General features: G+C 44.5%; 1 protein-coding gene across 1 annotated transcript; it reads right to left on the bottom strand.

The window, feature by feature from the left end:
- Nucleotides 1-52,689: 52,689 nt before the first annotated feature.
- On the bottom strand, nt 52,690-53,852 carry LOC127293867 (uncharacterized). Its single transcript, XM_051323560.2, has one exon. The coding sequence runs from the start codon at nt 53,762-53,764 to the stop codon at nt 52,919-52,921; it is 846 nt and encodes a 281-aa protein (XP_051179520.1). The 5' UTR covers nt 53,765-53,852; the 3' UTR covers nt 52,690-52,918.
- Nucleotides 53,853-67,719: the final 13,867 nt, after the last annotated feature.

The raw sequence follows: 67,719 nt of genomic DNA, 5'->3' as shown, positions 1-67,719 counted from the left end.
TCCGCAACCCTGGGAGAGTCATGTTCTATTTCTATCAGGAGTACTGCCTCAGCTCCATGAACCAAGAAGAACGGAGTTTCTTGGGTTGCTGTATTGGCTGTTGTTCGTATGCTCCATAATACATTGGATAACTCCTCCACCCAATTGTGTCGTGCTTTGTCCAGTGCAGTTAGCAATCGCTTCATGATTCCATTGCAAATAATGATGTTTGCTTTTTCGACTTGACCGTTGGTTTGCGGGTGCGCCACCGATGCAAACTGTAGTTTTATGCCGACTTCCCTGTATTACTCTTTGAATTCTCGGGAGGTGAAATTGCTGCCATTGTTCGTAACTATACTGTTAGGGACGCCGAATCGAAAAACTATCCCCTTGACGAAGCTAACCGCCGATGCTGCATCTGCCGATGTTACTGGTACTGCTTCAATCCACTTTGTAAATGTGTCGACAGCCACCAATATACATACGTGCCCTCCAGGCCAAGACTTGTGTAATTTCCCAACCATGTCTAAACCCCATTGAGCGAAAGGCCACGCCAATGGTATCAGCATCAGTTCAGCTGCTGGTGAATGAGGTTTTGATGCAAACATCTGACTCGCCTCGCAGGTTCATACAATTTCCTTTGCATCCTCTATTGTTGAGAGCCAATAAATCCTGCTCGAAAAGCTTTGGCTGCTATAGCTCGGTTGCTCGCTTGGTGGTTGCATATTCCTCCATATATATCCTTCAATATGGTTCGCCCTTCCTCGGGTGTGACACACCTTTGCAATACTCCTGAGATGCTCCGTTTGTATAATTCTCCCATGACCACGGTGAAAGACTTGGATCGTCAGATAACTCGCCGTGCTTCTACCGGATCTTCGGGTATCTCTTTCCTTGTAATGTATGCTACGTAAACCTGCATCTATGGAACCTGTGAAAGAGCAAAGTCTAAAACCCATGTTTTGTGTGTTTGATGACAACACTTGAATAATCTCACCGTGTGCAAAGAGTGTCTTTGATAGATTTGCAAGTGCACGGTGACCTCGCTGGACACGTCAAGATCGGAGGACTGAAGCGTAGCTTATAGGTTTTCTGGTTTTGTGTGTGTATCGCGAGGTGATATGGTCGGAGAGGAAAATAGGAGAAAGCGGTTTTTGTCAGGCCGGTACTACCGGTACTAGTAGCGGTAGTACCGCTACCCCTACTGGTACCGCCCATCAGTACCGCTCTGGAGACTTGCCTGAGAAAAAGACCCACAGATCAAGGTTCAGTACCCTCGCGGTACCTTGAGAGGTAGTACCGCTTGAGAGCAGTAGTACCACCTCGGTACCGCTTGAGTACCGTAACTCAAGTTACGACAGTACCACTCCAGTACCACCTTGGTACCGCTTGGTATCCAGTAAGCTCTGGAGGCCATTGCGGTACCTCAAGCGGTATCGCGAGCGGTAGTACCGCTATGTGTCCACGTGGACAAGATCTGGGGGGATTTCGAATCCAGAGTGGTAGTACCGCTTACCAAAGCGGTAGTACCGCTTAGGCAAAAATCGCAGATAACGGTTGGATTTCGGGGAGCCTATTTAAAGGGCCCTTCTTCCCCAACACGATTTTATCTCTTCTCTCTCTCTCCCCTCCATTGTTGCTGAGCTTAAACCTTGAGGATCTCCCCAACCAAAAGCTAATCAATTTCCTTGCTCGGGCCTTACCGCCTAAGAAATGGACGAACAAGACAAGGTTGTGAATGGGTCTCCTTCCCTTGTGCCACCCGCTCCATCATCTACCATCGATAGCACAACGACTACGTTGGATGACCTCAAGAAATTGGAGTCATGCATCGTTAACCAAATGAAGGCAACGATGATGGAGTTGGTTGCACAAAAGCCAACCCCTATCGTAGATCCTAAGGCAAGTGTCGAGGATCCCCCACCAAAAGCTAATCAATTTCCTCTTGTTGATTTTGTCGCGCAATCGACAAAAGATCCACAAAAGGAAGGGCTTGGGGAGACCGGCACTTCAACAAAGGGGAAGGATGAGACACCGGTTGCGGAACGTCTAGGGGCTAACCATGCGGTGCCACCACCAAGTGATTACACCATAAACGTTCCAATACCTATGCCACATATCTTGTCGCATGGTTCACCACCATTACTTGAATCAAATAGCTTTGAGAATTGGCAATTCTTGATGAAATCTCATGTGCGCAGCGCGTCTACCGAGCTTTGGCGCATCATCGAGGAAGGCTATTCACCACGGGACCCAAAGATCTTGACTAGGAGAGAAGTGGTGGATGACCAACTCAACGCTACCGCCATCAACATGATCCACATGGCCGTCATGCCCAAGGACCGTGCTCATATCCGCTCGCTCAAGACCGCCAAAGAAGCATGGGATAAACTCGACAAGCTCTTCCTCGGAAATGAAAGCAACCAAAGCTCTCGTTTTGATGAAGTGAATAACATGGCCGACAACTTCGTCATGAATGAAGGAGAGACCCCCGAAGAAATGTATCGGCGCCTCATCGCTCTCAAGACCGCCAAAGAAGCATGGGATAAACTCGACAACTTCAAGATCTTGGAGCAACGTTTGCTGATGACCATTGGATCAAGCGCAAGTTCTACAACGCTCTCCTCCCTTATGAGGAAGTGAAGTTGACGGCCATCTGCCAAAACGCCTCCTTCCGTGCTATGACATCCGATGAAGTCCTTAGCGAGGTCATCGCTTTGGACATCTCCAAGAAGAATGCGGAAGATCTTGTTGCTCGCGCCCACAACACCCGCAAGCCCAACCTTGCATTGAAGATGAAGGTACATGAGGCTAGTGAAAGCGATGAGGATCCCATTGACTGGGGTCCGGATGATCTCAAGACCAACTATCATGAGCACATGGCTCTCTCCGCCAAGAAATTTTGGGAGGGAAACAAGTCCCGAAGCACAAGACCAAGAAGATCACGAGATTCCCCAAGAAGCTTCTCCAAGAGCCCAAGCGAGGGGCAAAGGAGGAGAACATGCTACAATTGCGGCGACAAGAGTCATTTTGTTGCGGATTGTATCTATGAGAAGAGAGAAGATAATGGTGGAAGGCTTGTCCGCAAGGAGAAGTTCAAGTCACTCTCCAAAGGATTCTCCAAGTTCTCCTCCAAGCCCAATGACGACAAGGTCTCCTCCACCAAGAAGCCAAGATCCTTTATCATTCGTGAAGAGTACTCCTCCGATGAAGATGGGGAGCATGAGGACAAGTGCTCCAACAAGGAAGGGGAGGGAGTGACCGCCATCGCCATTACCAGTCCCTCTATCTCCCTCTTCGACTCTCCTAATGAGAACCTTGACACCAACAACGCCCGTTGCCTCATGGCAAAGGTATCCTCGGAGGTAGAATCCCCTTCCAAACCCACACCCCTATCTAATGCTTTATCTATTGATGATGCCACTAGTCTCACCGTTAAGCGTGAGATTTGTGGGGTTGGATTCTTTTCTCACTAACATGCAAGGGGATACCAAGACTCATGTTGGGGCTCTCTTGGCCCAACTTGGTGCGGCTCAAGACCTTATAGAGGAGAAGGAGAGGCTTGAAAGGGAGGCGACAAATGAGATTGCCTCTCTCAATCAAGCTCTTGAGGAAGAACAAAACTTGCGCATGTCTCTTGAAGCGAGTGTGATCACCCTTGAAGACTCTAATGATGCCATCATCTCTCAACTCACCAAGGACCGAGATCATGCTCTTGGATTGGTGGGTGAGCTCAAGAAAGAGATGCTTTCTCTTGAGGAAGCCAATAAGAAGAAAGATTAGGAAGACCCCAACTCTTGTCATGACGAGCTTGTTGATCAAGTTGCTTCCTTGAAGAGGCACAACGCTCTACTCTTGGAAGTCAATGCTCTTCAATAAGAAGCCTTGGATGAGTATTACCGCTTGTGCAAGGAGAAGACATCATGTTGCAATCATGAAGAAGGAATCGCCACTCTTGAGAACGCCAAGGCCAAGCTTTTGAGTTTGAGTGGCATGCAAGAAGAGTCCTTAGTGGAATGCCTCCGTATGAGCAAAGAGAAAGTCACTTGTTGTGATCATGAGGAAGAAATAGCCTCTTTGAGGAGAAGTGAAGCTAAGCTCATGGAGGTCAATTCCATGCAAGAAGAAGCTTTGAAGGAGTACTTTCCATTGAGCAAGGACCATGCGTGTTGCAAGCATGAAGAAGACATGGCCAAGATAGAGAGTGACAAGCAACTACTTATGAAGATGAACTCTCTCCAAGAAGAAGCTTTGTTGGAACATTTCCGGGTGAACAAGGCAAAGGAAGTTCAAGTGTTTGATATCACTCATCCCCAACTGGAGCATGAAGATGAAGTAAACCGCTTGAAGGCCAAGATTGATAGACTCCAAATCCAAGCTAAATACTTGGAGGGAGTGATTGAGGCCAAAGGTGGAGTCAATGAGGGATATTGCAATGAGGAAGGAGCTGCTTACAAGCCGAAGAGAAAGAGAAGAAGGAGGACCAAGAAGAAGACCAACAAGGAGAACATGAGGATCAATCATGAGGAAGAACATCCTCGCTCAAGGAGGGGTGGAATTCCCGACGCCACCACACCGGGCTTCGCCGGCTCTAATAATCCTTCTCATGTTCTTTTCATTGATTACTATGGACATATTCGTGCTCGCTTTATTGGTCCTCTAGAGGACAATGTTGATTGGACCATTTGGGTTCCCAAACCCCTTGTTACTAACATGATAGGACCCATTGAAAATGGGTACCTAAATCCAAGACTTGATTCCTTGTAGGACTATGCTTCCGGTGGCGCTAAATGGGTGGTTGATAGTGGAGCCACAAGTCATATGACCGGAAGCAAGGATATTGTTGTCGACCTCGAGCCATCTCGCTCTACTGTTTCATATGGCGACAACACGTGCTCTAAGGTATTGGGTCTTGGCAAGGTGGTGGTAACACCCGACATTTCACTTGTGAATGTCCTCCTTGTCGAGACCCTTGGTTACAATTTACTCTCCGTTCATCAAATTGCTCGTATGGGTCTATGTACTTTTTTCGATGAACATATGGTGGTCCTCTTGTGGAGCAAGACACTACGTGTAGCCTTTGTTGGATATGTAGAGAACGGGTTGTATGTTGTTGATTTCTCCGGAAAACAACATCTTCCGCTCTTTGCCTATTCGCTAAAGGTGACAAGGGTTGGTTATGGCATCGCCGACTAGCCCATGTCAACATGAGAACTTTGCAAAGTCTCCACAAGGGTGGCCACATTCTCGGACTAAAAGAGGATGTTTCCTTTTGCAAAGATCGTGTTTGTAGGGCTTGCGTACAAGGAAAAATGCATGGAGCTCCTCACAAGGCCAAGACAATCATCTCTACCACAAGATGCTTGGAGCTCCTACATGTTGATCTCTTCGGTCCACCGTCTCATGAAAGTCTTGGAGAGAAGAAGTATTGCCTCGTCATTGTTGATGACTATTCACGCTATTGTTGGGTATTCTTCTTCAAGTACAAGAGTGAGACTCAACGGACCATGATGGAGTTTGCGAATCAAGTTCAACGCAAGTACGACGCCACGATTCTCGCAATAAGGAGCGACAATGGAACGGAGTTCAAGAACTACACCTTGGATGACTTCCTCGGCGAAGAAGGAATCCAACATCAATACTCCTCGCCATATACTCCCAAACAAAACGGGGTCGCTGAAAGGAAGAATCGAACCTTGATTGAAGCCGATCGAACAATGATGATGGAGTACAAGTCAAACTACAACTTTTGGGCGGAAGCTATTTCTACCGCGTGCCATGCTACTAATCGCCTATACTTTCGCAAGGTTCTAGAGAAGACACCATATGAGATTCTCACCGGAAACAAGCCTAATGTGTCATACTTCAAGGTTTTCGGATGCAAATGCTATGTGCTTGTCAAGGACACAAGACTCTCCAAGGTTGATTCAAGAGCTCAAGAAGGAATTTTCGTTGGTTATGCTACAGATTCTCACGCCTATAGAGTCTTCAACAAGTCAAATGGGCGAGTTGTAGAATCTTTTGATGTAACATTCGGTGAAGATGATAGATCTTTGGAGGAGCAAAGTTCTTCTTGTGAGAAAGGAGATGCAGTCCCCCCGGTTACCGTAGGAAGGATGGGTGTTGGCACTCGCCGAACTCAAATGCTACCTTCTATGAGTACCGGGGAAGGACCAAGTTCCACCCAAGTGGAGCCATCTACACCACAAGGCCAAGCTTCTTCCATTGATCATTCAAGTCTAAGCCAACCTCTACAACAACCTCATTATCAACTTCAACAACAACCTCAACAATCAAGTACAAGCCTACCTCAACCAACTCAAGAATAACATCAACAACTACCGCAAGCTCATCTACCACAACAACCAACGTCAAGTGACCCATGTCAAGCTTCAAGTTCTTCACCGAATGGCTCGGGGGAAATCTCCATGGATACTCCCATTCCAAATACCCCTGAGTCATCCGGCTCTCACGATGATGATGATGATGATGCCCCACACAACGACAATGAAGGTCAAGGCGAGGATCTAAGCCATGATGAAGGCCAAGAGGACTCTCAAGATTCTCAATATTCTACTCCTATAGCCAATACTCGCCGTGAAGATCCTACCTCAAGACATTTACGCCTCAAGTCTCATTCCTTGCGTAATTTCATTGGTGACTTAAAGAGCAAAGTGACCACCCGGAGGCAACTAGCAAACTTTTGTGAGCACCACACCTTTGTCTCTATGGTGGAACCACTCAAGGTCAATGATGCACTTGAAGATCCCGATTGGTTGATAGCAATGCAAGATGAACTCAACAACTTCAAGAGGAATGATGTGTGGACTCTCATGAAGCGACCCGATCATTGCCGCAATGTTATCGGCACCAAATGGGTCTTCAAGAACAAGCAAGATGAACACGGCATCGTCATCCGCAACAAAGCAAGATTGGTGGCACAAGGCTATTCTCAAGTTGAAGGAGTGGACTTTGGCGAAACTTTTGCACCCGTTGCAAGGCTTGAGTCCATCCGTATCCTTTTGGCCTTTGCCTCTCATCATGGTTTCAAACTACAACAAATGGATGTTAAGAGTGCTTTTCTTAATGGTCCTTTACATGAGGAGGTGTATGTGAAGCAACCCCCGGGATTCGAGGACCCCCATTTCCTGGACCATGTTTTCAAGCTCAAAAAGGCCCTATATGGTCTCAAACAAGCTCCTAGAGCTTGGTATGAGCATCTAAAGGAGTTGCTCGTAGACCGTGGTTTCGAAGTGGGGAAGATCGATCCCACTATTTTTACTAAGAAAGTCAATGGGGAGCTCTTCATATGCCAACTGACATCATATTTGGCTCAACTAACACAAAGTTTAATGATGAGTTTGCAAAGTTGATGACTAATAGGTTCGAGATGTCGATGATGGGGGAACTCAAGTACTTCCTCGGGTTTGAAATCAAGCAAATGCGAAGGCACCTTCATCAATCAAGCAAAATACCTTCAAGACATGCTCAAGCGCTTCGACATGAAAGACGCCAAGGGCATTGGAACCCCGATGCATCTAAAGGATCAACTCTCTCTTGACGAGACCGGCAAGGCGGTGGACCCCAAGCTCTACCGTTCAATGATAGGTTCGCTTCTTTACCTTTGTGCTTCTCGTCCGGACATAATGTTAAGCGTTGGAATGTGTGCATGGTTTCAAGCAAGTCCGAAGGAAATCCATGTCGTGGCGGTAAAGAGGATCTTTCGATATTTAGTTGATGCCCCACATTTCGGACTATGGTACCCAAGGGACATGGACTTCTCTTTGGTTGGATTCACCGACTCCGATTGGGCGGGTGTTATCACCAGATTTTGGCCAAATCAGGAGGTGGGCCGTAAGGGAGATGGGCTTGAAAGATTACACGTGGAGGATCTCTGAAGCGGCCTTGCACGAAGAATTTGGGCTAGATTGCCCGTGTATCTTTTATTATAGTAGATTGTATCGTAGATTAAAAGTTAGAGTTTGTTTCGTGCACGGTGGGATTATTCCCTCGTTAGAAAGTCCCTTGGACTATAAATATGTATCTAGGGTTTATGGAATAAACAACAACCAACGTTCAACCAAACAAATCAATCTCGGTGCATCGCCAACTCCTTCGTCTCGAGGGTTTCTACCGGTAAGCGACATGCTGCCTAGATCGCATCTTGCGATCTAGGCAGCACAAGCTCCACGTTGTTCATGCGTTGCTCGTACTGAAGCCTTGTTGATGGCGAGCAACGTAGTTATCATAGATGTGTTAGGGTTAGCATAGTTCTTCGCGTAACATGCTATCGTAGTGCAACCCTTGCATGTCTAGCCGCCCTCACGCCTATCTTAGGTGTGGGGGCGGCACCCCGCTTGATCATTATTTAGTAGATCTGATCCGTTACGATTGCTCCTTGTTCTACAAGGATTAGTTTAATATCTGCAATAGTTAGGCCTTACAAAGGGGGGGAGGATCCAGCGGCATGTAGGGTGTCGTTCGCTAGTCCTAAACAGGATGTTCCGGGGATCAACTTCGTGTTGGTTTTTAGGCCTTGTTTAGGATCGGCTTACGATCACCGTGCGTGGCCGCGAGGCCCAACCTGGAGTAGGATGATCCGATTATGCGGTGAAAACCCTAAATCGTCGTAGATCTCATTAGCTTTATCTTGATCAAGCAGGACCACCATATATTCGTGCACCCCGTACGAATCATGGGTGGATCGGCTCCTTGAGCCGATTCACAGGATAACCTGAGAGCCGATCGAGGCTCGTATTTAATGTTTACGTGTATGCCATGCAGGAAACTAAGCGAGGCATCTCCATCACCTTCCTGACCAGGTATAGGTCAGGTGGCACGCCCTTGCAATCAGCATTGGACGTGTGACCAGAAGGCTTTGCGGGCCGTCGCTCGGAGGGACCTCAGCCAGCCGCAGCTCTAGGTTGTTCCCGGCTCTACCGTGTTGACCGTCGCTGCCCGCCGGTGGGTTTTGACAGTCAACACATTCTGGCACGCCCGGTGGGACAAGCTTCTACATCAACCACATCGCCATCTACATCTGAGATGGCGGATGGCACGCCAGTCACCTACGAGGAGCTGCCCGACGAGCTCAAGAAGAGGTATGACGAGATCAAAGTCACCCTCGAAGCCGACCTCATCGGCTCTTTTCAGAGAACCCGTTCCCATGGCATCAGATGGAAGGGGTTCTCACCGCAAGGTGCACTCAATGGGATAGACCTCTCTGCCCCGTCGGAGGAACGCACCAGGTCCCTGCGGCAGGAGATCAACTACTTGGTGGCTCACTCGCTACACCGTCACTCTGAGAACCTGGTCAACACGTTGGAGCGTGTCGCTCTTCGCGTGATCCAGGAGATCATGAGGCACCAGTACTCGCCGTCAGGACCAGCTCTCGGGACGCATCAAGGAGAGTTGCCACTCCAGTCCCGTCCACCGCTGCCATATGCGTTGGCAGCACCAGAAGTGCCGGCTACACCGGCATTCGTCGTCTACAAGATTGGTGGTGACCCTAGTGACTACCAGTTCTTGCCTGAGGTGCCTAAGGAGATCCCTCACGGGTACACGTGCACGTATGTGCCAGATTGTGGCAACTGGGCACTCACAAACCTGGCCACAACATCAGGGACTTCTGGGAAAACAGGAGGAACGTCAGCGACAGAGCTTGAGAAGCAGACGTGGCTAACTAAGTACGCCACCCCGACGAACCTCCAGAGCTCAGCTCCTGCAGTTGGCTCAGAGCTGGAAAAGCAAACATGGCTGGCTAAGTACGCCACCCCGGCGAATCTTCAGAGTTCAACTCCTGCAGCCAGCACAGCGGATCAGATCAGTACCATACTGAGAGACCAGTTCGGCATGGTGCCGAAAAGGAGGGCAATCGGCTATTCCAAGCCGTACCCCGACGACTACGAGATGATCCCGCTGCCACCTAAATAGCGGCTCCCTGATTTCTCCAAATTCAGTGGATCAGATGGTTCCAGCTCCATCGAGCACGTCGGCCGATATTTGGCGCAACTAGGACCGGCTTCAGTGTCGGATCAACTACGCGTGAGGCTCTTCTCACAGTCCCTCACGGGATCGGCTTTCGGGTGGTACACCTCGTTGCCACCGAACTCCATCCGGACTTGGAAGCAGTTGGAAGAGCAGTTCCATATGCAGTACCATTCAGAGGCTTCCGAGTCTGGCATTGCCGATCTAGCACAATTACGTCAGAAGCGCGGAGAAACTGTGACAGAATACATCCAGCGCTTCAGGAATCTTAGGAACCGATGTTATTCGGTTCGTATAACTGAAAAAGAAGCAGTCGAGTTGGCAGTAGCAGGCCTTGCAACACAGCTCAAGGACATGGCCTCCCAAGCAGATTATCCCTCACTGGCGCACATGGTTCAGAAACTATCGGCATATGAACAGCGCCACCCGGACCTGTACCAAGACAAGTTCAAGCGTGCAGTAGTCCTGGTCGATGCAGAGGAAGACGAAGTTCCTGCGGGAGACCAAGAGGTAGCAGTGGCTGAATGGACTCGGGGAGGAACCCCCGTGTCCTGCAAATGGGTAAAGCCACCAGGCCCACCCAGGGGATTTGATTTTGACGTGACCAAGACTGAGCAAATCTTCGACCTCCTCCTCAAGGAGAAACAGTTGACGATTCCTGAAGGTCTCAAATTCCCCACGGTGCAAGAGCTGAACGGAAAGCCATACTGCAAATGGCACAACTCGCTCTCCCATGCCACCAACGACTGCAGGGTATGGCGTCAGCACATCCAAGCGGCGATAGAAAAAGGGCGTCTAATTTTCAACCAGTACGCCATGAAGGTCGACACCCAGCCCTTTCCCGCCGTTAACATGGTGGAGTGCACTTACCCTGAAGGTTGCCAGCCAGGATCCTCGTTCAGCATCAACATGGTAGGACCTGGGAACCACTCTGGCAAAGATGGAGACGAGGGCAGCTGCTCTCGTAGCAAGGACACAGAGGAGGCCGCTCCACGTGATCGGCTCCGTCATGATGGCAAGCGCTACGTCACAGAGGGGGAAGTGAAGAACATAAGATATCAGCGACCCCTCTCTGATCACCTCCTCAACAAGTATGTAAGTCAGAATGACCAACGCCGACGGTCCAGCTATGATGATGAAGGAGATCGTCTGGCTAGAGAAGCCAGAAGACATCGTCGGCATGATCGCGATGAGGAGGAGCACGAGCGCCGTGCCACGGAAAGATCAAGGGAGCAAGATGACAACGCCAGGCACTGGGACTGCCCCTTCTTCAGACACTGCTGGGATTCAGGAATGAGCCGATTGCCCACAATCGGCAATTGCCCAGAATGCAACCAGAAGAAGAAGGAGGCAGCCAACGTGTCTGTGTTCAGGCGCTTAGGGCCTCTCCCGCCACAAAGCAAACGTGCTGAGTCCCCTCGGTGGGCAGATCTCGAGGATTCCGAAGACGAGGGAGAAGAAGAAGAAGAGGACAGGTACCACCGTCCAAGGTGGTGCCCTGACGGACTCAGCCGTTCACAAAAGCGCAGGGTTCAGCGATTGCGCGGCCTGGAGGAAGCCGAAAGGTTATACCTGCATACGCTAAGGAAGGCACGGCCTGAGCTGGCTGCGAAAGTTCAGCGAACCCTGGATGAAGAGGGTCGTCCACGGAAAATGGAGTGGCGTCCCAAGCAAAAGAAAGCCGATGATGAAACATCGGCTGGCACGAACATGGTGCTCGTCCTTCCGACGGAGCTTAGTGCTCCACGATTCTACGATGCACTCAAGGTGGACGACAGCAGGCGCATCAAGTCAGAGGTTGGGCTGGTTTTATCCACCAGCCTGACCGAGTAGCAAGATTAAACCAATGAGCAAACAAGGCGAGGCTGATCCTTGTGATCGGCCCCATAAATTATGAAGGAGCATTACAGAACCTTCAGTCAGCGCTCCAATGGATATGGAGGCCGATTCCAGCAATCGGCCAAAATTATGTTCACCACATATTCAGCACATATTCTGCTTGTGTTCAGCATCGATCCACTGGGCAGCGGCCACGTCGGCGGATGAAAGTCAGCACGAATCCTCGCGGAGCCGACGTGCAAGTGCAGTACCCTGGCTAACCATAAAAGCCGATATCTGCAGTCATCTGGCAGATTCGGCTCGGGGGGCATACAGTCAGATGAACATGTGCAGATAAACGTGTGTAAACATGCATGCAGTGAAACATTGGGGGCCGATTAAGAAAAATCGGCCAAATAAAAAAAAATTGCGCGAGAATCGAAGCCGATGCGCAGCCATCGACTCTAGTACAGTTACACAAGATCAAGACCTACTGGCTATATGCTCAAAGTTCATGTCGACATCGACGTTTAGTGGAAGAAAGCTGATCAACGATCTGTGCATCCTCGCCGGTATCCTCGCCTTGATCAAGGCTCGGGGGGCAGCTCGCCCTAAAATATCTTTAGAGAGCCGATTTTGTTGGAATCGGCTGTTTCTGCATTACAACGTGGAAACCAATAGCGACACAGTTGGCTCGCTTTGGGTGGGGCTCGGAGAGCGACTCGCCCGAGAGGTTCTTGGCTTTGGGAGCCGATTTTGTTGGAGTCAGCTGGCTCTACATTGCAGCTGTTCTGAAGAATGGTGCTTGGTTACAGAGTCATCAGTTTCAGCATCCAAGCTGATTCAGCAATGGTTCTTGGACTCTCTTGGGAACGTCCGCTCAAAATCAAAGGAAGCCGGTCTGCTGCGATCGGCTGCACCCAGTGCTATCGTCATCGGCAGGGCTAGTTAACTGGGAAGTTAACTTGGAAGGATGACTGAATTAGCTTGTCTCGCTGGTCGTTAAGCATTGGTTAGCAACCGTCAAGGTCAGATGAGGAAAATCGGCTGAGTCGGCATAAAGAACATCGGCAAAATCAAAAGAAATTTTCATTGATAATAAGATTTCTTACAAAGAGAAGCCGATTGTTCGGCAAAAGGGACAGATTGCTACTGCTAATCCTATGCTAGTAGGTCCCTATTCTAAGGGCTGTTGCCGTCTTCACCGTCGTTGGGGTAGCTGCCCTCATTGCTGCTGTCGACGAATCCCTCGGTGCTGCTACTGTGACCTTCAGCGGAGGCTTCTTCCTCGTCATCATCATCGTCCTCGTCTGACCAAGCCCAGCCCCGGATGCGTTTCACCGGCGGTTCGTCGGAGGAGGTGTCGTCCTCCTGTTCCTTCTTCATGTCGGAGGAGATGTCTTCGTCTTCGATATCCTCTTCTTCTCTTTTGGTGACGGATGTGAATTTACCACGGAAGGGAGGGTCGTCGTCGCTGCTCTCTGCCCCCAGTGCTCCGTCAACCAGGTACCGGAGGTCATCTTCCCCATCGGTTAGGGGCATGTCCCCATCTGACCAGACGAGGTCCTCACCCTCTGGCACAAAGTCGAAATCCCACTCCTGCTTGTCCCAATGTTTGGGAGCCTGGCGGTTGTACGCCTCCATCTTGTCGTGCTCTGGGACCAACTCGTTTGAGGAAGAGGATTGGAGAGAGGCGGAAGACAAGGAAGAAGACGACATGGCTGAGGGAGAAGCGGTTTTTTTTTGGGTGCCGATGGCTGGAACAGAGGAAGGGGATAAAGAGAGCTAATCAATCGGCACAGTTAAATAATGAGAAGCCTGGTGGAAATTTAATGCCGTTGCAGTTTCCGAGGAAGTGATGCCAAAGTTATCGAATTTGGCAGAGAAGCTGAAAGACAGGTCATCATGATGAGGAATACTGCGCCAGCTCTGCTCTGCCACGACATGACCCTTCGAAGGAAAAACAGAGTGGTTTTGGAATTATCATTGCCGAAACCAGGGGGCATGTGTTATCACCAGATTTTGGCCAAATCAGGAGGTGGGCCGTAAGGGAGATGGGCTTGAAAGATTACACGTGGAGGATCTCTGAAGCGGCCTTGCACGAAGAATTTGGGCTAGATTGCCCGTGTATCTTTTATTATAGTAGATTGTATCGTAGATTAAAAGTTAGAATTTGTTTCGTGCACGGTGGGATTATTCCCTCGTTAGAAAGTCCCTTGGACTATAAATATGTATCTAGGGTTTATGGAATAAACAACAACCAACGTTCAACCAAACAAATCAATCTCGGCGCATCGCCAACTCCTTCGTCTCGAGGGTTTCTACCGGTAAGCGACATGCTGCCTAGATCGCATCTTGCGATCTAGGCAGCACAAGCTCCACGTTGTTCATGCGTTGCTCGTACTGAAGCCTTGTTGATGGCGAGCAACGTAGTTATCATAGATGTGTTAGGGTTAGCATAGTTCTTCGCGTAACATGCTATCGTAGTGCAACCCTTGCATGTCTAGCCGCCCTCACGCCTATCTTAGGTGTGGGGGCGGCACCCCGCTTGATCATTATTTAGTAGATCTGATCCGTTACGATTGCTCCTTGTTCTACAAGGATTAGTTTAATATCTGCAATAGTTAGGCCTTACAAAGGGGGGGAGGATCCAGCGGCATGTAGGGTGTCGTTCGCTAGTCCTAAACAGGATGTTCCGGGGATCAACTTCGTGTTGGTTTTTAGGCCTTGTTTAGGATCGGCTTACGATCACCGTGCGTGGCCGCGAGGCCCAACCTGGAGTAGGATGATCCGATTATGCGGTGAAAACCCTAAATCGTCGTAGATCTCATTAGCTTTATCTTGATCAAGCAGGACCACCATATATTCGTGCACCCCGTACGAATCATGGGTGGATCGGCTCCTTGAGCCGATTCACAGGATAACCTGAGAGCCGATCGAGGCTCGTATTTAATGTTTACGTGTATGCCATGCAGGAAACTAAGCGAGGCATCTCCATCACCTTCCTGACCAGGTATAGGTCAGGTGGCACGCCCTTGCAATCAGCATTGGACGTGTGACCAGAAGGCTTTGCGGGCCATCGCTCGGAGGGACCTCAGCCAGCCGCAGCTCTAGGTTGTTCCCGGCTCTACCGTGTTGACCGTCGCTGCCCGCCGGTGGGTTTTGACAGTCAACAGCGGGAGATAAGGTTGATAGGAAGTCTACCTCCGGAGCTTGTCACTTTCTTGGAAGATCTTTGGTGTGTTGGTCCTCGAAGAAGCAAAATTGTGTCTCCGTCTCTACCGCGGAAGTCGAGTATGTTGCGGCGGCAAGTAGTTGTGCGCAAATCTTATGGATGAGGCAAACCTTGCGGGATTATGGACTCGAGTATAGCAAGGTTCCTCTATTGTGTGACAATGAGAGCGCCATCAAGATCGCCTACAACCCGGTTCTTCATGGGAAGACGAAGCATATTGAGATAAGGAACCACTTCATTCGAGATCACATTGCTCGCGGAGATATTGTTTTATCCTTCATTGGCACCAAGGAGCAATTGGCGGACATCTTCACGAAGCCCTTGGATGAGAAGCGTTTCATTGAGTTGAGGCATGAGCTAAATATCAATTATCCGTCAAACTTTGCTTGACCGTCGTGCACACATACCACGCTTTAGCTATATGTCTAGATGAAAAGCGCGCATGAACATAGGGGGAGTGCGGTTTAAACTTGTTGAGCTATCCCTCCCCCCATAATGGACAAAGAAATCCAAAACATATGCTATTTGTCAAATAAGTGACTAATGAGCTTCAAGTTGAGTTGTAGCCATGAGTCCTAGTTACATCTACGCGACCTCACACTACTATACTCTTAAACGGTGGCTTCGGCCACCAGCCTCCTCTTTGAGGTTTTTTTCTTGTTTCTTTGTGACTTGTTTTTGTCCTTCTTCTTTTGTTGTCTTTTATTCTTCTCCATATCTTTGGGGAGACTCATCCAAGCTTTGTTTTCCTTGTTGGTTTTTGCAAGCTTGGTTGGGTATTTCCTTACCATCCTTTAGGTTGCTTACCCTCCTTTTTGGTGTTCCGATGCCAAAGGGGGAGAAGTTGCCTATTTGGATGGATTTTTGCATGGGGACTTTCGTTGTTGTAGCCTTTTTGGTCCTTGTTGTTTATCTCTCCTTGTGGCTACACCAACTCTATGGAGGCACCTTATTGAGAGTACGGGTATTCTTAAGGCAAAGGTATGATAACGTCACCCAAAACTCCTTGCATAATCATGTGTTGCCTCCATATTGTGCATATGCTATATGAACATGTCAAGTATCCTTGTTGCATATGTGCTTGGGTTTGTAAAATCTAGGGGGAGTCATGTCTCTAGGATGTGTGTATATGTATTCAAATGCATATTCAAGTTATGCACACGTCTAGGGGGAGTTCCGTCTAGCTTTTGCAAATCTAGAAATCTCATCATAATATCTTATGTTATTGCAATTTCTTGTGTTGTCATCAAACACAAAAAAGGGGGAGATTGAAAGAGCAAAGTCTAAAACCCATGTTTTGTGTGTTTGATGACAACACTTGAATAATCTCACCATGTGCAAAGAGTGTCTTTGATAGATTTGCAAGTGCACGGTGACCTCACTGGACACGTCAAGATCGGAGGACTAAAGCGTAGCTTATAGGTTTTCTGGTTTTGTGTGTGTATCGCGAGGTGACATGGTTGGAGAGGAAAAGAGGAGAAAGCGGTTTTTGTCAGGCCGGTACTACCGGTACCAGTAGCGGTAGTACCGCTACCCCTACTGGTACCGCCCATCAGTACCGCTCTGGAGACTTGCCTGAGAAAAAAGACCCACAGAACAAGGTTCAGTACCCTCGCGGTACCTTGAGCGGTAGTACCGCTTGAGAGCGGTAGTACCGCCTCAGTACCGCTTGAGTACCGTAACTCAAGTTACGGCAGTACCGCTCCAGTACCGCCTTGGTACCGCTTGGTATCCAGTAAGCTCTGGAGGCCATTGCGGTACCTCAAGCGGTACCGCGAGCGGTAGTACCGCTATGTGTCCACCTGGACAAGATCTGGGGGGATTTCGAATCCAGAGCGGTAGTACCGCTTACCAAAGCGGTAGTACCGCTTTCGTGGGGTCTATTTAAAGGGCCCTTCTTCCCCAACACGATTTTATCTCTTCTCTCTCTCTCTCCTCCATTGTTGCTGAGCTTAAACCTTGAGGATCTCCCCAACCATCCAACCAATCTTGCCCAAATGTTGAGGGGTGGTGGAGGAGGCCCCGATCTATAGTTCTACCAAGAGAGATTTCACCAATTCGTGCTAGTCCTTAGTGGATCTTGGAGTTAGGGTTCCTATGGTGGGATCTTGGATGAAGTGCACCTATGGAGGCTAGCTTGGAGTTGTGCTAGCCCCATAGGTTGTTGGGAGCCTCCTAGTATTGTGGAGCTCGCCCCAACCTTGTGAAGGAACCATCGCCTCGACCGGTGCCTTAGTGGAGAAAAGGGAGCCCCTTTGTGGAGCTCTGTTGAGGAAGAAGGTGAGGCCTTCCTTCGTGGTGTGGCTCTCTAGTCTCTTGTGTGAGACTAGCACCTTCTCAACGCAGACGTACTCCCTCTTGTGGGAGGAACTGCGGGAAACAAATCCTCGCCTCGACTCCGCGCCCTCCGGTTGTCCCGCTCCTTACTCTTACTATCATGCTTGTTCCTTTACTTGTTGCACTTGCCTAGGATCACACTAGGATCATCTCCATCACTAAAGCAATCACCTTTACCTTCCGCTTTGCTAAAAACTGAAAAAGACTTAAAAATTGTGTAGCGCCCATTCACCCCCCTCTTGTTCGCTACGATCCATTCAACCTGTATCATCATAACTTCCTCTGGTTCCTCCTAATCTTTCGATGTATTTGTTTCTGGGGCTGCTGGAGCCCCCGAGTCCTTCTTGGCCATCTCTTTTTTCTTCGGCTGCTTCGGTGCTTTCTTTTCCTTCGTTGATCTCTCGCTCATTTCTTCCCAAAAAACACCAGGTGGTATCGGCAGGCATTGTGAGACGATGTTTGCCAAAATGTCGGCTTCGTCATTACTGAGCCTGCTGATATGATTGACTTCACAGCCATCAAAGAGTTTTTCGAGTTCATTGTACACCTCCTTGTACGCTATCATGCTGTCGTTGACCGCATCGCAATTATTCATCACCTGTTGAGCCACCAACTGGGAGTCGCCGAAGATTTTTAACCAAGTAGCGCCACACGCCTTGCCATCTTCATCCCGTGTATGAGCGTTTCGTATTCTGCCTCATTATTGGATGCGTTGGGGAACGTCATCCGCAGTATGTATTTCATTTTGTCACCTTGGGGTGACACAAGTAACATGCCTGCCAGCTCCTTCCAATCTCTTGGACCCGTCAAAGTTCATATGCCAGGTACTCGACAAATCTGGGGGTCCCGTATTTTGTAATTCCATCCACTCTGCGACAAAGTCCGGCAGAATCTGCGACTTGATCGCCTTACTTTTTTTATATGTGATGTCCCGAGGGGAAAGCTCGATTGCCCAGAGGGAGACACGTCCCGTGGCTTCTGGATTGTTTAGGATGTTCGATAGAGGTGCCTCATTGACCACTATTATCGGGTGTGCCGAAAAATAGTACTGTAACTTTCATGCTGTTGTGAATACTCCATATGCGAGTTTCTGATAATGCGGGTAGCGCTGCTTGGATGGTGATAATACCTCGCTGATGAAGTATACTGTCCACTGAACTTGATGGATCTTCCCTTCTTTTTCTCGTTCCACCACGAGGACTGTGCTGACCACCTGAGGTGTGGCCATGATGTATAACAAGAGAGGTTCTTTTTTCCTTCGGAGCCACCAATACCAGAGGTGTCGAGATTGTGCGCTTGAGGTGCTCAAAAGCTTTGCCTGCTTCTTCGTTTCACTCGAACTTATCTCCTTGCTTGATGAGCGTGTAGAAAGGCAGCGCTTTTTCTCCTAACCTGGCGACAAACCTGCTCAAAGCTGCGACATGGCCCGTCAACTGTTGTATCTCCTTGAGCTTTGTTGGTTTCCTCATCGTCACGATAGCCTGTATTTTCTCAGGGTTTGCCTCGATTCCTCTGGCTAACACCAAGTATCCGAGGAGTTCTCCCGCAGGAACACCAAAGGAACATTTCGTTGGGTTCAGCTTGAGGTGAAACTTGTCGAGGTTGTCGAAGCTTTGTTGTTATGATGATGTCGTCAATATACACTTGGACGTTCTTGCCAATTTGCGTGGCCAGACACTTCTGCATCATCCTCTGATATGTAGCTCCCGCGTTTTTCAACCCGAAGGGCATTGTTCTGTAGCAAAACACGCCATAAGGAGTTATGAAAGTTGTTTTGACTTCATCTTCTTCTTTTAAGCGGATCTGGTTGTAACCAGAATACGCGTCCAGGAAGGAAAGACATTCGCATCCCGCTGTGGAGTCGATAATTTGATCGATCCTCTGGAGGGGAAAGTGATCCTTTGGACAATGTTTATTGAGACACGTGAAATCGACGCACATGCGAAGGACATCGGTGTTTTTCTTCGGGACCAACACTAGGTTAGCGACCCATGTGGCCTTGGTGTGTAGTTCTTTGATGAAATTCGCTTCTCTGAGTCTATGAATCTCTGATAGCATAGCTTTGCGGTTTGACTCGGAGAAATGCCGCAAAGGTTGTCGGATTGGTCTAGCTCTTGGATCTAGATTAAGGGGGTGCTCGGAAAGTTCCCTGGGTACTCCTGGCATGTTGGCTGGACACCATGCGAAGATTTCCCAGCGCTCACAGAGGAACTCGACGAGCACGCTTTCCTATGCGCTATCCATGTTTGTTGCGATAGTTGTTGGCTTCTTGGGATCTGTCGGGTGAATTTACACTTCCTTGGAATTCTTGGAGGTGTCGAAGGTTTGCTCCTTAAGTGGCCTTCCTCCATCGGGTAGCACGTCGTAATTGGTGGTGAGCTTAGATGCTTCGTACTCAGCCTACATCCCGAAAGTCTCGGAGAGCCTATGGAAATCCTTGTCACACTTATCTGCCATTGCAAAACTTCCTTCCACTGTGATTGGGCCATTAGGACCAGGAATCCTCCATAACATGTATGTATAGTGTGGCACAACCATGAATCAGGCATACGCGGGTCGTCCCAATATAGCATGATACTGTGATGGAAAGTCGACAACTTCAAACTCTAGCTTCTCCCTCCTGAAATTTTCTCGAGTATCAAATTGTACGTCGAGATTTATCTTTCCCAAAGGATAGTTCGGCTTCTCTGGTGTGATGCCGTGGAAACGCGTGTCCGTTGGTGTCAGGTTTGCCAAAGAAATATTCATCTTCCTCAATATATCTGCGTACATGAGGTTCAAACTGCTTCCTCCGTCGATGAATATGCGCGAGACCTCGAATCTTGCGATTACCGCTGGTAAAATCATAGATGATTGCCCTTGTCGTGCAACTTGAGGCGGGTGGTCCGCTTGAGTGAATCCTATGTCCTGATCTGACCAATTAAGGTACTCGATGGTTGGTGGATGCATCTTCTCTGCCATGTATACCTGTCGTGAAATTACCTTTTGCGTCCTATTCGAGGGTCTACCTTTCTGAATCATCGACAATGCTCCCGTTGTGTCAATATAAGGGCCGTTGTTGGTTGGAGCTGCCGCCAACTGCAACTGATGTTAATTTGAACTGGTAATTGCGGGTGGTGGTGGCAGATGGATATCGCTCCTTGGCCCCTGTACGTGCCCCCTATTCGCTGCTTGTGCATTTGTGTGTTCTGCATATCCACTACAAGAAAAGTTGCCATGGCCGACGAAGTTGAAGTCGCGCCGTGGTTGCTGGTGCACCATGGTCGACGATTTTTGGTCTCTCCGTGGTGCATGTCAAAAAAAAATTCTCGTTTTTGAGGCCACCTAGCCCGACGAAAACGGCCAAAACGTCGCGTATATATGGTGGCCTGGGACGTGGTGCATCACGAATTCTCGGGTTCGCCGGCCGAGTCAACGCAAATCCGCACCGCCCAGGGATGTAGGGCCCAGATGGCAGCCTCTCTAGCATTGTTTTTTTTCTCGATCGCGCCATCTCGTTCAACGCTCTCCGATCGAGCCGTTTACGATGCAGGATCATGGGTCCCACATGTCATCCTCTGTGAACCAAAATTCTTTCTTTTCTTGGATTTTTTTGACCCCCTGATTTCTGGCTACTTCCTTTTTCTTTTGATCCCGTGCCGCCTTGGAAACGTTGAGACCGCTGCTGCTAAATGGGACCCGCATGTTATCCTCTATGTACTATAAAACTTTCTTTTCTTGGATTTTTTTGGCACCTCATATTTGATCACTTGCCTTTTTCTTTCGATCCCTACCGCCTCTCAAATGGTGATACCGCTGCTGCTAAATGGGACCTGCATGTCATCCTCTATGTACTATAAAACTTTCTTTTCTTGGATTTTTTTGGCACCTCATATTTGGTCACTTGCCTTTTTCTTTCAATCCCATGCCGCCTCTCAAACGGTGATACAGCTGCTGCTAAATGGGACCCGCATGTCATCCTCTATGTACATTCAACTTTCTTTTCTTGGATTATTTTTGGCTCCTGATATTTGGTCACTTGCCTTTTTCTTTCGATCCCCTGCCGCCTCTCAAACGGTGATACAGCTGCTGCTAAATGGGACCCGCATGTCATCCTCTATGTACATTCAAGTTTCTTTTCTTGGATTATTTTTGGCTCCTGATATTTGGTAACTTGCCTTTTTCTTTCGATCTCATGCCACGTTTGAAACGTTGAGGAACCTGCTGGCTCATGGGACCCGCATGTCATCCTCTATGTGCTATAAAAGTTTATTTTCTTGGATGTTTTTTTTCACCCTCTGATTTTTGGCTATTTCCTTTTTATTTTGATCCCCTGCCACCTTGGAAACGTTGAGTAAGCTGCTGGCTCATGGGACCCGCATGTCATCCTCTATGTCCATCAACTTTCTTTTCTTGGATTTTTTTGACCCCCTAATTTCTGGCTACTTTCTTTTTCTTTTGATCTCAAGCCGCATTTAAAACGTTGGGACCGCTGCTGCAGATGGAACCCGCATGTCATCCTCTATGTACAATAAAAGTTTCTTTTCTTGGATTATTTTACACCCTCTGATTTTTGGTCACTTGCCTTTTTCTTTCGATCTCATGACGCCTTTGAAAACGTTGAGTAAGTTGCTGACTCATGGGACCCGCATGTCATCCTCTATGTACAATCAACTTTCTTTTTCTTTTGATCTCAAGCCGCATTTGAAACGTTGAGACCGCTGCTGCTAAATGGGGCCCGCATGTCATCCTCTATGTACAATAAAGTTTCTTTTCATGGATTATCTTTGGCTCCTGATATTTTGTCACTTGCCTTTTTCTTTCGATCTCATGCCGCCTTTGAAACATTGTGTAAGCTGCTGGCTCATGGGTCCCGCATGTCATCCTCTACGAACAATAAAAGTTTCCTTTCTTGGAGTTATTTTTGACCCCTAATTTCTGGCTATTTGCCTTTTTCTTTTGACCTCCTGCCCCCTTTGAAACGATGAGGACGTTGTTGGCAGGTCGGTCCCACATGTCATCCTCTATGAACAATAAAAGTTTCTTTTGATGGATTTATTTTTGAACCCCTAATTAATTTCTGGATATTTCCTTTTTTTTCTTTTGATCCCCTGCCGCCTTGGAATCGTTGAGGATGCTGCTGCCTCATGGGTCCCGCATGTCATCCTCTCAGAACGGTAAATGTTTATTTTCTTGGATTTTGTTTACCAAAAGATTTTTGGCTTATTTTTTCTTTCGATCTCCTACCGCCTTTAAAACGTTGACGACGCTGCTGGCTCACGGGTCCCACATGTCAGCCTCTATGAACAAAAAACGTTGAGGATGCTGCTGCCTCATGGGTCCCGCATGTCATCCTCTCAGAACGAAAATGTTTCTTTTCTTGGATTTTTTACCAACAGATTTTTGGTTTATTTTTTCTTTCCATCCCCTGCCGCCTTTAAAACGTTGACGACGCTGCTGGCTCATGGGTCCCCGATGTCAGCCTCCCCGTACAAGAAACATGTGATATCTTGATTATTTTGAAGACAATAAACAGTGTATTTCGTTCTGAGCTTTTGCAAAGGGATAAATTAAATCTTTGTTTTTACATAAACAAACTTATATGTTGAAATTCCTTGTTTTTTGTTTTTGCAAAACATATGACTTTCCTGTTTTGGAATGGGCTGAAATTGTACGAATCAAAAGGCGTCCAGCAGGATAGTTTGAAGGCCCAGATGGCCAGAAGTAGCCCAATTGAAATATTTATTTTCTTTGATTTTTTGACACCCTGATTTCTGGCTACTTCCTTTTTCTTTTGGTCTTGTGCCGCCTTAGAAACGTTGAGACCGCTGCTGCAAAATGGGCCCCGCATGTCATCCTCTATGTACAATAAAATTTCTTTTCTTGGATTATTTTCGGGTCCTGATATTTGGTCACTTGCCTTTTTCTTTCGATCTCATGCCGCCTTTTAAACGTTGGGGAAGCTGCTGGCGCATGGGTCCCGCATGTCATCCTCTATGAACAATAAAAGTTTCTTTTCTTGGAGTTATTTTTGACCCCTAATTTCTGGCTACTTTCTTTTTCTTTTGATCTCAAGCCGCATTTGAAACGTTTGGACCGCTGCTGCAAAATGGGACCCGCATGTCATCCTCTATGTACAATAAAATTTTCTTTTCTTGGATTATTTTTGGCTCTTGATATTTGGCACTTGTCTTTTTCTTTCGATCTCATGCCGACTTTGAAACGTTCAGACCGCTGCTGCAAAATGGGACCCGCATGTCATCCTCTATGCACAATAAAGTTTCTTTTCTTGGATTATTTTTGGCTCCTGATATTTGGTCACTTTCCTTTTCCTTTCGATCTCATGCCGCCTTTGAAACGTTGAGGAAGCTGCTGGCTCATGGGTCCCACATCTCAGCCTCTCTGAACGATAAACCTTTCCTTTCTTTTTTTTCGATCCCGTGCCGCCTTGGAAACGGTGAGACCGCTCCTCTATGAACAATAAAAGTGTCCTTCATTGGATTTATTTTTTACCCCTAATTTCTGGCTATTTGCCATTTTCTTTTGATCCTCTGCCCCCTTTGAAACGATGAGGACGTACTGGCAGGTCAGTCCCACATCCTCTATGAACAATAAAAGTTTCCTTTGATGGATTTATTTTTGACCCCTTTTGATCCCCTGCCGCCTTGGAATCGTTGAGGATGTTGCTGCCTCATGGGTCCCGCATGTCATCCTCTCAGAACGGTAAATGTTTCTTTTCTTGGATTTTTTTACCAACTGATTTTTGGCCTTTGTCTTTCGATCTCCTGCCACCTTTAACACATTGAGGACGCTGCTGGTTCAGGGGTCCCACATGTCAGCCTCTATGAACAATAAACCTTTACTTTGTTTGATTTATTATTGACCCATAATTTCTTGGTATTTTCCTTTTTCGTTCGATCTCATGCCGCCTCTGAAACGTTGAGACGCTGCTGGCTCATGGGTCCCACATGTCAGCCTCTATGAACAGTAAAAGTTTCCTTTGTTTGATTTATTTTTGACCCTAATTACTGGCTATTTGCCTTTTTTTATCCCCTGCCGCCTTTGAAACAAAGAGGACGCTGCTGGCCCATGGGTCCCACATCTCAGCCTCTCTGAACGATAAACCTTTCCTTTCTTTTTTTTCGATCCCATGCCGCTTTGGAAATGGTGAGACCGCTCCTGCAAAACGGGACCCATATGTCATCCGGATTGGCCTCGATCCCTCTTGCTGATACTAGGAACCCGAGAAGCTCTCCCGCAGGAACACCAAAGGAGCACTTTGTCGGGTTCAACTTAAGGCAGAACTTGTCAAGGTTGTCGAAAGTTTCCTTCAGATCCTCGATCAAAGTTGACCCCTTCTTTGTTGTTATGACGACATCGTCAATGTATACTTGTACGTTTTTACCAATCTGTGTTGCCAAACACTTTTGCATCATCCGCTGATATGTTGCTCCCGCGTTTTTCAGACCAAAAGGCATTGTTCTATGGCAGAACACACCATAAGGTGTTATAAAAGCTGTTTTGACCTCGTCGTCTTCTTTTAGTCTGATCTGGTTATAGCCAGAATATGCATCCAAGAAGGAAATACGTTCACATCCTGCCGTGGAGTCGATAATTTGATCGATCCTCGGGAGGGGAAAGTGATCCTTTGGACAATGTTTATTTAGACACGTGAAGTCGACGCACATGCGAAGGACTTTCGTGTTTTTCTTCGGGACCAGCACTGGGTTAGCTACCCATGTGGCCTCCGTGTGCAGTTCTTTGATAAAGCCAGCTTCTCTGAGTCGATTAATTTCTGACAGCATAGCCTTGCGGTTTGGTTCCGAAAAACGTCGCAAGGGTTGTTTGACTGGTTTCGCTACTGGATCCAAATTGAGGTGGTGCTCGACAAGTTCCCTGGGTACTCCTGGCATATCAGCTGGACACCATGCGAAGATTTACCAGCGCTCACGGAGGAACTCGACGAGCGCGCTTTCCTATGCGAGATCCATGTTTGTTGCGATGGATGTCGTTTTCTTGGGATCTGTCGGGTGAATCTGGACTTCCTTAGAATCCTTAGTAGTGTCGAAGGTTGGTTCCCTGAGTGGCCTCCCTGAATCCGGCAACACATCATAATCCGTTGTTAGCTTTGATGCCATGTATTCTGCCTGCATCCCGAAAGTTTCTGACAGTCGATGAAAGTCCTTGTCGCACTTATCAGCTAGCGCAAAACTGCCTTTTACTATAATTGGTCCCTTGGGTCCAGGGAGTCTCCATAGCAGGTACGTATAGTGTGGTACCGCCATAAACCTGGCGTACGCTGGTCTCCCCAATAAAGCGTGATACTATGAAGGGAAATCCACGACTTCGAACTCCAATCTCTCTATCCTGTAATTTTCTCGGGTTCCAAACTGAACATCGAGATTGATTTTTCCCAGCGGATAATTTGGCTTATCCGGTGTGATTCCATGGAAACGTGTATCACTTGGCTTTAAGTTCGCCAGGGATATGTTCATTTTTCTTAATGTATCTGCATACATAAGGTTTAAATTGCTGCCTCCATCTATGAACACTCGAGAAACGTCGAATCCTGCGATCACCGCTGGTAAAATGAGTGCTGACTGCCCTGGTCGAGGAACTTGCTGCGGATGGTCCGCTATGGTAAAACCAATGTCCTGTCCCAACCAATTTAGGTACTCTATTGTAGGTGGCGGCATCTTATCTGCCATAAAAACTTGTCGCGATATCACTTTCTGAGCTCTATTGGATGGCCTAGCTTTCTGAATCATCAAAACCGCGCCGTTGGCGTTGGGGTCGATATATGGAGGTGGGTGTGGTGTTGCCGCTATTCTGAGCTGGTGCCGATTTTCGTCCGTAATTGCGGGAGGAGGTGGAAGGTGGATCTCACTCCTTGGCCCCTGGGGGTTTCTATTCGCTGCTTGAGCATTAGCTTGCCCTGTGATGTCTACGGGTGCTTCTATTCTTGTAGACAGTGTTGGGCCTCCAAGAGCAGAGGTTTGTAGAACAGCAGCAAGTTTCCCTTAAGTGGATCACCCAAGGTTTATCGAACTCAGGGAGGAATAGGTCAAAGATATCCCTCTCAAGCAACCCTGCAATCACGATACAAGAAGTCTCTTGTGTCCCCAACACACCTAATACACTTGTCAGATGTATAGGTGCACTAGTTCGGCGAAGAGATAGTGAAATACAAGTTGTATGGATGTATATGAGTAGCAATAGTAATCTGAATAAAATATGGCAGCGAGTAAACATGCAACAGAACAGTAAGTAAACGGAGATTCGATGTTTGGAAACAAGGCCTAGGGATCATACTTTCACTAGTGGACACTCTCAACATTGATCACATAATTAAATAAGTTCTCTTCCTTTGTGCTACATATACTCTTGTTTGATAATGAACACCATTCGTTGTGTAGGGCTACAAGAGCACCTCAATGCCGGAGTTAACAAGATCCACAACATTCGGCATTCATATTTAAGTAACCTTTAGAGCATAATAGATCTTTGCAATTTAAACCGAGTACTAACATAGCATACACACTGTCACCTTTACACTATGAAGGGGGAATAGATCACATCAATACTATCATAGTAATAATTAACTCCATAACCTACAAGAGATTATGATCATAGCCTACGCCAAGAACTACACGATGCACACACTGTCACCATTACACCGTGAAGGAGGGATAGACTACTTTAATAACATCACAAGAGTAGCACATAGACTAATAGTGATACAAAGCTCATATGAATCTCAATCATGTAGGGCAGCTCATGAGATCATTGTATTGAAGTACATAGGAGAGAGATTAACCACATAGCTACCGGTACAGCCCTTAGCCTCGATGGAGAACTACTCCCTCCTCATGGGAGACAGCAGCGGTGATGAAGATGGCGGTGGTGTCCATGGAGAAGCCTTCCGGGGGCACTTCCCCGTCCCGGTGGCGTGCCGGAACAGAGACTCCTGTCCCCCAGATCTTGGCTTCGCGATGGCGGCGGCTCTGGAAGGTTTCTCGTACCGTGGCTTTTCCGTATCGAAGATTTAGGTCAGGGGGCTTCTTATAGGCGAAGAGGCGGAGTCGGAAGGGTTACGGGGGCGCCACACAATAGGGGGGCGCGCCTAGCTCCTTGGCCGCGCCGCCCTACTGTCTGGTGGCCCTGTGGCCCCCCCCCTCTGGTTCCTCTCGGGTGTTCTGGAAGCTTCGTGGAATTCTAAGATGCTGGGCGTTGATTTCGTCCAATTCCGAGAATATTTCCTTACTAGGATTTCTGAAACCAAAAACAGCAGAAAACAGGAACTGGCACTTCGGCACTTCGGCATCTCGTCAATAGGTTAGTTCCGGAAAACGCATCAAAACGATATAAAGTGTGAACAAAACATGTAGGTATTGTCATAAAACTAGCATGGAACATAAGAAATTATAGATACGTTTGAGACGTATCAAGCATCCCCAAGCTTAGTTCCTACTCGCCCTTGAGTAGGTAAACGATAACAAGAATAATTTCTTAAGTGACAAGCTACCAACATAATCTTGATCAACATTATTGTAAAGCATATAAGATGAATGCAGCGATTCAAAGCAATAGTAAAGACAATGATTAAACAACTGAATCATATAGCAAAGACTTTTCATGAATAGTACTTTCAAGACAAGCATCAATAAGTCTTGCATAAAAGTTAACTCAATAAGCAATAGATTCAAAGTAAAAGGCATTGAAGCAACACAAAGGATGATTAAGTTTCAGCAGTTGCTTTCAACTTCAACATATATATATCTCATGGATAGTTGTCAACATAAAGCAATATAACAAGTGCAATAGGTAAACATGTAAGAATCAATGCACACAGTTGACACAAGTGTTTGCTTCTAAGATAGAAAGAAGTAGGTAAACTGACTCAACATAAAGTAGAAGAATGGCCCTTCGCAGAGGGAAGCAGGGATTAAATCATGTGCTAGAGCTTTTTAAGTTTTGAAATCATATAGAGAGCATAAAAGTAAGGTTTTGAGAGGTGTTTGTTGTTGTCAACGAATGGTAATGGGTACTTTAACTACCTTATCAACCAGACTTTCAAGAGCGGCTCCCATGAAGGACGTTATCTCTACCAGCAAGGTAGATCATCCCTCTTCTCTTTTGTTTACACATGTACTTAAGTTTAGTTTTTTTTATTTTATTTATGGATGACACTCCTCCCAAACTTTTGCTTACACAAGCCATGGCTAACCGAATCCTCGGGTGCCTTCCAACAATCACATACCATGAAGGAGTGTCTATTTGCAAAATTAAGTTGCTTACTGATAGATCAGAGCAAAACATGTGAAGAGAATTATTAATGCAAGTTAATTAATCGGGGCTGGGAACCCCATTGCCAGCTCTTTTTGCAAAATTATTGGATAAGCGGATGAAGCCACTAGTCCATTGTGAAAGTCTGTCAGAAGTAAATGACAAGGTTGAAAGATAAACACCACATACTTCCTCATGAGCTATAAAACATTGACACAAATAAGAGATAATAGCTTTTGAATTGTTTAAAGGTAGCACATGAAGTATTTACTTGGAATGGCAGAGAAATACCATGTAGTAGGTAGGTATGGTGGACACAAATGGCATAGTTTTTGGCTCAAGGATTTGGATGCACGAGAAGGATTCCTCTCAATACAAGGCTAGGCTAGCAAGATTGTTTGAAGCAAACTCAAGTATAAAACGGTGCAGCAAGACTCACATATGAACATATTTTAAGCATTATAAGACTTTACATTGTCTCCTTGTTGTTCAAACACCTTAACCAGAAAATATCTAGACTCTAGAGAGACCAATCATGCAAACCAAATTTTAACAAGCTCTATGTAGTTCTTCATTAATAGGTGCAAAGTACATGATGCAAGAGCTTAAACATGATCTATATGAGCACAACAATTGCCAAGTATCAAATTATTCAAGACATTATACCAATTACCACATGCAGCATTTTCTGTTTCCAACCAAATAGCAATCAACGAAGCGGTTTTCAACTCCGCCATGAACATTAAAGATAGAACTAAGAACACCAGTGTTCATATGAAAAAGCGGAGCGTGTCTCTCTCCCACATAAGCATGAATTTATTCAGACATAAACAATAACAAACAGACGCTCCAAGTAAAGTACATAAGATGTGACCGAATAAAAATATAGTTTCACTAGAGGTGACCTGATAAGTTGTCGATGAAGAAGGGGATGCCTTGGGCATCCCCAAGCTTAGATGCTTGAGTCTTCTTGAAATATGAAGGGATGAACCATGGGGGCATCCCCAAGCTTAGACTTTTCACTCTTCTTGATCATAGTATATCATCCTCCTCTCTTGACCCTTGAAAACTTTCTCCACACCAAACTCGAAACAAACTCATTAGAGGGTTAGTGCATAATCAAAAATTAACATGTTCAGAGGTGACACAATCATTCTTAACACTTCTGGACATTGCCCAAAGCTACTGGAAGTCAATGGAACAAAGAAATCCATCCAACACAGCAAAAGAGGCAATGCGAAATAAAAGGCAGAATCTGTCAAAATAGAACAGTCTGTAAAGACGAATTTTTAAGAGGCACTGGACTTGCTCAGATGAAAATGCTCAAATTGAATGAAAGTTGCGTACATATCTGAGGATCACGCACGTAAATTGGAAGATTTTTCTGAGTTACCTATAGAGAACCCTGCCCAAATTCGTGACAGACAGAAATCTGTTTCTGCGCAATAATCCAAATCTAGTATGAACCTTGCTATCAAAGACTTTTCTTGGCACAACAATGCAATAAAATAAGATAAGGAGAGGTTTCTACAGTAGTAACAACTTCCAAGACACAATAAAACAGTATCAAAATAAACACATGGGTTATCTCCCAAGAAGTTCTTTCTTTATAGCCATTAAGATGGGCTCAGCAATTTTAATGATGCTCGCGCAAGAAATAAGAGTTGAAGCAAAAGAGAGCATCAAGAAGCAAATTAGAAACACTTTTAAGTCTAGACCACTTCCTATGAAAAGGAATCTTGTACACAAATAAATTCATGAAGCATAATGCAACAAGCATAGAAAGATAAAACAAGTGTAACTTCAAGATTTTCAGCAAAAAGAGAGGTGTTTTAGTAACATGAAAATTTCTACAACCATATTTTCCTCTCTCATAATAACTTTCAGTAGCATCATGAACAAATTCAACAATATAACTATCACATGAAACATTCTTATCATGAGCTATATGCATAAAATTATTACTCTCCACATAAGCATAATCGATTTTATTAGTTGTAGTGGGAGCAAATTCAACAAAGTAGCTATCATTATTATTCTCATCAAGTGTAGGAGGCATAGTATAATCATAATAAAAATTACTCTCCATAGTAGGCGGCACCAAAAGACTACTATCATTATAATCATCATATATGGGAGGCATATCATAATCAACATAAACTTTCTCCTCAATACCCGGAGGGCTAAAGAGATCATTTTCATCAAAACCGACCTCCCCAAGCTTAGAATTTTCTATATTATTAGCAACAATGGTGTTCAAAGCGTTCATACTAATATCATTGCTACTAGCATGCAAATAAGGTTCCATAGGTTTTTTAATTTTCGCATTAAACCATTCATGTCTTGACTCAGGAAATAGTTTAAAAAGCTCACAGATGTTTTCCATTATGCCTTACTAGTGTTTAACAAGAAACAAAAAGATGCAATTGCAGGATCTAAAGGAAATAGCTTCGAGCACACACACAACGGCAACAGAAAAGTACTTAGTTACCTGGGACCGGAGTATGAGTGCCTTTTACCTTTCCTCCCCGGCAACGGCGTCATAAAAGTGCTTGATGTCTACGGGTGCTTCTATTCTTGTAGACAGTGTTGGGCCTCCAAGAGCAGAGGTTTGTAGAACAGCAGCAAGTTTTCCTTAAGTGGATCACCCAAGGTTTATCGAACTCAGGGAGGAAGAGGTCAAAGATATCCCTCTCAAGCAACCCTGCAATCACGATACAAGAAGTCTCTTGTGTCCCCAACACACCTAATACACTTGTCAGATGTATAGGTGCACTAGTTCGGCGAAGAGATAGTAAAATACAAGTTGTATGGATGTATATGAGTAGCAATAGTAATCTGAATAAAATATGACAGCGAGTAAACATGCAACATAACAGTAAGTAAACGGAGATTCGATGTTTGGAAACAAGGCCTAGGGATCATACTTTCACTAGTGGACACTCTCAACATTGATCACATAATTAAATAAGTTATCTTCCTTTGTGTTACATATACTCTTGTTTGATAATGAACACCATTCGTTGTGTAGGGCTACAAGAGCACCTCAATGCCGGAGTTAACAAGCTCCACAACATTCGGCATTCATATTTAAGTAACCTTTAGAGCATAATAGATCTTTGCAATTTAAACCGGGTACTAACATAGCATACACACTGTCACCTTTACACTATGAAGGGGGAATAGATCACATCAATACTATCATAGTAATAATTAACTCCATAACCTACAAGAGATTATGATCATAGCCTACGCCAAGAACTACACGATGCACACACTGTCACCATTACACCGTGAAGGAGGAATAGACTACTTTAATAACATCACAAGAGTAGCACATAGACTAATAGTGATACAAAGCTCATATGAATCTCAATCATGTAGGGCAGCTCATGAGATCATTGTATTGAAGTACATAGGAGAGAGATTAACCACATAGCTACCGGTACAGCCCTTAGCCTCGATGGAGAACTACTCCCTCCTCATGGGAGACAGCAGCGGTGATGAAGATGGCGATGGTGTCGATGGAGAAGCCTTCCGGGGGCACTTCCCCGTCCCGGCGGCGTGCCAGAACAGAGACTCCTGTCCCCCAGATCTTGGCTTCGCGATGGCGGCGGCTCTGGAAGGTTTCTCGTACCGTGGCTTTTCCGTATCGAAGATTTAGGTCAGGGGGCTTCTTATAGGCGAAGAGGCGGAGTCGGAAGGGTTACGGGGGTGCCACACAATAGGGGGGCGCGCCTGGCTCCTTGGCCGCACCGCCCTACTGTCTGGTGGCCCTGTGGCCCCCCTCTGGTTCCTCTCGGGTGTTCTGGAAGCTTCGTGGAATTCTAAGATGCTGGGCGTTGATTTCGTCCAATTCCGAGAATATTTCCTTACTAGGATTTCTGAAACCAAAAACAGCAGAAAACAGGAACTGGCACTTCGGCATCTCGTCAATAGGTTAGTTCCGGAAAACGCATCAAAACGATATAAAGTGTGAACAAAACATGTAGGTATTGTCATAAAACTAGCATGGAACATAAGAAATTATAGATACGTTTGAGACGTATCACCCTGCAAATCTCAACATTGCTTGAAAATTTCGACAGTCCTTCTGCAGATGCCCTGACTGTCTCTTCCCGTTGTTATCAAGATAAAAATGCATCTGACACGGTCCATTCATCATATCCTCGGGAGACACATATGGTCTTTGGAACCTTGGTCCACTATTTTGTCTATTATTACGGGAATCACCTCTGTTGTCGTCTTGCTGCTCGCTACTTCTTTGATAATCATCTCGACTGTTTCCTCTAGTATTTCCTCGGAACCCAGCCGATATTTGGCCAGGAGCATCATAACTCGAGAATTGTCGAGAGAATCGTCGTCTATTTTGGAAATTTCGACTGTGGTCCTCCTCTGGCGACCTATGTCGCTTGTTGTGAACAGCATCTTCTCCATCTGCCCATATGTTCGCTATTTCCATTAATGCTGATATTGTTCTTGGATTGGTTCTCCCCAAGTCTTCGACAAAATCTCTCCGTCGAATTCCTGCCACAAATGCATCTATTGCCCTCTCGTCAGATATGTTTTCTGCCGAGTTTTTGATGATATTCCACCTCTGGATGTATTTTCTCATTGGTTCGTCATACTTCTGCATGCAAGCCCTCAACTCCTCTAGTGACGCGGGTTTTTTGCATGTGGATCGGAAATTCTTCACAAAAACGTTCTCGAAACTATCCCAGCTGTCGATGGACCCCGGAGGTAACTTCTTTATCCATGATCATGCTGCTCCACTCAAGTGCACTTGGATGCTCTGCATGGCTGTTGCCCTGGTTCCACCTATCAACTTCACCGTCTCGAGGTAATCAACGAGCCAATCCTCGGGATCCTGTAGACCATCAAATTTTTTGAAATTGTCGGGTAACATAAACCCTGACGGGACTCGAGTTTTTCGAACTCGTCTCGTGAAACACGGAAGTCCACACATATCTTCCTCATTGACTTCTGGTGAATGCCGATGTTCTCTTCTATCCTGTCGCGCTCTATCCACCCTTGCCTGAGTCGCTGAATCTCTTGCTCCACTTGCTCTCGGTGGATCCTGCACTACTGCGGTAGGTCGCGGACTATTTTGCCTTGCAGCTCCTTCGGGAGGTGTAGTTGTGAACGCTGTTCCCATGGCTCCAACTCCTGCCATTGCCATGTTATACAACGCTTCTCTCGGATCCCCAGGAGGTGGCCTGTACGCGAGGATGAAAGCTTGCGTTGCCATGTATCTTGCTTCCGGTGTTTTGGGAATAATGTTTCCTCTTGTGTCGATTGACATAAAAGACATGTCGAGGTTTTGAACTAAATTTTCTCTCTCTGCTTCAGGTATGTTTTGTAGCCGAGATCTTGCTCTCCTTCGAGCTTCTCTGTGACTATCTCCCGAATTTCCTGATTGTCGACTTAGATCTGCCCTTCGCCTGCTTGACGCGGAAGCTGCCTCCCTTCTTCTATTTAGTTCAGCTGTCTGTTTTTCTAACTCTCTGCCAACACGAGCGAGTCTATATTGGTAAGCCTGCAACTCTTCTGCTGTAGCAGTTCTGGTCATTGGTTCTGTACCATCCATGGCTCTTGCGGCTCTGTCCCATGCTTCTTGCGGGAGTTGAACCCTTAAACGCGGTGTAGGCCCGACATATTTGGTGCCTAAACCTCACCTGAGATCAGCGGGATCGACATATGGGTTTCCCGCATCGTCGAAAGCCTCTGACGTCTCCGGCTCTGCTCGGTTTGTTTCTCCAATTGCATAGATCTGATGATATTTTGAGTTTTGATTTTTGTCAGGATTGGTGACACCATCGTACAGATTGGTGAAGACCTTTCCAATAGCAATAGATATGTCGATGAAATTGAAGCTGTCGATGCTGTCTGAATCGCTGCTTATATCAGAGTCCGCAGACGACTCGAAGGACATGTCGCTGAAGATCTTGGCGAGCTTTTCGCTTGCCATAGTGTTGATGAAGCGTGGCGATGAAATCTCCTCTTCGCCTGACGAAAAGTCAGAATCGACCGCTGATAATCCCGACGAGATCGGAACTTCGAGACGATACGATCCTTCTTTCTAGACACAGAATCGGAAATTTCCGAACGTCATCTCCATGGCCTCCTCCAGATACGCATATGCATCCAAACGGGGGGGCGGGTGAGGAACAAAATCAACTAGATCAATTTCGATCTGGTTACCTCGATCCATCGTGTTGCTTGCTACTGACGAAGTCGACGATCTTGAACGTGTCATCGAGATCAGCTCCTTGTCTCCTCTAATCCCCACGGTCGGCGCCAAGTGACAAGGTATTAACTTGTCAATGCCTATGTATTGTAGACTATGTTTTAGTTGGAAGTAGAGGGCAAGTAGATCTCGAAGGTTTCAGCCGAAAAGTACTTGACGATTAAGAAACTAGGATTATATTGACAATGGATTCGATCCTCTCTTTGTCCCTCGACTCCCCCTTATATAGGAGGCGGAGCCGAGGGATTCGTAATACACAAGTTACAGAGTCCGGGAGGGTTTCTAAATTGTCCCGTAAAATTACAAGTCTCTATATTTCCTAATACAACTCTAACTTTCCTTAACATTAACTGGGCTTCCGAACTTCATATTCTTCGACTTGTGGGCCTTCAATAAACCCCGGGTACCATCTTCGGCAGGCCCATTGGGGATGCCTATGTCACCAGGAGCCTCGCCATCTTCTTCCACGTCGAACGCCGCCAACGCAGACCATCGCCGGCCACCGGTGAGCCCTCCGACCCCCTAGGCTCGCCGCGGCCAGGGTTGGATCTCGTCGGAGACGACGACGATCATCCGCCGTTCGTTTCCTTTCTAATCCTACGGCCCCCTTTCAAACTTACCGATTCGGTGTTGATGAGCCACTGACGGGCGCGACCCGCTGTCAGGCGGCCTGCTGCGTGCGAGATGCGTAGCTGGGCCGGCCTGCTTACCCCTCCCCCTCTCTGGCCCGTTTAGTTTCCCACCTGAGCCCACAAATTTGAATACGTTTATTTCGTTTAAATAGAAATTCAATACTGGTGCTTGATTCAAATTGCAATAAAACAAAATCTACTGAGCCAAAATTGATAAATTTTATATTTCTGGAAAGCTTATGAAATTCTCTATCTAACCCCGCTGGTCTCAACCCTTGATCCAGTGTAGAACACTTGCAAGAAAAATAACAAATCGGTACCTTTTCAAACTTCAAACAATTATTAAAAATCAACCATAGTGAATTTTGAGGTGATTCCAATTCTCATAATTCACATTTCAAAAAATCTAATTGTTTATGCAAAAGTATGGCATGGTTGTTTCATATGATCATGGGCTAGATTCAAATAATGGCTATGTGGCTATGTCTAGCTCACTTAAATTATTTCAAAAATAGTATTTAAAATTTATGAGATGTAGCATCTCATTTAAATCACTTTTCTAAGTAATTCAATGTGAGGTGATGACATTAGTCTTCATGACCCCATATGTTATTACTTAAGAAGATTAAATCATTTTCCAAGAGTAGTATTTAAATTGCATGAGATATAGTATCTCATTTAAAGCATTTTCCCAAACAGTAAATATGAAGTGTTGACCTTGGTCAACATGATCTCATACTTATTAATTGAGGATATTAAACCTTAGTAATATTCAATGAGAGGAAATTATTTCTCAAAGTAAATAAATAGAAACCCTAATAAATATTTCAATGAGAGGAAATTATTTTTCTTAAAAGAAACCAAAGCCAAGCACCATTTTAATAATGTTGTGATGCTAGATTAGCTTGTGTGATTCCTTTGAGTGTTATGTATAGTACTTAAGTATTGTTTGGTGATTGTTACCTCGTATCCGTTTATAGACGCTAGTACCAAAAGCTACGAGGAAGAGGAGGTCTTCTACGAAGAAGAAGAGGAACACTTTGATCACTACACCACTCAAGGCAAGCTATTATTAATGCAAGCTATTACCAATACAAGATCCCATGCTACAAGCTATACCTGTGCAAGATACTCTTGCAATATTCTTTTGTTTAAGAATTTTGTCCAATCCCAAGTTTTTATCTTGCAATCGTTTACTTTGTTTACCAAATATTTTTCTTATAATTGATATTGGTCTAGAGGTAGAATACTACAAGAGCTTCAAACTTATCCTAGAGAGCTAAAACTTAGTTGGCACCCCTCATGATTAGTTGCTAGTGCTAAACTAAAATTGACCACTCTAGATGGGAACTTGTGAAGCAAATGATTTTTGAAAACCTTGGAATGATGATTCATTCTATTGAAAGTTTTGAAGGTGAGTGTGATCTTTGAATGACAAGGTGACTCTTTGACAAAAACTGATGGTTGGGTTCGGATGCGATACCATTCCAATTTTTAAGTACCCCCACAATACCTGAATCTGGGTAGGGCTTAACTGGAAACTTATGTATGTTAGTACGGGTTCCCTCTGAACAAGCGTCATAGGAGTTATGCTGAGGCTGCCTCCATTGAAAGTGAAATGACGTGAAATGAGGTGAATGTCCGACCCAAGCCCTTTGCAGTTCCCAGGATGGCGGTTTGCCATGGCTAGGAGGCCAAACTCATAGGGATAGGTGCATGTACTAGGGTATGTAAATGAAAGGTTATGATTGGTAGTCCGCACACTGAGTGTGATAAATCAGGGCCAGTTACCCCTGACGGATTATTGCAATTATTGTGGCACAAGTGTACGACCTCTGCAGAGTGTAAAACTATTCGAATAGCCGCGTCAGCGGTCATGGACAGTTGGAAAGGCCATACTGTTCCGTCATCAGAACTTTTCAAAAAGGTGACATGTGACTGGTGACTTGTGATTTGAATGGTGACTTTGACTTGACTACCACCAAGTTGTGGGGATGACACTAATGTTCCCACTTGACTAGTTTTTGACACATAAAGAGTCTTTGACTAATAAAGGGTTTATGAAATAAAACTGGCTTTGTGCAAATAAACCTAGAAGCTTAGAAACCATGATTAGAGCTATTAGTACTTCTATTACTGGTAGTTAGCGAGTACTTTAAAAGTACTCACGGCTTTGTCCCTGGCTATTCAAATGGCCAGACTATGAAGAGGAGAACCAGTACCAGGAGGATGGACAGCAGGACGTCTATGATAACTAGGACTACTTCCTGACGTCAAGCGTTTCCTGTGGAACGGATGGACCGCTACTACGTTTCTTCCGCTATGTGCTATGTATAGTATTTGATCTTTAGATCAAATGTTGTATTAAGACTGGATCATGTGATCCTTTGATGTAAGACTATTATGGTTTGTAATGAATCATGTTCTGTGATATCAATCTATTATGTCTCGCAAAAACAATATTCCTGGGATTGCGATGTATGGCATACCAGACATCTGGACTTAAAAATTCGGGTGTTGACAAAGACTCATATGTTACTAGTGAATTCCTTTGCAACCTAGGTCTATTTCGGTGACACCGTACGAAATCAGCCAGATAATAGAGGCAACCACAACTTCATGCATAGTAGCTGAGGAGTCTGCATAGTCGAGTAGTTGCTAGCATCACAGTAAGTTCTCACGTTCAAATGATATGCTTATTGTATTTAGATGATACTCCAATAGTTTCACTTTTAGTTTATGACGTACTATTCTTTTTTTTAAATAAATTCAGTCTTGACTTTGTCTCAACTCTTCTGTTAATAGGTGATGATACTATCTGGTGAAGGATTCTGCTCTTTCTCAGCTTTGTTTGAACATTAATTTATAATTTGGTGACAGTGTAGTAGCTGAAGGGATCGTATGCAGGTACATTTTAGTTTCTTTCTGTATTACGTGTTGCTAGCTTTTTACACTTCACATCCTCTTGTTTAGAAATTTGTCCTTACATTTTGTCAACTCTTTTATTATGTCCAAGATGCTGATACTGAACAGAACTATTTCGGTGACACTGCACAAAATCTGGTTATGCTGGGCTAGCACTAGCATCTTAGCATGTGCGCTGACTGGCGACAAGAGGACTTGACTGGTGTTTGGGGAACATGATTCTAAATAACATTCTAGATCCATTCAAATCTTCCGTCTCGTTTAACATGTGCTCTGACTGGCGACGAGAGGAATTGACTGGTGCAGTTTATATTGTTTCTGTATTACGTGCTGCTAGCTTTACACTTCACGTCTTGTTGTTTTGAAATTTGGTCTTACCTTTTCCCAACTCTTTTGTTATCTCGATGCTGATAGTGTATAAATCTGTCTAGATCCGTACAAATCATCGGTCCTGTTCAGCCTTTTATCTTTGAACATTAATATATATTTTGGTTGACAGCGTAGTAGCTGAATGGGTTGTATAGCAGGTACAGTTTATATTGTTTTGGTATTACATGCTGCTATCTTTACACTTCACGTCCTGTTGTTTTGAAATTTGTTCTTACCTTTTCTCTACTCTTTTGTTATGTCCAAGCTGCTGATACTGATACTGAAACAGAACTATTTCGGTGACACTTCACAAAATCTGGCTATGTTGGTCATCCATGATGTATGTGCTATGCTAGCTCTAGCCGTGGTGATGTAATCTTCACAGGAACGGACGATGATGTATGACTTTTCTTCTATTAACTTTCACTTGACTTCTTTCATAGAGATTATGTTAATCTAGCTTCATTTTTTAATATTTTGTTTACTCATGTACGTTTTTTCTTCACATTGTTGTATCGTCCAAGCTGCTGATACTGAAACTATTTCGGTGACACTTCACAAAATCTGGTTATGCTGTGCTAGCCCTAGCAGCTTAGCATATGTGCCGACTGGCGATGAGAGGACTTGACTGGTGTTTGAGACGCATGATTCTGAATAAATCTGTCCAGAACCATTCGAATCTTTTTTCTCGGTTAGCTGAAGAGGTCGTATAGCAGGTACAGTTTATATTATTTATGTATTACGTGCTGCCAGCTTTACACTTCACGTCCTATTGTTTTGAAATTTGTTCTTACCTTTTCTCTACTCTTTTGTTATTTCTAAGCTGCTGATACTGGTACTGAAACAGAACTATTTCGGTGACAATGCACAAAATCTGGCTATGCTGGTCATCCATGATGTATGTGCTATGCTAGCTCTAGCCTGGTGATGTAATAATCTTCCCGGGAACGGACGATGATGTATGACTTTTCTTCTGTTAATTTTTACTTGACTTTTTTCATTGAGATTATGTTAATATAGCTTCCATTTTTTGTATTTTTTTAATCATTTAATTTTTTTCTTCAGATTGATATAACGTCCAAGATGCTGATACTGGAACTATTTCGGTGACACCGCACAAAAGGCTATGCTGGTCAGCCACCCCTTGGGCCCTATAGTAGCTCTAGCCGTGGTTATGTAATCTTAACTTGAAAGGACGATGATGTATGTCTTTCCTTCTGTTAACTTTCACTTTACTTCTTTCATTAAAAGTCTGCTAATCTAGCTTCCAATGTTTGATATTTGTTTATTAATGTACTTTTTTCTTCAGATTGTTGTAACGCCCAAACTGATTATACGTTGTGATAAAGATAGACATGGAATCGGTTGGTGTCATCTCTGAAAAGCTGTTGTGCCTGAGAAGGAAAGAATCCTTTAGCATCCGCTCTGGAAACCTATTGTCCGTGAGAAAGAATCTGTTGGTTCCATCTCTGAAAATCCGCTGTCCAAGTCTTATGTATAGTTATGTTCAGTTTTGTTGATTGTACCTAAGAACCATGTTGTTCCACTGAATTTTACTGCAATTATGTTGGTCGTCTCTTCTTTAAGTCTTGTTGCATTGGTCTAAATCCATTGTTATTCAGTTTGTGATTTGGAGAACCAATTTGTTTGTCATCATTTGGGGTTGGAATACAAGAATTCTTTTGTCATTCAGAGATTTATCAATTGCATTTCATTTTAAATGTAATGATCTATGCCAAACAATGACCTCTTTTAGGCGCATAAGAGGAGGAGAGAAAGGAAACTAATACGTCTTCAGGAAGAGTCTACAATTACAACGGAGCCTCCAATTCAAGCGCTTGTTTGGCTAGCAAACATGGTTTTTGATTCTCTGGCCGCAAGCCTGATTCTAGCGAAGCGTGCGCCATTGAAGATTTGTGCATTGATCCCTTTTATTATGTGAACGACTAATAAAAGCGTAGCTCCTGTATTTTAGAGACTACATTGTAGATGTTAAAACGGAAATTTCCAAAATACCACTACTGTGAGCCGAAGTTCCAAAATATACCACCTAGTTCCTGCTTTTCCATGCCTAAATAGCACCCGTGTGTTCTGCATTTTGCCCTCCATTTTGGATGTGGGACGGTAGAAACATGATTTACTGTCGAGTGTCCCTCGTTCGGGAAAGTAGATCTGACCATTATTATACCTATATCCGCCACACTCCACATTCTTCATCACTTTACTTCCGGTCTACTTCTACACACTTCCGCAGGGGAAGAACCTGTTCTCTTTCTCCACTCCTTCATTGCCCGTCGTGGCTCCTTGGGGTAGAGTTAGGAAGAGGCGTGGTGCTTCCACTTCGGAAGCTTCTCGTCATGTCCTCTTTGCCTGGCCGTCGTCTGATGACCCAGCGCTGGAGGCCAGGTCCGACCTATCTTTGAGGAAGAGGTTGCCCGACAGATCCTCTTCATCCGGTCGTCCGCGGAAACATGCCCGCGGAAATGCAATGTTAGTTTAATTGCTTGTTGCATTCTATTTCTTTCACCAATGTTGATCAGATTCAGATTCCGACGCCATGTTTTCTCAATATTCAGAGGACGGGTCGAGACCTGCGCCGCACCAAGACTTGACGAGGAGATGGAAGCGACGGATACACGGCATATAGAGGAGATCTACAAAAGCTCAAGGAGGATAGATGCCACTAACTTGGAATTGCCGCCCGAGATACTTAATTCTTTCTAAGAGCCTCTTTGATTTAAAGGAAAGCATGGTTGGTGCAATCCTTGCCTAGTTCCTTGTGCACAGTAGCAGCTCAGGAAAGTTTCCTATTCCCTTCTGTTTCCTTCATATTTCCTTCAAATCAAAGGAACCCTGAACATGGGCAATGGATTTCGGGGTGCCGTCCTGTTTTCAAATTGAGAGACAATTTGCTGCCGGTACTGAACGTCGTCTAATCCCCCTCATAAATGATTTACTTGTGTGGATCCAAGCACCTCCTCAATTTAGTTGACACAGCCATGTCAGATCTGAAAAAAAGCCACGTCTACAATTTTGGAACCTAGGGTACTTTTCGTGAAGAGAATATTACCCATATCAAGCTTATGGTGTTTCTCTGTTTTATTGCAGTCCATCGCCAACACTTGCCGGCTTCAAGAAAGTCTTACCCATCTCAGGCACGACCTGGATGAAATTGTTGGGTGCGCTAATTTGTATAAGCAAGAGGTGAATTATCTTCGCGTGGAACGCAACATGATGCGTTTGGAGATTAACAAGTTGTCCAAGCTTCAGGAGGAGAACATTGTGACGATGGAGAGAGATAAGACTTCCATCCAGGACCTCCGCGAACAGAACGCCGACGTTGTTGGAAAGTGGAATCATGATGCAATTGATCTCGTGTCGGCACGCAGGGACCTCAATGAGGCCCTTGAAACCTTGCATGAGTCTAACACAGAAGTAAGATCCGCCTTGCGTTATATCAATGTGCTGCTAATGAGGATCGAGGACCTGCGCGGACATCTACCCGTATAGGAAGATGTTGATGATACTGTCGAGTAGATGAATTGTTGTTTCTTATCAAGGCTTCGGTTAGCCACCCCTTTTCTGGCACCTAATGTTCCCTTCTTCGTACGTGATGGAAGGGCTCATTGTAGTTGCGATGTGTCTTTTCTCGATAGTTGTAGACGAATGTGTTGGCCAGTAGTTCCATAATTGAAACATTTATTTGTGGGAAATGTTTGTTATGTGCATTGTTGGAGTAAAGTTTGAAACACAGCATCTGCAGCATATATATATAAGGACACCCAGTTCATTCGGATACCAAGTAATAGGTGATAGGCTTTTGTCGGCCGTTGAACACAAAAGTACATTCACTTTCTTCGGACAACAATCCCAAACCGTCCCAAGCAAAAGGTGGCCCATATTTCACCATAGTTCATTTGGATCCAAGAATCAGGTGCCCGGAGGCTAGAGGGGCCAAAATTAGGCCATACTAATTTAGCAAAATATCTGACATGCGGGCCCACCAAAGCTCTGATATGCGGGGCCACGCCACATATTCATATGGGCCCGATGGGAATGGAACCTGGGACCCACGTAGGCCCGACGTATTATGTAGGCCCAGCAAGCTCTAACCTGCGGGGCCATGCATCCAGAATTGACAGCAGACAGACACTTGTGCTGGCACGTGCGCAATTTTTTTTGGCATGGCAACTGACATGTGGAACCCATTTTGGTGGTACTGGCAGTTCTGGTCCACTTCGCATGCCTGGAGGCTATCGGAACGGGCGGCCCCACGCAGGTGGGTCGTGTCGGTACCTGACATGCGGGCCCGAGTGGTGCAGGCCATGTACATGTGTGCAGACAGTGGTTGTCTCCCCTTACAAATATGGGTCCCGGTGCTGCAGACCTTGGACTATCGTGCGGGCAGACATAAAAGTATGTGAACAGGAGCGTGCAAAGTATGGGTCAGGTGTGTCCATCGGCCCGAAGCCTAATGATTGTGACACCCCCTCCTGACTCCGCGGTTCGGGCCGCCAACCACCCGCAACGCTCATTTATGCATAATCGTTGACGTTTAGACCTCGCCCGTCACTAATTTTTCGGGCCGAGCGGCCCAAATCGCCATTTGTGACACGAAAACGCCCTATCGTTGTAGAAAAAGACAATCGCTGTTTCTCAATCGTCAGTATCATACCGTTATTGAAGACCCATATGTTACTAGTGAGAGGCATTGAGTTGACGGTTGTAGAACTCGGTGGAGGTTAGCCTAATGGGATCTTGTGGCTTCCGGTAACCATCCACGATGATCTCCCACATCTCCACACTGCAGCTGCGAATATGAGACTCCATAGAGGATTTCCAAAAAGAAAAGTGAGTTCCATCAAAATGGGGAACATTCCCATTATGGTTTATATGGGGCATGGGTGAAGTGTTTTTTGGATAGTCATGGTTGACTTCATGGAAAGTTTTCGGAGGGATCGAAGTCCCACTAGAAGTCTCACTAGTCAGGTTTTTAAGCATGGCAGTCATTTGTGCCATTTGGCTTTGGACTTCATCCTCCTTCTTTTCCTCAGCCTCATATGCTAAGAATCTGGATTTCATCTCCTTAACCGAAAGGTTAGAATCTTCATCCAGACCCTCGAATAGTTTATCCATCTCACTCTTAAGGCTGTAAGGCCCTTAAAAAGATTTCAGACTCTGATACCAATTGAAAGTTCAGAGATGGTAAACCTAGAGGGGGTGAATAGGTTTCTACAAATTTTAATTCTTTCTTTGCAATGTTAGGCTTTGCGGAATATAAAGATGAGCCTAATGCAAACTAGGTGAAGCACCCTATATGATGATACAAGTAACTCAAGCATGAAGGCTCTCACAGGCAGTTAGATCACAAGTAAAGAGTTCGGTTAGGGGTAACCGATAGCACGCGGAGATGAAGGTTTATTCCCGTGTTCCCTTCCTTTGCAAGAAGGTACGTCACATTTGGAGAGGTGGGGTCCCACGAAGGATTCCCCAACACCACGAAGGCTCACCTTCTTCTCTGGAGCCTATCCCACGAAGGAATAGCTCACTCACTTGTGGTAGACTTTGAGGCAGCCTCCAAACCTTCACAATCTTGTCAGGAGCAAATCCACAGCCCGGATGCTTCCGGACCACTCTTGCCCACCTAGGGTTTCCAAGGAACCCTAGAGAGCAAGTATCTTGATGAATACAAGGGGGAACAATATTTGGCTTTGTGGAACTATAGATCAAGACCTCATCTAGCTTTTCTCCGGAGGGATTTGAGTTTGGGTGGAGGAGGAGGGAGATCTGAAGGATTTGGAGCTCAACAATGGAGTATGAGAGAGAGAAATGTCTTGAGCTTTTGCACTCATCTCCTTACCCCTTCAAGGAAGAAGAAGGGGCTTATATAGTTGTCTCCAGAAAATAGTTCAGATTTGAGTCACCCGGCAGCTGACCCGGTGGTACCGGGCCACATACCGGGCTGCTCGGCAGCAGCACTCGGTGAGCCGGGCTGACTGCCGAATTGCCCGGCAGCAGCACCCGGCCTGCCGGGCTGTGTGCCGACTTCTCTCGGGCTTCGGTTCATTTCGGCAGTCCGGCAGCAGCACCCGGTAGGCCGGGCTGCCTGCCGACTTTTCCGGCAGCAGCATCCGGTTGGCCAGGCTGACTGCCGAGCTGCCCGGCAGTAGCACTCCGCCTCCGAGCAGTGTGCCGATTTTCCTGGAGCTTCGGAACTTCTTCTTCTTTTCGGAAATTCTTCCTCTCAGCATTTTTGGTGTGAAGATTATGTGTATATGTGGCCTTGGGCAACCTCCTCTTTAGAGAAAAAGAGTCAACACACTGTCAATAGTTGAGAATAACAATTGGGGGGTCTCTCATCACCTCGCATCCTCGTATCCTGACTGAAAACCTTTCTCACCACCTTGCAATCTCATATGTGGACTAAAACTTGTGTATATACTCATAGAAACCATTAGTCCACACAATAGCACTGGTGTCATTGTTAACCAAAATAATGGTTAAGGGTAAAATACCCTTACACCCAGCTATAATTTGTTCACCCAGCATGTTATTTATCTTTATGGAGAGACACCACTAGTGAACTGTGGACCCCGGTCCTTTCCTTTACACTGATAAATTCAACCACTGCAATCCTGCTCGTTTTACTTACTGCAAGCTCTGTTCCCTTTAATTACTACAAACATTTCTTTCCACTCGATATCTTTTGTGTTCAGCAAACCGGTGAGATTGACAACCTCACTGTAAGTTGGGGAAAAGTATTTTGGTTGTGTTGTGTGCAGGTTCCACGTTGTTGCTGACGCTGATAGTGCGCCCTGTCAATAGTCAGCTAGCAACACCTTCAGAAGTCACGCCTTTCTCCTACTGGTCGATTAAACCTTGGTTTCTTACTGAGGGAAAACTTGCCGCTGTGCTCATCACACCTTCCTCTTGGGGTTCCCCAACCGCTTCCATCAAGCACCGTCAGACCTAACTGTAATTGTACCAAACCCTAATTGCCCTAAGTGTGCCTATATATACACATGAACCCCACGTCCTTTGATGTGCGAGGCTTCCCTCAAAACCCTCTCTCTCACGTTTCTATAATGACTGTCTGGTCATCGTCAATCATCTTCTTTTCTCTTGGGCTGATGCATAGAATGTTACTTTGAAAATGTTGTTCTGTTAGCTTTCCTGAAAATTGCCATTGTTCCTTCCAGACACACTTCTTTTTATTACAAATCCCACTTCTGCATCTCTTTATTCCCAATTTTCTTCAAAATTGTAGCAAGGTTCCATTTCATTTTCACATTACTTTGAAACTATATGATTAGAATTTAAATATTAATAACTATAAATAAATAAATTTTCTTGGAGCTAGACAATTGCCCTCACCTCGGGACTCCTTTGATTCATAGGAATTTAATAGGAATTGCGTAGAATTTGAATCGTATAGAGAAATTTCCTACACATGTTGTTTAATTCATAGGAACATATCATATAGGAACACATCCTATAGGAATCTTGTAGTGTGAATCCTATAGGAAAAAACATGAGGTCATACCTCATGGAAAATTTCCTTTGCCACAATCAAACACACTTCATCTTCCCATATGATTCAAGTAGCTATGATATTCCAATCCTATACGTTTCCTATTCCTATGATTTTCCTACCCTATGAATCAAAGGAGTCTTTAATCTATGTTTATGGTATCGAGTTAGGATGCTTAATTGCTTTCATATTGGGATGGGCCATGCATAGGTGGAGGAGATACGGAAAGAGTAAGAATTTTCTTCTGGTTTCGTGGATGCACAGGATATGAGCCCTTTGATTTTTTGATAAAGGGATATATTAATATCGCAAAGATACCAATTACACCCAGCCACTGCAACAACATCATACACTAATGGCATAAAGGATGCAAACAACCAAAAATAAAGAGAAGAATTACAAAAAAGAAAAGTCTCGCTACAGAGATCGAAAACTTGAAACATCAACACTAGCACCACCAAGACAACACCAGAAGATCAGCTTCTCCATAAGCGACGCCTTGAAGAAGAAAACAGTGCACAAACGTTGTCGTTGCCCTTTGATACCCTTCGATGTAAAACTTTGCCTTCGACATCTTAGCTTTATAAAATGGACTCATTTATGTGGCGCCAAACTTTAGATTTCGTGCTACCTCTAAGCATTTATGTGATCGTCAGATGATAACTTCTAATACTAGCATCAACGTTAGTAGATCTACACAGTGCTAGGACTTGTTTTTATTAACTTTGTAATAATAAATTGTGTGTTGGCTACATTAATCATCTCGATGCAAGGAGCGGTAAATTTCTTCCTCCCCGAAAAGAAAAAAGGCTGAAGCTCGTAAATAAGAAACTCTTATCTATTGACCTACCAGGCGACCGATCCCTTCATGTCATTGCCTAGCACCCAAGTCTTTTATAAAGAGCAAGGCTACCTTAAGCAAGAGATGAATAGCTTATTTGAGTTATTTCTGATTTCACTTCCTTACCATGGAACTATCAACTCATTTAATGTATTATTTATATTTGTTGTGTTTCTACACACCTTTAAAATTTATAGACATAGCATTGAAAGCATCAAGAATTGTGGCCAAGCGTCTAACTCCAAAGCCCCTTCGCAAGGGCCTTGCTTCGATGACATTGCTTAGCTCTAGAAGCAATGAAACGAGTGCATGTTTGACGGCGCCCAACAAATCTGCTCCAGCACGCTGTGTAGGATCAAAGCCGAGGCCAATCTCTTGGCACGAGCTGGAGCTTTAGGACTTCTACCTCCGTTTCAAGGAATAAGGTGCCCTCGTTTTACGAGCTTTTTGTTTGAAGAAGAATTACTTTAAATAGATAAGGATTATTTGTATGAAATTAGTATCATTAAAAAGTGATTTTCAATACAAATCCAACGATACTAATTACATATAATATAATTAAAATTTTGTTGTTTAGTTTTTATGGTCAACATTCATCTTGGAATACGCGTGCGCCTTATTCCTTGAACGAGGTAGTATTGGTTTGACTGTCAGAGACATGGAACGTCCATTAATTTTCCTTTGAGTGTGCTGTACACAGCCTCTCTTAGCTGTAAATGCTCTCTTACATTTTCATTATTGAAATGAAACACAATCCTTTTGCGTTTTCTCAACAAACAAAAAAGCATCAGGAATTACCGATTAATCACAAGAATTACATCATGCACATGCATACTTTTTATGCCCTTCCTGTCTCTCCCCCTCATGCTGTTCCACCTCAGCTTTATACTCTACGAATCTTGTGCCCTCAAGGTCCTACAGTGGTGTACGCCACGATCTCACTTCATCTATCTTTTCTTGCTTTGCTCCTTGTTGGGATATTATAGGGATCAAGAGAGATGGGCAGTTCATGCAATTTCAGTATTACACATGTGACAACGCAATCTTCATTTTCTTTAACGTGCACCGATACAGGTCTTTTCGTTTGTGATGTCTACCATGCTCGCAGTATAACAGCTACATGTTCCTTCATCAATCACATTACTGAAAAGTTCAAAAGACATGTTCCATTTCAACCGTTACAGTGATGTGATGACAGTGACCACCAGACATAAACCTTGTGTAGTCAGTTCAAATTATGTAGTCAAATACGTGTATTTATATGATTTTTTCGTAATTGTTTACATGATTTCTGTCTATGTATCTGAAAAACTGTGTAGTCATATGACTACACAGCTATAGTGTGGCTCCGCCACTGGTAATCTGGTAAGCCACGTTGCTGAACCTGAAGTATAATCTGTAAAAATGAACCCCCTTTTTTCCTTCAGCACGTGCAGAAATTGCAAGATTGCAAGAGTGATTAATGCTTGCGGGGACAAACAATTCAGAAAGAGGAGATGCACAATAATCAGAGTTGATATTGATCAGAAAGAAACCAAGAGAAGGCAAGAAACCAGAAGCTTCAGAAGCTGTTACCAAACATGATGCATACCGATGGGGATTGATGATACGACCAGAAAACTTTCAGAAGGGCGCATTCTGAAAGTAACAATGCTGATTGTAAGAGAAAGATTATCACGGATTCACACAAGAGAAAAATTATAAGAGAAAGCAACCATGCTGATTACATATCGCATTCTTCACCAAATATAGCCACAACAAGAACTGAATTCACCCGATTTCTCAAGCCAAGAACCAATTAGACTTCAGAATAAGGGTACTTCAGAAGAAAATTTAACCCAGAAATTTAAAGGCATGTCCACATAGGAACACACCAGGATTCAATCAGGCAGAAAGAAACAGGATTTGAAGAAAATTCCATTCCTTATTTTATGCACAAATGACAAATTCAGATTCGAATCATGCATAATCCATGAAGAAGATCAGATGCAGTGACATATACCAATTAAAAATTAACAAGAGGAACAATATGTGGTTAATTTCTTTTGACATCGGGACAGGATGTTTAGGTAAGTGCAAATACAGAAAGAGGTCTTGTAATTATTTTCTTACGGTGACGTGGGCGCACCAGATATGAGCCCTTTTGATACACTTTGATGTAAGACTTTGCATTTACATATTAGCTTGTCATGGATAGTTTAATCGTATAAATGGAAGCCAAAATTACGATTTTGTGCTCTGACCGTCGATGTGATCGCCACATGATTAGTCCTAATCAATGTTAGTTCTATAGAGTCATTGGACTTTTTTCATTAACTTTGTAATAATAAAACGTGTGTTCGATACATTTATCATCTTGATGAAAAGGTCGCAAGATCAGTAAAATTCCTCTTTTCCGTAAACAAAAGCTGAGAAAGCTCTCATATCCGCTAAGCTACACTAGAAATAACCTTATCAATTCTGTCCTCACTTATGGAGATCGTTTAACACTTATCAATTATGTCCTCACGAGTCTACCGATGTTCATGCTGTCTTTTCTTCAGATTCCGGTTGGGGTTAGGAAAAGGTTAGACTTCTTTCGATCCCGTTTTTTTTGGCAAAGTGATGGACATAAGAGAAAATATCGATTAACAAAATGGGAGATTATATGTAGGCCAAAGGACCAGGGGGGTTTGGCATGGAGGTGCTCGAGTTAAAGAACAAGAGCCTCCTTAGCAAATGGCTTTTTAAACTTATAAATGAGCAAGGTGTTTGGCAAGAATTGCTACAGAATAAGTATCTAAAAGACAAAACCTTATCTCAAATAGCTGCGAAACCATCAGACTCACCGTTCTGGAAAGGGTTAATGGGTGTGAAAGATGATTTCTTTATGAGAGGGTCGATGGAGGTAGGGAATGGACAGAAAACTAGATTTTGGGAAGACGTTTGGCTTGGGGATAGACCTCTTTGCGAGCAATATCCGTCTTTGTATTGCATTGTCAATCAGACTAATGTTACGGTAGCTCATGTTCGTAATTCGACTCCCATAAATATTGGGTTTAGGCGAGCGCTCTCGGGTAATAGGTGGGATAGATGGGTTCATCTTGTTGTACGTCTGATGGGAGTTCAAATCTCAGAAAATGATGATGTTTTTCATTGGAATCTTACAGCGTTATGTCAGTTTTCGGTAAAATCTATGTACCTTGATTTGCTTGATGGCCCTGTTGGTGATTTCAAGAAGTATATTTGGAAAATCAAGGTTCCACTAAAACTTCGAATTTTTATGTGGTTCTTTCTCAAGAGGGTCATTTTCACAAAAGATAATCTCAAGAAGCGTAACTGGCAGGGGTGTTCTAAATGTTGTTTTTGTGATCAAGATGAGACAATTCAGCATTTATTTTTTTACTTGTCCGTTTGCAAAGATCCTTTGGCGTATTGTTTACACGACCTTTAATATTCCACCTCCGGCTAATGTGACTAATCTGTTTGGAAATTGGTTAAATGGTGTAACTAAAAAAACAAAGGCGACATTAGAGTTGGTGTGTGCGCTTTACTTTGGGCAATATGGAATGTCCGCAACTATTTTATCTTTAACAAAAAAAAGTTTCCCATCATTTCTGCAGGTTATTCCACTAGTTACCCATTGGATCCATATGTGGTCTTATCTCCAGCCGGAGGATGCGCGCCTGGACATGGATATTGGGTGCAACCGCTTGGCGACGGTAGCACGGGATATATACAGCCGGTGCGGTTGGCGTACTGAAAGGCGGCTCACATGAAGATCTTGTGGCGGCTTGTTTTACTCTTTATTTTTAGATGGCTGATCCATGTGGAAACTTTATGTGATCCATGAATTGGTTTAAGATTGTAACTCAGACCTTTTAATAAGTTTAATAAGAGGCCGCATACATCAATTGATGCAGAGGCTGGGGTCTCCCCCTTATCGAAAAAAAATAAATAACCTTATAAATAAGGAACTCTTATCAACTGATCTACCAAAGGACCAATGAGTTCATGTCACTGCCTACCGCTTAGTCTTTATAAACAAGGCAAACCTTAGCAAGAGATGAATGGCATTATTATTTCACTGCACAATTATCGAATCTCATTTTGCATACTATTTGTTATGTTCCTTCAAGCCTTTCAAATTTGATAGATATAGGTATGGAAGACATCAGGAATTATCGATTGATCGCGAGGATAACATAATGAACTTGTATGCTTTTTGGGTGTTGCTGCCTCCCCCTCCTACCGTGCCGCCTCAGCTACTGTCCATGTATCTCAGCAGAGTAGGGTGAAGCTTGAGGATGCGGTGACCGCCACACCTGTGGGTGCAGGGTAAATATGGAAGTCACCAACCGCTGCACCAGGCGGGTGGACAGCGCCAATCACCTCAAGCAGCAGTCGTAGAACAGTTGGGCACCGGCCTTCTCCGCGTGCATCCAGATGATGCAGCACGCCTCCTCTGGGTGAGGAAGCTCTTCTTCAGCAGCGAGTTGCGAGTATTTGCTGCTGTTTTGTTTAAGCATGGAAATAGAGCTTCTAGCTCTGAAGCTCATTTACAGGCTCGTTGTTTTGTTTCTGCTAGTATTGGCCGCCAGATTTGGCTAGAATGGCCTCCTGGTGTTTTTTGTATTCCTTACATTATTAAGCAATAAAAAGCCACTGAACTCTCAAGGAAAGAACACTCTCCCTGTAACTCACACCCTCAAGGTCCTTCGGTGTTCATGTCATCTATCTTTTTGTTTGTTCCTTTGCTGCTACAGTAGGGATCGGAAGAGATGGCTCGCGTAAGCTAGGAGAACATGGTAAGGGTGAGCGCTAGTGATTTGCTAATGTTTCAGTCTAGTAGTGAAAAAACAGGTAATGCAACCTTGTCCTTCTTTAATGTGCACCGATACAGGTCTTTTCGTTTGTGATGATGTCTACCCGTGGCCATTATTATATAGCTACGTATACCTTCGTCAATCACAATATTTTAAAAGTTCAAAAGACGCGTTCCATTTGAACCGTTGAAACACAACCATCCAATGATATGGTGACAGTGACCATGTATCCGCTGAAATTTGGTAAGCCAGTTTGCTGGACGCAATGTATAAGCTGTAAAGATGAAGCCCCCTTTTTTCTCCTTTAGATTGCAAAAGTGATTAACGCTTGCGTGGATCAAACAATTCAGAAAGAGGAAACGTACAGTAAGTAGACGTTGATATCGACCAGAAAGGAACGAAAGAGAACGTACACGAAATGAGGAGCTTCAGAGACTGTTACGAAACATCATGCATACCTATGATCTGAACGCCAGGAAACTTTCAGAAGGAAAAATTGTCAAGAATTCGCACAAGGAAAAAAAAAACGAATGATTGGGGGAAAATAGTCGGTTGCATCTCGCATTCTTCACCAAACATAGCCATAACAAGAACTGAATTCAACCAATTTCCCACACCAAGAGCTGATCAGACTTGAGATCAGGATACTTAAGAAGGAAATCCAACCAGAAATTTTGAATCGCATAGGCACACACATTATGATTCAACCAGGCAGAAGGAAGCAAGATCTGAAGAAGAATCCCTTCTCCATTTTATTCACAAATGATAAATTCATGTTCGAATCATGCATAATCCATGGGGGAAGACAATTAGATGATACACTGACATATACACAAGGACACAATTAACAGAGGAACAGTATGTACACACCACCTGCACATGGGAATTATACAACACAGGGATATGGCTGACCTCTTCTTATTATTTGCAAATTGAATGAGATGAGATCAGGTCGATGGGATCTCCTCCACCACAATCCAGTCCTCCTCCCCGTCGGAGAACTCCAGCGCGATGGTGATGCCCACCATGCAGAACCCCATGTCGTCCTCCTCGTCGGCATCCCCATCGGCATCCTGCTCCTCAATTGCATCATTAATGTCTCCTACAGCTATGTTATTGGCAGGCGCCACAAAGTCGGCTTCTTTGCCGCCGGGCGCAGGGGCGTCGGCCTGGAGGCCGACGATGAGGTCGTACAGGTCGGAGAGCCCCCGCGGGGTGGATTCGAGATCGGCGCCGTCCTCGTCGTCCTCCTCGTGCCAGCTGTTGCCTCCGGCCAGGTAGGAAAGCACGGCCGACGCCGACGCGCCCTTGTAGTCCGGTATGCCCGTGCCGGCCGCACAGGACCCGGCGCCGTCGACGACGCGCCAGGAGACGAGGCGGTGGTTGAGCGCGACGTCGCTGGCGCGCAGCTTGTGCGCGCCCTTTGCCTTGTCCCGGGCCTTGGTGACCGGGTGCTCGTGGCACCCGCCGCAGCGCGGCCGGCGGCACTTGCCCGTGCTCCTGGACGCGTTGGTCGGCTTGGAGGGCGCCCTGGCGTACGCGCCCACCGCCCTGGCCGCGTCGCCGTCGGCGATCCGCAGCAGCTTGTTGCGGTGGACCCTGACGGCGCCGTGCTGGAATCCCTCCCTCTTCATCGTCTGATTTCTTTGGGGAATGGAATGGAATGGAATGGAATGAAATGGGGATCGGTGTGCTGCGGTTGCTGCGCCTTGCTTGTTTGTTTGGTTAAGAGGGTCTTTGGAGGAAGTGGTGGTTGGGTATACAGCAATTACAAGAGGAGCCCCATGGCACATGTGTGGTTGGGCAAGATGTGTGGGAATCGCCAACACCCAAGGCCGGTTGTTGTTGGGTTGTGTTGTGCCTCCCTCCTCGGTCAAGGGTGGTGGAGGTGGTGGGCAAGTAAGCTCTACATATCCATGACAATGGATAAATTAACAAGCATTGGACTTAGACAAATGGAGATGGTTTTAACAAGACAAAGCCAATGTGATCAAGAAAACTAACTTCCCCGTGCATAACACGGAGGTTGACTAATATGTGTACAAATAAGATGATGTCAGTTTTCTTTTAGTGAAGCCACATATTAAGACTTGGCTGCTTGTTTTATGTTAGTATCTCTTTACGTGTAAGAGAACACAATGTAGATTGTTCTCAGTTTTACAAGACAAAGCAAATGAGGTCAAGAAACCTAACTTGACCGTGCATAACACGGAGGTAAATTAAGATGTGTGCAAATGAGGCAATGGCTGTCTTCTTTTAGTGAAACCACGTATTAAAACTTCGCTTACTTCTGTTAGCTAGAATTTTAGTTTCCAAGTCTAAAAAAACATGATCTCTGGATCATATGATTTCTTTGTGGATTTTAGTTAAAATGTAATACTCGCCATGATCCATATTAATTATCGTTAATCCAGAGCTAAAATATATCTAGATACATCCATATCAGCGACAAGTATTATGGATCGAGAGTACTAATTCTCACAATTACAAGGGATGAAAAGATATGAGTTCAAAAATATTTGTTGTCTTATTTAAATGGTTGAAGAATTTTGGCTCATAGGAGCATATGCTCCTGGAGTGAACAGTAAATCCGTTAGCACGTATGCCATGTCCTAGGCATTGAAATAAAACTCAATCAAAAAAACATTTTTGAAGCACCAAATCTGTTTTTTCGCACAAGATTTATCCTTTGTCCATGAAACCTTACATAGAGGATGAATCGAGAATGTCATTTTTCTTTAACCGAGAGCATAAGATCTTGAGAACCTTTTTGAATATAAGTCTTGAAATAACATGTACTCCCTCTGATCCATAATAAGTGTCGTAAATTTAGTTGGAGGGAGTACAACATAAGAGTCGAATGTCTAATTCCTTGTCGGTGCATAATTTTTATGTACGGCAAGATGACTTTATTCACAACTGCATTATCTACTATGATAGATGAAACAAAGTCGAGGAAACATCATCCCAAATAAAGGAAGATCTACTAGCCAGTTGGGATTTTGCTAGACCAGTGGTGACCTCATTAACCTGCAAAGTTGATGAATCAGATAATGACATTTAATAACAACATTTAGCATAAATTCCTAGCATAACTTGAGACAAAAGCACATATTTTGTTGCAACAAAATCTAAAGTTGCAAAGGTTAAAAGAATTATTGGTGTGGACATGTTTGTTTCTCCTAACATAGTTAACATGTGTTGGATTTTCATTTAAAATTTAGAGAACACTTGATTATGGCAAGAAGCAAGACCTACCTTTTCTAGGGGGTGAAGCAAGAACTAACTAATGCTTTTATATATACTATTTACGTTATGTCTAAGAGAGATGCAGATTACTCCCTTCGTCCCATGAAACATGTCTCACGATTAAACACTTTTCTTCCAGTGCCGCTTTGACAGATCTATATGATCATGCATCCAAGTAGCATCTGATCTATATCCTTCGACTAGTGTGGCCAATATTTTTAGTAATTGCCTTCATGGTATTGATCACAAGTTTAGAATGCTTATTAAGGTGGGAGCGCTTGTCGGTATCTAGTCGCTATGGCTATGTAGAAATGACAAAAAAATTACTAATAAGAATTGTTCTCTCATGCGGGTTAATTACATATGTATCGCTATTCTCCGTTCATGGTCTGCGCTGCAGAGAGTGGAGAACCGCGACCTCTTTACGGAGGTCTGTACACGGTTGGAGGATACGACGAGGGATACTTTTTCCTTACATGGATGACAGCATAATCTAAAGATTGGACCACCACTTCTAGCCTAGACGTTTTAAAATTACTCATGATTGATATATAATTCGTATTTTTGTTTTCATGTTGAGATATTTGAGACCATGGAACGGCTATGTGCATCTTGACTATGTAGAGACCGGGTGTAATTGCTTATCAAAGTAATAAAATACCCATTATCGAAAAAATGAAACATGTCTCAACTTTGTCTAAATTTAAGTGTACCTAGTGTCTAGGTACATATAAATTTATACAAAGTTAGATCTATCTAAATTTAGATAAAAAAAATTAAAGAGAAGGTGGCATTCCATTAAAGTGACACGTGACGGGTACAAATTGCATACGGGCCCTTAACAACACTCGTCCTAAAGAACCTAGTATTTGAGGATAGGGTCCGCAAAATTATAAAACACACCCCAGAACAGAACTTGAAAAAAGCAATCAGGTCCTGGAGCTTCACCGCCACCGCTCGCTGGCATCCTCGAAGCATCGCCGCCGAGGAACTGGGAGAAGTTGCTTGAAATCCTTCTTCCGGCGAAAAATCGCCTACGCTGGCTACCTCCAAGCCGTCGGGAACGAATCACTTGGCTGCGAGGAGGCGTCGAGCTCCAACAGGGACAAAGAGAGGCCTCCATCATGGAGGTTGAGTAGCAACCGCCTTGTCGGTCATAGATCGCAGCGGCCATGGTGCCGAATGTGTGGTTGTGCTTGTCAAAGAACCACCAGAGATAGAGTTGGCGCCACCTGGTCGAGAATACCGCATATCCCCTTCTTATCCCCTCGCCTCCATGGCCGGACAGAGAAAGAGACAGGGCTGTGCGGCCCATGAGCAGATAGCACCAGCTAGCCCTACTAGTCTCATTCTTTGCAGGGGAAGAAAAATCATCAGCCAAGCCAGTTGCCCCCTCGCCACCATGGCCGGCCAGGGAACAGAGGCTACTGAAACCTTGTACACCGCCGTGCTTCTCCCCCCTGCCGCCACGGCCAGCCAGGAGGAGTAGAGCAGTCACCAAACATCTGCACAGATAGAGACATCTACTGGGCCCTTTATTGAAGGAGATTCTGGAGCAGAAGGCCCGCCGCAGTTGCTCCCACCGTTGGAGCTCGCCACCGCCGATCCACCGCCAGAAGAGCTAGATCCTAGCCAGAGATCCAGCTGCCCTACTTCTAAAAACAGGCAAATAGCCGAAAACCTATTTCTCCTAAAATCTACTCCGGCGCCTCTCCTCTTCCATCTCCGGCTGGCTAGGCCGGGGAAGAAAGCTCGGGATCAGCCCGGTCGGCAGAAGTCAAATCTCAGAAGCGGTGGGAGGAGAAGGGGGAGGAGAAGGGAGAGGAGAGGGAGGAGAGAGCGGGTAAGCTAGCTAGTAATTCAGATAAATTTAAGATAAGTTACATGAGACAGATGGTCATGGAGTATTGTTCTGGAGATGTTCCCATCGAAGTTACTTTCACAACCTACACCTTTTTTACGGCGTCGAGGATCGTCGTTCTTTTTCTAACTCTCAGCGTCGAAGATTCTTGACGTTGCTTTCACGTAATACCAGCTAGACGAGTTCCAAAAAAGAAGAAACGTTCATTTGCAAAGGATGGAGTCTTTCTTTCTGAAAGGAACGGTCCCCACAAAAAATATGCTATGTCACGAGTGATGCGATGGAATATGTGGATGCTGGTAGTCGGTAGTGCGGTGTGAGGTATTTGAGGGAAGCAGAATATGGCATATTCCCTTTCTAGAGTCTAATCTAACTTGTTTATATGTTTATCTCACTATACTGAGATATTTGCCCTTTTTTTTTTTCTTCTGGTTCATATTTGCTTTTTTTTTTTTTTTTGCGAGTATGGTTCATATTTGCTTGGGATATGTGTAACCTATACTTAGGCTGTTGAATTTAGCGAGCGCTCAGCACACGAGTCAATGTAGATGCTGGATTTTGTTTCATTGAAATTTTGGCGCGTGCTTCGTTTTCACTGTAGTTTTTTTTTTTTTTTTTTTTGAAGAGGAAACTATATTCCACTAAACCTGCTGCTCAGCAATATTGCTGGCGAGCAAACCAATTACAAGTCCGAAGCAGTGTCCATACAAATGGATGATGGAGCAGTGTCCTGGTAACCAAACTTTGCCAGACTATGCGCTAAACCTAGGCTGCAGTCAATGTAGATTACTACAATCTCGGCTGCAGTAAACAAAGTCTGCATGGTTAAAATACAGAAAGCTCAGGTTTCGCGCGTCACGAATCAAGACATCGGTGCGATAAACTCGCCCTCATCAGAACGGATGATTTATCCAAAAGCTCCATCATGCGCTTCCGGGACAAAACGATGCGTCGAAATTTACTTTCACATAGTCTGGTGGTGGTAGTTCCCATTTGATAACATGTTGCTGCACTGGGTTGAGAGGCTTAACTTCAGGCGTGAAATCCCAGTGATGCTTAGACTAGTCACAATGGAAAGTATCATATACTAGTATCAAGTGCATGATACTAGTTTGTGATACCACCTTCACAATGCATAATATCATAATATGGTATCATATTTATGTCATATTTAATGTTTTGTAGAATCTTAATGCAAATGTGTGTACATGATGTATTTGTAATGAAGTTTTCTAGTTTATGTGTCATGATACGGTGTCATATTATGATACTACTCTCATCTCTCACTTCATTAATTGATGTGACACATCAGATTTTTGCCAACATGGCATGCATGATACTACTTATGATACTCTCATTGGGACTAGTCTAAGATTAGATCACAAATTTCTCCTGCCGACTTCATGAGCTCACCCTCATTCAATACAAGAAATAGGCTAGACGCAGATGGCCGAACCCTACGATGACGGCGTTTATCGAGGCCCTTGGCGTAGGTCCTCAAAATTAAAGCTAGACTTGTAGCATGGTCATCCACGTAGAAAAGTTGTCGGTATAGCCTGATCTACACCGATGATGGCAATAATTCTGTGTGTACCAACTCGTTGGGACTTCAAGTGCAGAGTGTTGTAGCAAGTTATTTTTCCCACAAGGGTAACTTGAGGGTTTATATCGAAATCTCGGGTAAGAGATTATTTCTTCTTCTTCTCTTCTAGCAACCTGCAAAACAAAGTTTTTGTCTTGTATCCCCAAGTTTATCGTGTGGTTGTCAAGCATAAGAGTTAATATGAAATATAATAAAGTAAGTAAATTAAGCAAGCAAGATAAAGGCAATGAAGAGATGGTTATTTTTGGGTTTTATGTATTTGCAAGTGAAGAAAGTATTTTTGTATTTTCGAAATAATAAATAGCAGAAAATATAAAGTGTGATAGTTGTGTTGGAAATGTGTTTTTTATGGTTTAAAATGGACCACGGTTCATAGGTTCACTTGTCTGCTCTTTTTTTAAGTTGTAGTGGACACAAAGAATTTATCAAACACATAATATTTGTGAAACTTCAATATGTGATTGATAAACATTCATATGGACATCACGTCCTAACATAGAGATGATGAGATGATGCAACACCTCATCTTATACTCCTCAAGCTCCAAGCAATCTTGAATTAAGAATCAATAGAGATAGCCTTAAGTAATTTGACATAACATTTATATCACAAATGTGCTAGCTTGAACAAACAAGATTATCAAGCTGTGACATAATAATTATAGCCGCACATGAATTCACTTTATCCCTAGTGAGGCAGCAAAAAGGTAAATATCATAGTAGATCTTGAATTCGTTGTCACTATTCAATCACTAGCACCAAACTACTCCATCTAATACACACTTCTCCCCACAAATGCTCTTGCATAAAAGTTGGATCAGAACTAGTACTTAAGAACGAGGTACATGATATGCATCTATCAATACATCTTACACATAATAGGTTTCAACCTCATATATCAAATGGTACAATAAAGATCCACCATATAGGAATTACATATATGATCATAATCATGTTGGGCAGCTCATATGGTACTAGATCTATGAAGAACAAGAGAGAAATAGATCAAGCTACTGCCACAAATTCATAGTCCAGAGGTGGACTACTCCCTTTTCATCATGGTGACGATGGTGGAGACGTTGGAGAAGGTACAGATCCCTCTGTCGGTGGCTCCGACTGAGTTTCCCCATCCAATCTTCGCTGGTTCTAGCTCTATTTTGGCGTTTCAGTATTTTTGTAGCGCTCTCCTCAAGGATGCCTTGGAAAGTCCTTTATATAGAGATTTTTTAGGTCAAACATAGTCCGTGGACGAAAGAATTAAGTGAATCCGACGACATAGGAGGCAAAGGCCCTAGGTGGCGCGTCCATCCTAACTGGGCGCACCAGCTCGGCTCTTTTGGCCCTCCTGGCCCTCCTGGCCCTTCTCGGGAGGTCCAAGTGTTTCAGATGCTTCTCTTAATGAAATATTGATATCCCCAAAATCATAGCTCCATTTGACTTCGTTTAGGTTCATGAAAGGTAAAAATACAAAAAAAGAAGTTTTCCTGTCCTGTAGGGTTATAACCAAAATAAAGGAAATCATTGGTAAATACCCAAAAATAAATATAAAACATAGATATAACATCATATATGTTGCAAATATGTGGGAATATGTGTCAACAAACTACAAAGTTCATGCATGCATTTTACATGCATCAGCCGACAACGAGCTTTGGCCATCGGCATAACTCCCCTACCCTAACATCGGCTATCGGTGTATCTCTAGCCGTCGGAACAGGGTTTGGTGACTAGTGGGCGAGTGACAGAGTTAGCTGTGCACCGACGACCGTTGTCATAGGTATATGATGACGGCAATCCCATCGACGTATCTCCTTTTCTAATTAATGCTTCTATTTCAATGACGGGCATCACCTTTGTTGCATAAGGGTATAATATTGTAAACTTCTTTGTGAATCTATGAAGAAATAGATAGTTGTGAACCTAAAGATGATTTAAAAAAATCCTGAGCAAATTATCAAGCACATGTAGTGCAAATTTGGCCCCCTTCTAGTTGAATCGATAGTATTTCTCTTTTTCAGTGAGAGGTACCTAGAAATATTTTGAGATGCAACCAATTGGTGATTTGTACACACAATGCGGTCTATTATTCTTCAAAATTTGGGTGGTCCAATTTTAGAATGGTTTTTTGGTAGGCGCTTCACAAAAGAAACCATTTTTGGCACTTAGAAAAAATAACAAATGGATTTGTTGTGCAAAGACAATTAAAAGCCCCAACATCAACATTGCTTGCCATCCCAAAACACACATGAGCGCAGGTTCTCAATTTTTCTGATTTTGTTTTGAATTTTCTACGTCTGGATCAAACTATGGCCAGAACCCTCGCTGAAGAAACACACATCTAGCCAAGTAGATCACATGAAACAACAACCCACGAATCACCCCACTGAAAATGATCTCATCCATTCGTTTCCTACAAATCCAATGGCCTGAGCGTACCAGGACGCCACCCACCCAACGAGTTCGCTAGACCATGCACCCACATGTTGTTGGACCCCTATGAAAGTGCATGGAGCCTGATAAGTTGCAAACGTATCTATAATTTTTTATGTTCCATGTTTGTTTTACACCAATTTCTACATGTTTTGTTTACACTTCGTTGCACTTTTATACATTTTCCGGCACTAACCTATTGACAAGATGTCACAGTGTCAGTTTTCTGTTTTCTGTTGTTTTGTATTTCAGTAAAGTTGTACATGAAATATTCTCGGAATTAGACAAAAAAAGGCCGAAGTTCTTATTTTACCGTAACGAAGATGGAGTCCGGAGGAGAGATGAAGGGTGCCACAGGGCGGCCAGACCAGCCCTAGGTGCGGCCCAGGTCCTGGCCGCGCCAAGGGGTGGTGTGGGCCCCCCAGGCGTCCACCGACCTCGCCATTTCGCCTATTTATTCACGATCTCGGGAAAAATCTAAACATCCAAGCCTCTATCCATGAAAAGTTCCGTCGCGGCTGCCATCGCCGACCCTAGCTCGGGAGGGTTCTGAAGCTCTTCCCGGTGCCCCGCCGGAGAGGGAGATCATCACCAGAGGCCTCTACATCACCATGCCCGCCTCCGAAGTGATGCATGAGTAGTTCATCTCTGGACTACGGGTCCATAGTAGTAGCTAGATGGTTGTCTTCTTCAATTTGTGCCTCGTGTTTAGATCTTGTGAGCTGCCTATCATGATCAAGATCATCTTTATGTAATGCTACATGTTGTGTTTGCTAGGATCCGATGAATATTGAATACTATGTTGAGATCGATTGTATACTTATCATATTTATTCATGATCTTGCATGCTCTCCATTGCTAGTAGATGCTTTGTCCAAGTAAATGATTGCAACTCCAAGAGGGAGTATTTATGCTCGATAGTGGGTTCATGCATCTAGTTTTCTGGAAGAGTGACAATAACTTCTAAGGTTGTAGATGTGATGTTGCTACTAGGGAGAAAACAACAATATTTTGTCTAAGGATAATTCTATTGTTTACTTTACACACATTGCTTAATGCAATAATCTGTTGCTTACAACTTAATACTGGAAGGGTTCGGATGATAACCTGAAGGTGAATTATTAATCATAGATGCAGTTGGATTATGGTTTATGTATTATGTTGTAATGCCCGAATGAATCTCATAGTAATTATCTTGTCATGTATAGTCTTTATTCTGTCAATTGCCAGCTGTAGTTTGTTCACCCAGCATGTTATTTATCTTTATGGAGAGACACCTCTAGTGAGTTGTGGACCCCAGTCCTTTCTTTCACACTGATAAAATCATCATGTTATGTTTACTTACTGCAAGCAATGTTCGCTTTAATTTCACTGCAAGCAAACATCTCTTTCCACACTATACATTTAATCCTTTGTGTTCAGCAAAACCGGTGAGATTGACAACCTCACTGTAAGTTGGGGCAAAGTATTTTGGTTGTGTTGTGTGCAGGTTCCACATTGTTGCTGAAGCCGGTAGGGCGTCCTGCCACAAGTCAGTTAGCAACACCTTTAGAAGTCACGCATTTCTCCTACTGGTCGATTAAACCTTGATTTCTTACTGAGGAAAAATTTGCTACACTGTTCTCACCATACCTTCCTCTTGGGTTCCCCAACGGCGTGCTCTCTGCACTCATCAGAGCCCCATGTGTGGTTTTGGTAATTAATAACAAATATATGGGATAATGTTTACATTGAGTTATATTCGTAGAATTTGTCCATAGGAAATTATTGAACTATATGTTGGCTTTAAGGTTGCAATAAGAAGAAAACTCAGAAGATCAAATGACCAGTATGTCCTGAAGAAGAAGAGGATGGAGTGAGCTATCATGTGTATCTTAAAGATATCAACACTATGAAGAAAGAAAAAATAAAGTGCAATTTCAAGATGAGCTTGAATCTTTCCATATGCTTGAAGCTTGCCATCCATATGGTGATCATAGATATATGAATATGCGTCGAAGAAGAATATTTCCCATAGTGGAGTATGTGGGAGAAATCTGCAAGACTTCATCAAGCAAGCACAATCAAGAAAGGTGTTCCATCTTGATGCGGTCAAGATCTTCATCATATAGCTCAAGTGGAATACGTAAGCTTAAGGCTTGCTCTTTATAGAATGTCTTCCTTACCGGTCTCGTGGTCTAGTTGGGAGACCGGATTATAGGATAGTTGGCCATACTATCAAGAGGGCTCTCGAGTGAGTAACTTGATCGTATCATTCAGACAAAGCTCAAAACTTTGCATATTTGGCATCATATTTCTTGTTTTTTATTTCTATCTTATCCATGTAGTGTTTTAGAGCTTGTGTTTATTTCCATGAAAAACTCTAATTCATCGAAAACGGATTTCACATGAAATACTTGTTGCGTTTTTGGTATTGGAGTTTTCCCTATATTATTTGATTGAGAGTTTCCACCCCTTAATTCATGTAAAAATATACCCCACTTATTCTTATATTTTTATCCTCTTTCCAACAAAATTGGTTTCACCAAAATCAGAGTTTTCTAACTTAATTTATTGCATTTGCGATATATGAGGTTTTACCGGTTTGTCTCTTATAGATAGGTTAAACATTTCTTCATTTGGTTTTGTAGTCCTTTGTTGGAATATGATATTGATCTGCACTACATTGTAGAGCTTGTTGTTGTGATTTCAATGAGCTCAAGATCATCAAATTAGGAGTCCGGGTGTGAAAGTTATGGTATTTTTGGTTATGTTCCTGCGCAGCCGCCGAAGTGGTCTGGCTAGCCCAGACCAATCCGGGTAAATCCAGTGCTCCCTGGAGCGTACTCTCGTATTGGTCCAGCCAGGCTAGCCATTCCTGATTGCGGAAAAAATTGTTGCGCTCTTTTCAACGATTAGATTCCATGGGGGTATTTAAGGGGTCTTCTTCCCCAAACTCTCCCAAGTTCTTGAGGACGTTTTTCACCTCCATTATTTACCTCCTTGAGCTTCCTTTATCCCCAATCCCTACATGATTCTTTCACCTATTTGAGGGAAAAGGGAGAGGAGATCTAGATCTACAATCCTACCAATCAAAAACCCCTTGTTGTGAGGAAATCCCTAGATCTGGATTTGGAGATATTTGGTGTTCTCCTCCTTTGTTCATCCTCTCTAATAGATTTTGTAGCTTTGGTGAACTTGTAGAGTGAGGGACTTGCCATTGCATTTGGTGCATCGGTTTGAGTTCTCCACGGTGATACGTGGAAGTGAAAGTTTGCGAGTATTTCTTTCAGGTGCTTGTACCCGGAGTTTATTCCTCTTAGGTCTTTGGACCCCATACGGCTTTGTGACTTTGTGGTGTTCTTGGGGACGCCAATTAATTTGTGGAGATTCTTCAAGCGTGAAGCCTTCGTGGCGATTTCTTGGAAGCCTCCAATTAAGTTGTGGAAATTTCTCCAATCTTGTACGGGTTTGTGACCACCCTCAAGGGTCCCATAGTGGATTGAGGACTTCCCTTCTGGTGGGATTGCTTGAGGAGAATAAACTGAGGCCTTCGTGGTGTTTGGAGTGCTTTGACCTCCACACCATTCCAACGGAGAGTACCACTCATAAGAGTTTGAACTTCGGGATACATCGTCATCTTCGTGTTCCTCGGTTGTTTCTATACCCGAGCTCTTTAATTATGCACTTTACTTTTTGATAACCTTCGTGCTTCAAGTTATATATCTTGTTATCACTCACTTGCTTGTCTTGCTTAGCATAAGTTGTTGGTGCACATAGGTGAACCGTAGAGGTTTTGTGTATGATAAATTAAGTGTTAGTTTTATTCTATATTTGTTTAAGCACATCTCGTAAAGTTTTAAAACCGTCTATTCACACACGATGCCCACGACTCGCACGATGCCCTCCCCGTTGGCATAAGTGTCCTTTCACCCTACTATGCCTCCACGCGTGCGAACCCATCTCCCCCTTCACACCGACGCTTCTCCTTCCCTTGCCCGTCGAAGCTGCCACATCCCCTGCCCTAGACCTCCTCCCCTCCCCCGTCCCTATGTCCCTACAGCCAATCTCCACCCTCCCCTTAGCCCCCTGCACTAGATCGAAGGCTGCAGGCCAAGAATCCCCAACTGGAGGGACGAGGCTGCAACGTTTGTGGCGAGGTGGCACCGGCCACCAGGACAGACTAGCGGCTCTGAGGCCTTCTTCTCCACTATGCCCACATCCATGAGTCCCTCTTCTCTCGGCGCTTCATGGCAGGTTGCCTCCCGAATCCTCCCGACGCGCCACGACGGATGGCCATCCTCCGCGCCGACCACGACGCCCTCCTCAGTGCTAAGCGCGTGCTCTTGAAGGTTGGAAGAGCGGCAACCTGCACCAACCAGGACACCCTCTTTTGTGTCGACCACAACGCCATCCTCCGAGCCAAACGCACCAAACATGACGTCCTCCTTTGTGCCACAGAATAAGAACTTCGACAACATGCAATCCGCGTCGGGGATGAGCGGCAACCCGCGTTCGCGCGTGGTCGGTAGCTAGATTGGAATAGTACCATCGGTGTGGAAAGTGTTTGCTAAACTACCAAGCAGCCGATGGGGGTGTTAGGGTTGGCCACCTGGTGGGCTTAGGTGGGCCTCTAGGTGGGCTTAGGTGGGCCGTTGGGTGGGTTTAGCTTTTATTTTTATTTTCTTGGACAGCCGACGGCCAGACCGTCGGCGTAGCCCTTCCTAGGTGGCCTCTAGGTGATGACGCATGGCAGCTACACCGATTGAAATCGGCATAACATCTGATGACGTCTGATGGTGTCTCGTACATTTTACATCGAGGGCACATCTATGCCGACGGCTGTAGTATACCATCGGTTCAGAAGGTACGCCGTCGGTGCAGAAGGTATGCCGTCGGTGTAGACGTACGCCGATGCCAGCTTTTTTAAAAAATGGGGATTAAAACCCCGTCTTCTGCATCATGATGATGCACACGTCCTTTTATTAAAAAGTTACGAGTACAAAGTTTTATAATATCTCAAGCATCGCCCAAGATTGATACAAGAATCAACCAGCGAAAGAAACAAAGCAAAAAAAAAAGACTACACATCAATACAGCCACCTAGTGTGTCGCCAACCAGCCTGGCCCAAGATATCCTGAGCGACCATCTGGAGCCGTGTGCAGCCAGTAGCCATAGCATCCCGCTGCCCCTCTGGTGACAGCAGAGCCCACAGCTGAACCCAATGTGCCACCATATGGATAACCTGCAAAAAGTGAAAAGATTATTTTTTGTTAAAAATAATATCATTCCTCGCCCTCCATATAGACCAACATAAGGCAGACACCCCGATACGGATGAATGTATTAGATTGTCTATCAACTCCATTTAACCAATTACCAAACATATTCGTAATATTGGTTGAAGGTGGAACATCATATGTGAAATTGACCGTACGTCAAAGAGTAGTTTAGCTAAAGGACAAGTTATGAAGAGGTGTTCAATAGTCTCATGCTCCCCGCAAAAACCACATTTCGTACACCCATTTCATCGACGTTTAGCTAAATTATCTTTAGTAAGCAAAACCTTATTACTCAGAAACCACATAAATATTTTTATCTTAAGTGGGATTTTAACTTTCCATAGGTATTTTCTCAAGAAAGATGTGGTCATTCATAAGATCTTCATACATGGATTTAACCGTAAACAAGCCATTGGTCGTCAAACTCCAAACAAATCGATCTTTTTCCTCATTTAGATTAACCATCATAAGTTTTTGGCATAACTGTAACCACAAAATCCATTTGTTACCCACCAACAGCCTTCTGAAACCAATATTCAGAGGTGTTTGAGCTAACACATGGGCTACCGTTACATTCTTCGGATGTTTTTACAATATTATATAAAGATGGATATTGCTGGGCTAGTGGTACTTTTCCTAACCAAGTGTCTTCCCAAAAAAGAGTATTTGCTCCATTGCCAACTTTGAAAAAACCTCTATTAAGGAAATCATCGTTAACCCCCATCAATCTTTTCCAAAAAGGAGAGTCGGTAGGATTAGCTGTGACCTCAGATAAGGTTCTTTGTCTTAGGTATTTACTAGGAAAATTGCCCGTGCGTTGCACCGGGAGCCATAAAAATTAATTGTTAAACAAATGTGCTTTGGAATGGAAATAGTATTGCATAAGGGATAAGCAGCGAAATGCAGGAGATTAATAGGAAGGACTAAATTAACGGACCCTCGATTCCTCTCAACGTCGCGCCGCTACACAATCTTTCGCTCGCTGCCAAGCCGTGTCAAGCCTGCCATGTTACGAGGCACTATCCCCTTGCTACTCGTCTCCTCTGCCCGCCCTTATCTCCAATTTCCTAACTGGCCAGATCTCGTCACAACGTGTTCCCCGACAAGCGCGGCCTAATCTGAGCATTTTTCTTTGAAGCGGCCGCGCCCTCTTTCCGGCTCGCAGAGCCCAGAGCTATTTATCCATCCCATCGTGTTTGTCCGGATCGGCCACTCATTTCTCTGAAGCCAGCCCCTTGCATATCCGAGCAAATGCAATTTTAATTCCTTCCTGATCATTATCTCTTGACCAAACAACTGTTGCTCCTGGCTGATATTCCGGAAGGCTGCTTGTGTATATAAATGG

This window comes from Lolium perenne, chromosome 1, assembly GCF_019359855.2.
Source record: "Lolium perenne isolate Kyuss_39 chromosome 1, Kyuss_2.0, whole genome shotgun sequence".
Lineage (NCBI taxonomy): Eukaryota > Viridiplantae > Streptophyta > Magnoliopsida > Poales > Poaceae > Lolium > Lolium perenne.
Note: the sequence above shows the minus strand (reverse complement) of the source record. Positions and strands in the feature narration are given on the sequence as shown.

Coding starts and splice junctions, on each gene's coding strand:
- LOC127293867 (XM_051323560.2), bottom strand. CDS start 53,764: ATGTGCCATGGGGCTCCTCTTGTAATTGCTGTATACCCAACCACCACT.